This window comes from Cajanus cajan, chromosome 5 (assembly GCF_000230855.2).
Source record: "Cajanus cajan strain Asha chromosome 5, NIPB_CcT2T_4, whole genome shotgun sequence".
Lineage (NCBI taxonomy): Eukaryota > Viridiplantae > Streptophyta > Magnoliopsida > Fabales > Fabaceae > Cajanus > Cajanus cajan.
In genome coordinates, this window is record NC_138521.1 from 48,964,480 (window position 1) to 49,036,568 (window position 72,089).

General features: G+C 32.8%; 2 protein-coding genes, 2 long non-coding RNA genes and 1 pseudogene across 14 annotated transcripts; 3 read left to right on the forward strand and 2 right to left on the reverse strand.

Annotated features, from left to right (window-relative positions):
- Positions 1 to 12,164: 12,164 nt before the first annotated feature.
- LOC109816598 (putative acetyltransferase At3g50280 pseudogene) lies at positions 12,165 to 14,359 on the reverse strand (annotated as a pseudogene).
- Positions 14,360 to 20,014: 5,655 nt separating this feature from the next.
- Positions 20,015 to 22,455, forward strand: LOC145957759 (uncharacterized). The gene is made up of 2 exons (XR_014433761.1): positions 20,015 to 20,130; positions 21,985 to 22,455. It is a non-coding gene; the product is annotated as an uncharacterized LOC145957759 (long non-coding RNA).
- A 1,967-nt stretch (positions 22,456 to 24,422) lies between these two features.
- Positions 24,423 to 30,448, forward strand: LOC109792835 (protein FAR1-RELATED SEQUENCE 5). 10 transcript variants are annotated; one of them, XM_083075289.1, is made up of 11 exons: positions 24,423 to 26,623; positions 26,718 to 26,798; positions 26,876 to 26,947; positions 27,045 to 27,365; positions 27,465 to 27,549; positions 27,761 to 28,224; positions 28,392 to 28,584; positions 28,808 to 28,940; positions 29,258 to 29,481; positions 29,649 to 29,802; positions 30,072 to 30,448. In XM_083075289.1, exon 1 carries the CDS (start codon positions 24,430 to 24,432, stop codon positions 26,239 to 26,241), a length of 1,812 nt encoding a protein of 603 aa, XP_082931415.1. In that variant the 5' UTR covers positions 24,423 to 24,429; the 3' UTR covers positions 26,242 to 26,623; positions 26,718 to 26,798; positions 26,876 to 26,947; positions 27,045 to 27,365; positions 27,465 to 27,549; positions 27,761 to 28,224; positions 28,392 to 28,584; positions 28,808 to 28,940; positions 29,258 to 29,481; positions 29,649 to 29,802; positions 30,072 to 30,448. The 10 variants fall into 10 exon arrangements, with proteins under 10 accessions (XP_082931415.1, XP_082931417.1, XP_082931420.1 ...); XM_083075291.1 differs by lacking the exon at positions 29,649 to 29,802 and having other exon boundaries at positions 30,072 to 30,265; positions 30,379 to 30,448; XM_083075294.1 differs by lacking the exon at positions 29,649 to 29,802 and having other exon boundaries at positions 24,423 to 26,332; positions 26,409 to 26,623.
- Positions 30,449 to 51,956: 21,508 nt separating this feature from the next.
- On the reverse strand, positions 51,957 to 57,455 carry LOC109816606 (filament-like plant protein 7). 2 transcript variants are annotated; one of them, XM_083075299.1, is made up of 7 exons: positions 56,996 to 57,455; positions 56,592 to 56,632; positions 56,221 to 56,346; positions 55,723 to 55,867; positions 53,016 to 55,575; positions 52,866 to 52,923; positions 51,957 to 52,549 (listed from the first exon to the last, which is right to left on the reverse strand). In XM_083075299.1, exons 3-7 carry the CDS (start codon positions 56,314 to 56,316, stop codon positions 52,067 to 52,069), a joined length of 3,342 nt encoding a protein of 1,113 aa, XP_082931425.1. In that variant the 5' UTR covers positions 56,317 to 56,346; positions 56,592 to 56,632; positions 56,996 to 57,455; the 3' UTR covers positions 51,957 to 52,066. The 2 variants fall into 2 exon arrangements, with proteins under 2 accessions (XP_082931425.1, XP_082931424.1); XM_083075298.1 differs by lacking the exon at positions 56,592 to 56,632.
- LOC145958338 (uncharacterized) lies at positions 52,478 to 55,943 on the forward strand. The gene is made up of 2 exons (XR_014434078.1): positions 52,478 to 52,615; positions 55,667 to 55,943. It is a non-coding gene; the product is annotated as an uncharacterized LOC145958338 (long non-coding RNA).
- Positions 57,456 to 72,089: the final 14,634 nt, after the last annotated feature.

Here is a 72,089-nt window from a genome sequence, read left to right on the forward strand (position 1 = left end):
CTTCAACGGTTGTTTTTTTATTTTGATGCCGCTGAGGGCTGGATAACGCAGGGATCCGTCTAGGGGATGTGCAGTTACTCATAGGTTCTTGTGTCCCAACTTTCCATTGTGTAGTTGGTTCCCACTGGGGAATTTATGATTCCTTGGGGATGCAGACACATAGATGCTCTTTCTGATGTGAGCGATGCCTTATGATTGGCTGACGTCCTTTCGACGTTGGTGGAGTATCCCGGTTATCCTTATTCGGGTGACTCTTTTTGTTTTTCTGATTTTGTTGCCTCTGTGTAGGCTATTATCCGCTGGGGGATTTTGTCATTGATTGTGATTAGCCTCTTCTGTTAGGCAGATCATCTTGACGCTTGATGTTTGGCTGAGAGCCGATTTCCATTTGGGGAATGGTTTATTGATGTTTTTGATTTTTTGCTTTTTGAAGGAGTGCCTCTGAGTAGGCGAATGATCTTGATGTTCCGAGTGTCGAATTCCGCTTGGGGAATGATTATTAATCTTTTTGATTTTTCCTCTTTTTGAAGGGGTGCCTCTGAGTAGGCGAATGATCTTGATGTTCGGTGTTCGGCTGAGTGCCGGATTCCGTTTGGGGAATGGTTATTGATGTTTTTTGATTTTTTGCTTTTTGAAGGGGTGCCTCTGAGTAGGCGAATGGGGTTTGAAGATCTTATGTATCCCAGAGTATTATTTAGAAAGCCTCTTCAGGCTTAGCTTCACTCATCACTTGAGTTGGAAAGCTACCTTCTACTGAGGAAGTTTAAGTCCTTTCGACTTGGATAGACGATCAAACCCTCCTTGGGGAATCTTGCTGATCTTGGTTTGATAGCTTTCACTGGGGAATTTGGCCGGTGAGTGGAAGCTGAGATATCTCTGGGGAGTATTATTTCGGCGAGCCTCTCCAGGCTCAATTATTCTTATACGAGTATTATTTCGGCAAGCCTCTCCAGGCTCAATTATTCTGTATGATGAATTGGTTTTTTGTTCAGCCCAAGAATGCGAGCTGAGACGTCTTTTGGAGAGTATTATTTCGGCAAGCCTCTCCAGGCTTAATTATTTTGTGGGAGTATTATTTCGGCAAGCCTCTCCAGGCTCAGTTATTCTGTGAGAGTATTGTTTCGGCAAGCCTCTCCAGGCTCAGTTATTTTGTATGAGTATTATTTCGGCAAGCCTCTCCAGGCTCAATTATTCTGTGGGAGTATTGTTTCGGCAAGCCTCTCCAGGCTCAGTTATTCTGCATGAGTATTGTTTTTTGTTCAGCCCGAGAATGCGAGCTGAGACGTCTTTTGGAGAGTATTATTTCAGCAAGCCTCTCCAGGCTTAATTATTTTGTGGGAGTATTTTTTTCAGCAAGCCTCTCCAGGCTCAATTATTCTGTGGGAGTATTATTTCGGCAAGCCTCTCCAGGCTCAGTTATTCTGTACGAGGCGATTGATTTTCTAAATCTTTTGCCTTTTTTGTCGTTTTTGGCTTTTTTCTGTATTTTTTGCCTTTTTTGTCATTTTTTTGGCTTTTTCTGTATTTTTGCCTTTTCTGTTGATTTGCGGCTTTTTCTGTTGACCGCTGCCATACACAAGCAATTTTTCCTATTTTCTATTTTATGCAATTGCCTCATGATAAGGTCTTTGAATGTGCAACTAATGTGTGTGATGCACAAATGCAAGTTTTATTATTTAATGTTTTTAGAAAAATGAATGGCTCTCCCTATCCTCCTTTTCTTGGAGGAATTTCTGTCATCGACGTGAGGGAATATTTTTGTGAGCCTTTTATGCAGGAGATTATGGATTTTATAGGAACCCCTCCAATTTTCTCTATTTGACCGATTATTAACAGAGTTTCGTACAATTTTTGAATCATCAATTTAAAGGCATAATCACATGGTCAAGAAACAAATGGATATTTTATTGATATTCACAAGTGTTTTTACAGAAAGATATACAGAAGGAAATCTCTGAAGAATGGCTGGCCTGGGTAGGCTATTTACATTGGGCTTAACAATTATATCTGTAATTGTTGCTCCGTACATTCTCCTAGTTTATTCGGGTGAGATGCCTGAGCCAGGAGTGTAGATGCTGCAAGACGCTTGCTTCTAGAAGATAATCACTTGAACCGCCTTTCGGTTTTCGATTCAAGTGACCGTTGCTTGCTTTGCTTTTACATCTTATTCTTTTGCCCCTAACTTTTGCCTAGGACGTATCCTAGCGGGGATAATTTCGCCTTTGTTTTGCCTAGTACCCTTGTACTGGCGGGCTTTTTATTTTGCCCTAACTTTTGCCTAGGACGCCCTTTTTGGGTTTTCATCCTAGCGGGCCTATGCAAGCAACGTCTTCAAGCATAGTACTTCTTTACTACGTCAGCGTTGACTGGGTATCGAAGTTCTTTTCCATCCATGTCTGTGAGGATCAATGCTCCTCCTGAGAAGGCTCGTTTTTCCACGTATGGTCCTCCGTGATTTGGGGCATACTTTCCGATTTTGTCCTTTTGAGTTGGTAGCAATTTCTTCATTACCAACTCTCCCTCATGGTAGACTCGAGGGTGGACTTTCTTGTCAAAAGCCTTTTTTGATCTTCCTCTGATAGGCTTGACCATGGCATATGGCGTTCAGCCGTTTTTCTTCAATGAGGTTCAACTGGTCATACCGGCTTTGAACCCATTCTGCTTCGAAAAGTTTTGCTTCCATGATTACCCTTAGGGAAGGTATTTCGACTTCGACGGGTAGCACTGCCTCCATCCCATAGACGAGGGAGAATGGAGTAGCTCTTGTAGATGTGCGTACAGAAGTCCTATAACCATGGAAAGCGAGGGGTAACAGCTCGTGCCAGTCTTTAAATGAGACAACCATCTTTTGCACTATTTTCTTGATGTTCTTATTGGTTGCCTCGACTGCCCCATTCATCTTTGGCCGATATGGGGAAGAGTTATGGTGTTGGATCTTGAATTCTTGGCACAGTTCTTCCACCATTTTGTTGTTCAGATTAGATCCATTATCAGTGATGATTTATTTCTCCGTGCTTCCACTAGATTATCCTAAAATCTTTTGGGACAAGAGAGAAAAGAAAAGAAAGATATTTTTGTTCTGAAGTTTGTGTTTTAGAAGGGATTTATTTTTCAAAAATGTTTTTGTAAGAATGGATGGCCAAGGTAGGCTTATGTGTTTAGGCTTGTTTGATTAAACACTTATGAAGTTAAAAAGTCGTGTCGTGATTCGACAACTTGGATAGCTTCCCTTGAACCTTTCTTTTTGAATTCGGTTCATGGTACCATCATGGATTTATTTTTGTTTTTTGATTGTCCTTATTTTTGCCTAAAACACCCTTTTGTGGCGTTTTAGCGGACCTTTGTTTTTGTTTATTTTTGTAACCCTAACTTTTGCCTAGGTTACCCTTTCGTGGGATTCCTAGCGGGTCTTTTGCTCTTATTTTTGCGCAGTCCCCTTTTTGAGTTTCCTGACGAGCTTCTTTTATTTTGAAAGATTTCTTTTTACCCATGATGGCACTTGTCAAGGCCAAGGGAAGGTGCTCCAAGTTGTCACACACACCTCCACATGAAAATGATGTGGGTTTATTATTATTAAGATGATTTTAACCTCATTCATGTTTATTCAGACAGGGTTAAAAATGATGTGGTTTAGAATTTTATTATAAGCAAGAAAAGAAGCAATGAAGAATGATTTTATTATAATCATAGTGGAAACATCTGTCCTTATTTCATCACTGATATGGGTCCCAATATTGACCTCTTTTATCTCTCGGCCTTGCCCCAAATTCACGGTCTCCAATTTCTCTTGACACGGTTGGAGTAGACGAGTTTCTTGATCTAGCAATCTTTGCAGATCCGGAGAGATGGTCTCCTCATCACTGTCCAACTCAACCCATTCGTCCTCAACTTTGGATCTCGGTCAGAGCGAACAATTACAGACATAATTATTTTATTGGTTCTGTTTAGGTTTAGAATTTATTAATGTTAATGAGGAAAGAGAGAAAAGAACAAAATGAGAGAATAATGTGTGAAAAATGCCTCTTTATTGATATATGTAAAATGTACAAAACCCTTATTTATATGAAAGGTCCTCATGATCTCGGGTACTGATCATGAGTCCCAAAAAGAAAAAGAAAATTAAGGAGGGGCCCTATCGTGGCTTGTTCTTCTCTCTAATCCTGCTTTGGCCGAGGATTCTTGCTCACGTCGGGCGCTGTTGAATCAAAAGTGATCCACCCAGCATCGATAAGGTTTTGGACCTTATATTTGAGAGCTCTACAGTTCTCCGTTGAATGCCCCGATGCCCCCGAATGGTATAGACATTTGTCTTGCGGTTTGTACCAATAGGGATGAGGTGGATCAATCTTCTTTAGTGGAACGTAAGCTAGAAGTTTGGCTTCTACTAGCTTCGGCAGGAGATCGCTGTAGGTGGTCGGAAGTTTATCAAACTTCTTCACAGGGGTGAATTGCGATCTTCCTGACTTCGAAGTGGAGGAAGATGAGGAAATGGTTATGGCACTGACTCCTCTCTCCTTCTTCTTCCCAAAGATCTTCTTAGCTTTAAATGATTGGGAAGGTTTAGCTAGCTTCCCACTTTTCAGCTCTTGTTCCACTTTTCCTCCAACATGATGGGACTCATGGTTACTGTGCTCAGCCCCGTGTATGTTGTGGTGACGCATGAGTTCCATCATTTGCGCCATTTGCTCCTTGAGCTGTGAGAGCTCGGCTGTAAGCTTCTTATTTTGGTCCTCCAGCGCTTCCATCTTCTTGATTTTCTGCGCGCGTGTGAGGACAGAGAGATGACCAGCCACTTTCTAAAATGAATGCTTAATTAGTTTATTTATAGGATGAATACGCTCTTGACATGAGCTTGATAACCCTCCATTTTTAAGGCGCTGCCTTTTTAAAACGGAGTGTTACCACCCTCCTTGACTTATGATCCCTCCCCAACGGAGAATCTCGATAATTATGGGTCTCTTTTACTCATGTCAAGAGGTATTGGTGAACCTAGAATGCATGGTTTATGAGGATGCATGATATCTTATTGGTAATGATGCACATGCTCCTCACTTTTATTATATTTTCTCACATGGTCTTTTCTCTCATGTCATGGTTTTTTCATGCATGGGGATTATTCTTTAGACCTTATCACGAGGTTATTTATTAATGCACAAACAATTGCACATAAGCATTTACACAAACAATTCACTCATCCACGAACAGTCACGAGCGAATCACGAGGTAGGGGTTTCCTGCAGAAAGGTGCATATTCAAGGTGGTTCTAACTGTTCTCACCGGTCTGAGGCCCCCAAGGTGCCCCCATTATAGGGACCCAATTCCTCTCGTCGTAAGTCGATGGAAAGCTCCAACGCACTGTCGGACTCGAGTTCATGGTTATCACCTTGAGTGATGCTTTCCGACAACGGTCTACGGGCACCTATAGACCCATTCGACAACCGGCCGTACTAACATCCACTCCCTATGGCTTACCACTCATGCCCCCGGGTATAGAGGGAACTGTTGTGTGCAAAAGTTTGTGTGCAGTTTGTATTTCAAACATTTGCGGAAAATTAAACAAACAACAGTTATTAAAGCCAAATAAATAAAGCATGTTATCATACAAGCAAGGGGTAGTGAAGTAATTTTAACTATTATTTGTTAAAGATAATCTGTCACTAAATGGGACTGACTCTCGAGGCTTCCCCAGTGGAGTCGCCATCTGTCGCCACCGGCCCGAAACGGGCTTTCGGCATTCGCGAAGGATGGTTGGACTCTTTTATTTGTTTAAAAATATGGATTGCTAGAATGACTTATTCTCAACCTGAGACCTTGTCAAACGAGCAATTTTATTAAAAGGCTCACCAATCCATGTTAATCCCAAGCGGGACTCTCCATGGATTAGCGGTTTTCATAAAAAGGAAGGGTTCATGGAGTCGCCACCAATGTTTTACTCAAAACATTGGAAAAAGAAGTTTAAGGCAATCGATTCAAAAATCGACTTCGGCCATTACAACCAGAGTCGGGTAAGGGAGTCGGTTACGCGTGGGGAAGGTGTTAGCACCCCACAGCGCCCCTTTCGGGTTCCCTATGACAGATTATTTAAAAAATAATAGTGCGAAATTACTAAATTACCCCTATTTATTCTAAGCAATTATAAATTAACTATCTACATGATGACAGTTTAAATATGTACACACAGAAAGCGGTAAAAGAAGGGACTTTAAAGAGATAAACCTTTGAAGCGTGCTTTCTTATATATCTTGACAGAAATTGGGAAGCGTTTTGGCGTTCCCTCCCTCTACAAGACCGCTCGCTCCCTCCTATAAAATTTTAACTATCGAAATCCGGAGGATTTCCCTTCGACTAGGTTCGAGACTCAAGCAAATGGCTCGTGACTCAAGAACTTCGTCGGATCAACTCTTCGAGTGATTTCTAGGCAGAGCACTGCTCAAAAAAACCCAGAATACTCAAGAAGAGGGTTAAAACTCAGTGTGAAAGTGTAGAATGACGTCCAATTGACGTCATATTTATAGGGATGAGGCGCAATACGGCCTCTGGGGGTCAATACGGTCTGTATTGAAGTTTTGAACTACAATACGGCCGTATTGAATTCAATACGGCCGTATTGAAGTTCAAAAAACCTCAATACGGCCGTATTGAAGTTCAGTGCAGCCGTATTGAAGTTCAGTGCAGCCGTATTGAATTCAATGCAGCCGTATTGAAGTTCAGAAACTTCAATACGGCCGTATTGAGTTCAGTGCGGCCGTATTGTAGTTTAAGATGTTCAATACGGCCGTACTGAACTTTTGGGAGGCCGTATTGGGCTTCATTCCCTCCACTTTCTTATTTTTTGCTACTCTAAGACCTCTAAACCTACAGATTGTCATCCTAGGGTCTTCCAGGGTCTTCCAGGAGTCCTTCCGGCTGACTTTCCTTTGGTCTTCAAGAGTCTTCAAGCTTTATTTCCTACCCGGACAATTTTAGGGGTCTACATGCAAAATTAATTTTCCAAAACACTTATTGCTGAGGAAGTGAACACAACGTGTTACATTCAAAAAAATAAGATCATTGTTTAACAAGACTACCTATGAATTGTGGAGAGCAAGAAGACCCAACATTTCATACTTTCATCCTTTTGGATGTGAATATTATATCCTAAACACTAATGATCAACTACGAAAGTATGATTCCAAAGTGGACAAAGGAATCTTCCTTGGATATTCTGATACTTCAAAGGCCTACACAGTTTACAACTCTAAAACCCCTATGATAGAAGAATCTATCCATCTAAAGTTCATTGTTGCATTAATGACTGATAGGAAATTATCAAATCTATAAGAGGACTTTACAGATTGAAGGAGATTAGACGAAGGAGCCAAACATTATCAAACAAATGATAGATTCTCCTAAAGATCAGACGAATCAATTAGACAAATCAACCAAACCTTATAGAGACTAGAAGTTTTGTCAACAATCATCCTCAAGACCATATCTTAGGTGATACAATTGAAGATGTTAGAACAAGATCTACTCTTAGAGACAATTTTTCATGTGCTTTGTTATATGAAATAAAACCAAAAAAACATAGACGAGTCATTGGGAGACAATGACTGGATCTTTGCCTTGGAAGAGGAGCTCCATCAATTTGAAAGAAGTGACATATGAACTCTAGTGCCAAAGCCAAAACACTAAAGTGTGATTGGAACCAGGGGGTGTTCAAAAACAAGCTAAACAAGCAAGGCAAAGTGATAAGAAATAATACAATATTGGTAGCACAAGGCTACAATCAGCAAAAAGGTATTGATTTCACTAAAACCTTTGCTTTTGTTGATAGACTCGAAGCTACTAGGATTATGTTAGCTTTTGTAGCTAACAAAAATATAAAACTTTTTCAAATCGATATAAAGAGTATATTTTTAAATGGAATAATTAAGGAGGAAGTATATGTTAAATAACCTCTGGATTATGAAGATCCTAATTTTAGAGAATACATTTTCATACTTAAAAAGGCCTTTTATGGTCTAAAATAAGCTCCTAGATCTTGGTTTGAGAGACTAAGTAATTTTTTGCCCAATAATAATTTTGTGAGGGGTAAAATTAACATAACTCTTTTAAGAAAAGATTTTAGAACATATTTCATTGTAGTTCAAATATATGTGGATGATATAGTATTTGGTGCTACTAATGAATTTTTGTGTGAGAAGTTTTCAAAGCTAATGCAAAAAAAAATATTGAAATGAGCATAATGGGTGAGTTTAAGTTCTTACTAGGACTTCAGATCAAGTAGATAGACAGAGGCATTTTCATTCATCAACAAAAATACACCAAATAATTTCTTCAAAAGTTTGAGATGAATGACTACAAGTCAATGCCTACACCCATGCCTCCGACTATAGGTCTGTCAAAATATGAATAAGGTAAACTAGTAAATCAAATGATTTACAAAGGTATGATTGGATCTTTACTTTACCTGACTTTAAGCAGACTTGATATCATGTTTAGTGTTTGTCTTTATGTTAGATTTTAATCTGATCCTAAAGAGTCACACCTAAAAGTTGTGAAATGAATATTCAGATATCTTGCAGGTTTTACTAACCTGTGTTTATTCTATGAAAGGAACAATAATTTTAGGTTAGAAGGATTATGTGATCTGACTATGCTAGAGATAGGATTGAAAGGAAGAGTATAAGTGGAGCCTATCAATTCTTGGAAAGTTGCCCCATCTCTTAGACAAACAAGAAACAGAATTCCATAACCTTTTCAACCACAAAAGTATAGTACATCTCAATAGCCGGTTGTTGGTCACGGCTCCTATGGGTCAAGTATCAATTAGAAGACTATTATAGTCTTGAAAATAATATACTTGTATTCTATGATCACACTAGTGCTATTAATCTTTCTAAAAATATCATACAACATCCCAAGGAAAAGGATATTAAAATAAGATATCATTTCATTCATGATTATATACAAAAGGGGTTTTTGACATAAAATTCATTGACATTGATCATCAATGGGTTGATATCTTTCCAAAGTTTTAGTTGAAGAACACTTTAAATTTATTAGACATCATCTACACCTATACAATATACGTTAGACTAAACATTTCATGCATCGTCTTATTTTGTATCATCTTATATACTTTTTATTATGTATCATTCAACTCATCATTTTATGCATATATGTCATTTCATTAAGTTGACTTGATATTTGCATTAATATATCGTCTAAATTTTTTAAAAGATTTCAAATACATTTAAAGCTCATTAATGTTGAATATCATCATATGTGTTGGTTTTCGAGAAAGTAACACATGTAGAAGTGGGAACGACACATTATGTCAACACCTACCCTGTCCCCTTAGTCTGTCAACCACATTCTCTCAGACCTTGCCTCCACCTTTTTACAAAGACTAATTGTTTCCCTCCACTATACCACTTTCTCAAAAGTCCTTTTACAAACCAACTACTCATCTTCTTCCAAAAAAATTCTCTCTATAAACACAAACCTTCAATTCCTAAAACACAAATGGCACCTAAAGCTACTCCGTCTGGCAGTAAGGTGCCCATGGAAAAGTACCCAAAATTTTCTTTCTTGCTTGACAAAACCATCGCTATGCAGAAAATGTAGGGTGAGGGCTACCTAGTGAAGACCTACCTCAACCATGTTGGTTGGACACCATTCGTCGAGCAAAAGTGCAATTGGCACCATGCTCTTTATGCTAGCTTCTAGGAAAATGCCATCTAGGAGCCACACTCCATCATTAGATGAGTAGACCAAATGATTGTTCAAGTGAATCCCCTAATCATTACAATAGTCTTAGTGACAAATTTTACAAGGGTGACTAATAATTCACCATCAACCAAGACACAATAGATGCACACATATACTCAAATGGTTCACAACCATCAAAGAGAAACAAGTTGAAGAAATTCCTCTACACAGCCAACAATATCACTCCACTCAGTAGGATGTTCCACAACCTATTCTTCAACATCTTCTTACCAAGGTCAGGATTGAGAGATCATGTCTATGACTTGGACAGGTTTTATCTATACTACCTAGTGTTAAGGAGTAAGGTTAACTTGCCTAAGCTAATCTACAATCACTAAAAGGCATGTCTATCATAGTGAGACTAGGAGAGGAGCAAGGGAGCCCTCATATCCTATGATATGCTCTTTATAATGGTCATTTAGAATGCAAGGATTGACACTTTGTCTCTCTATCAACCCTAAAGGAGGAGAGGTATCAATGACCACTCTAAGGAAAATGGGTATAGCCCATCTTTTCTCTTCAATGAAAAGCCACCCTCTGACCATCAAGGAAAAACCAATGGAGGAGGAGCCCCCTTCCAAGAAATTTGTTTTGAGTTCCCAACAAACTCGCCAGTCCAAAACCCTACCCTCACCTTCCAAGCCACAACTTAAAGCCTCCATCTCCAAAGCCCCCAAAATCTACATTCACAAAACTTCATCTAACTCAAATGATAAGCTACTCATCCACTATCCTACCCATAAATCCTCCACCTCTAGTCTAGAAATCATCTCTCAACTTCCTCCACCATCTAAACAATCATCGGCCTCTTCATTTGCACAACCATCCCAACCAAAACCCAAGCCTCAATCTCAACCTTAGCCTTAACAACCTCAACAAACCACCATACAGGCTCCACCTACCTGCAATCAACGCCTAATGCATGGCCTAATAAGACTAGCCTAAGCCTCAAGGAACTCGGAGGAAGAGCAAGTTGTGAAGTGTTTTAAGCTTTAGTATGCTAAGGAAGCCAAGCAACATGCCCTCACAAATACTACTCTAACTACTTTGGAGGCACAACAATTGGAAGTTGTTGTCACTCTGTCTCTCTCACAGATTTCCATTTTGGCTCAAAAAGAGCCTTAAGAACCAATTCAGGAGGCACCCCAAGCTTTTTTTAAGGGGGAACCTCAATTTGAAGGTCCTACTTAGGCTAGTGAGGTCGACGTCAAAGCCAAAAGCATGGACTTTCCTAGTCCGTTGGACATCCCGATCGTACCATGATTTCCAATCTTGGTGGAACCTGTGCGTGCAATTTTTGATGTTATAGTGTTAACAAAGGTGATTCTTAATGTTGAACCTCTTAATTTTGACAATTCCATGGTAGAACCAAATCAAATGGACCTAGAAGACTTCATCTTTTTGATGCCACCTTCGGCTTTGTTTGAGTCTAATGATGGTAGCATAGACTCTAAAGAAGCATAAGAGATGGAGTGCCTCAAGGAGGATATATCAACCGATAATGATTGGACTCCTCCCATTTATGACTCTAATAGACATTCATTATTCTTCAACTTTTAAGAGCAGAAGGGGATACATCTAAGTAGTGAACTCAACATTGTGATTCGCCCCACCATCGAGATTCAACGTCTTTGAAGGGAGATCAACTTGGATTGCCCTCCTTGGCTGGATGGTCAAACTCTATAGATTGTCAAGCAATAGCAAAGCAAAATGCAAAATTTACTCAACTCCAGAGTTGCCATTAAATTGAGCTGCCATTGAATCTTTATTATAGTCAAAAAAGAGGTACTTTGTATTTTAATATATTTTTAAAATACAATAATAATTATTGAATAATTGTAAATAATTTATTAACATATTTTTTGTGTGCTAAACTTAATAATAATTAAATTAAACTTGTAATAAAAATAATATAAAGAAAAATTTGTAGTTACATCTAGAAAGAGAGCATATGTGCGGTTACATTGTGAGTGTATGCTGAAAAAAAAAAGCATTTTTTTTAACAATATTATTGGTATGAGGTAAAATCGGAAATGAGTCGAGTCGAGTTTGATTCAATTTGACTTAACTCAAATTTGATATAAATTTTTTTTAGCCCAAACTTAATTCGATTTAAGTTCATTAGCGGCTCGATTGAACTCATTAGTTCAAATCACATGAACCAAGAATCAATTTTTTTGAATTTTATACATTTCAAATTTTCAATTTAATAATAGATTTTACATAAAATAATAATTATTTTTTTAAGAAAGATAAAGCATAACTTATTCTATTAGTTTTGCAAGATTATAAGGTACAATTCAAAAGAAACATAATTATGACTAAAGTTCGTATAAATTAAAACTATTTCAAGATAATAAAAAATCAAATCTATAACTATAAAATTCTAATGTGTTCACTTCTTTCATTATTATTAACTTATAGTTAAGTTTTGATTTTTTTTTAAAAAAATTTAATAATTTGAAAATAAATACAAAATTAATTATGTAAATTGTATATTTATATGTTGAGCCAATTCATAAACTAAATGAGTCTAACTATCCCATAACTCAAGTTCAACTCATTTATTTATTGAACGTAATCTATAACTCAAGTTCAAACTATTTAATTCATAAACCAAGTTTAACAAGTTAATTATTGGATTGAGTTTTAAACTATTTCTGAATTAGTTCGGTTCATTGTTATCCCTAATTTTTTTTCATACAAAACTTAAATTTAAGACTCTACTTAAAAAAATCAAATTCAATACCATTTAAACCTTAATTGCGAAAAACTGTTTAAATGTTAAAAAAAATTATTAAAGATATAATGATCATGAAAAAAAAATAATCTGAACCTACTTTCACTTTATATTATCTATATACCGATATATGGAGGAGAAACCAAAAAAGTTATCTGAAACTACTTTCACTTTATATAATCTATGTACCGATATATGGAGGAGATATTCTGTTTTAATGTTCATATTTTTTTAACGGTTTTAACTCTAGTCTTGGAAAACACGAGTGCACACAACCACATCCTTTCATATAATCGCAAAGACGTATAGATAATACAAGGAACCTGGATATGAACTGGACTAAACGGGACTGGATTGTTAGTTGGACATGAAATCCATGAACTCAGGGTCATTTCCCATGGCCTCCAAAATCTCATAAGGAAGGTCCACCGCAATGTCAATAGAGCCTTCTTCAGCGCCACCAAACACAGTAATCATTCCGCTACGTCTATGTCCACCGCCAATTCGAACTGCTTCAGCCTTTCCCCACCCAAAATCATTACCATATATGTTGAACCTCGGTGAACTGCTAGTGATCAAGTAATTACTACTATCGCCACTCGGCAGCGTTAACACCCTTGGCCTTCTCACCCAACACTCATTGTGGTTTTTTATGGTATCATGAGAGTGCAAAGAAATGACCTTGTTCATCTCCCAAGCAGCCTTTCCCACCCCACCCTCCAACAGTTCCCCGGCTTTCATCGTCACCACACTAGCCTCCCAGTGGTGGAACCATCCTCGACCAAACGCCAATGAAAAACACGTAGTGCATGTTTTCTTGCGGGTCAACACGTTTGCAACGTGTCACAGTGCGCCAAAGGAGAGTTAAGAGCGCTTGCAGAGAAGATATTTTGTCGGTGTTGGCCTCTGCGTTGGCTTTCGATTTGAGTTGCGCCATTTTTTCCTTCGTGAAATGGAACACCCTCTCACGTGGATTGAGGTTTTGGGAGTGTTGTTTTTCTTCCTCCTTTCTGAAAGGAAACCGTATGGGGGTCTCTGTGTCACTCAGAATCAGAAAGCAACGTTCGAGAGAAGGGAGTTTGGATATTTCACGTGAACCACGTGAGATTTCAGCCCAGGAATTGACGAAATGCCAAAACGACTTGCCGTCGGCTACCACGTGGTTCATTGTGAGGGCGATGAAGACGCCGTCAACTAGCTCCGTGACTTGCACTGCCAGCAAGGGCTGTGACGTGCCTTCGTAGTTTTTGACTCCGTTAAGTGGAAAGAAGGAGTGGACAACGGGAGGAACGTAGTTGGGTTTAAGGATGTCGGCAACGGTGGTGTTGGGTGCAACCGCGTGGACAAAAAGGACACCTGCGTTGTTGCATGCGATGTGGGACGAGACAGTGTTGTCATCATGTTGGAAAACGGCGAGACGACCCGCGAGGGGTGGGAAAAAGGCAAGAGTGGATGAAAGGGAATGTTGGAGGTTCTTAATTTGGTTTGGTGTGTGATTTTGGTTGCGAAAAAGAAGTCCTTTTTGAATGGTTTCAATTGGGAGGAATTGGAGATCCCACGGAGTTAAATCGATTTTGTGAGGTGAGTTATGGTTAATATTGTTACTCGGTGCTTGGATTGTAGTTGTGGAGATGACTTGGACGGCTTCCATGGTGTCGAAGCTTAGGTGGTGGTGCGTTGGTTAGTCTTGGGCGTGGGAAAGCAATTATTGTACTGCAATGGTAAAGGGTAATTAAGTTTAGTTTATTTGTGGATCGTTCAGCGTTTATAAAGAAGGTAAGGTCTATGATTGGGGCGTGTCTGTTATCAATTGAACAATCAAATATCATGCACAACGAGAGACAAGGAAGAAGAGATTTTTTCTAAAATAACATTTCACTCAAAGAAAGGATTCTACATACTTTGTTTAGCATACATCGCCTTTTATAGGCATTACAATTTATAAAACTTAATTACTTAGTCAATTTTAGTATTCTTAACATTGAAGCAAATTAGAGACGGTGTAGCCAGTGTGGAATAGTCAAAATTCGAAGTCCGTATTGCAGCCATTCAACATTATTGGCTTAATTTAATTTTTTGACATTGCCTCCTATAAATCAAGCTTGTATCATTCCAAGCATTTTCTTCAACTTGTAAAATAACTGGCTTCGTAAAAATATCAGCAACTTGCTCTTCAGTTGGACAATAATTAATCTCTATTTCTTTTTCAGCTATCAATTCCCGTATCTTGTAAAATAGAATATCAATTTGTTTTGACCGTCCATGAAATACAGGATTTTTGCTTAACGCAATTGCAGACTTGTTATCACAAAGTATTTCAGTTGGAGTATCTTGCTTTTGGTGCATCACCTCTAGAATTCTTCTTAGCCATACTGCCTGTGTAGCACAACTAGTTGCTGCAATGTATTCGGCTTCAACGGTAGAAAGTGCAATAATTGGTTGTTTCTTTGAACACCATGATATTGCACCAGTACCTAGATGAAACGTATATCCTGACGTGCTTTTTCTTGTTTCCGCATCTCCTGCCCAATCACTATCTGTGTATCCAACAAGTTTCACATTATTATTATTGGCGTAAAATATTCCATCAGTCAGAGTACCTTTGATGTAACGAAGAATTCTTTTTGCTCGTTGCAAATGACAAGCTCGTGGCTCCTCCATAAATCTACTAAGCAACCCAACTCCAAATACTATATTTGGTCTAGTTGCAGTCAGATATCTCAAACTTCCAATCAGACTTTTGTATTGAGTAGCATCCACCTTTCTGCTTTCACTTTCTTTTGTTAGTTTTAACTTTTCTTCAATTGGCGTAGAAATTGGTTTTGAATTCTCCATCTTGAATTTCTTCAAAATATCACCTGCATATTTCTTTTGAGAGATAAAAATTCCATCTTCTTGTTGAATGACCTCAATGCCAAAAAAATAGGACATTAGGCCTAAATCTGTCATCTCAAAACATCTTATCATAGCCTCCCTAAATTCTGCAATCATCTTTGGATTGTTGCTAGTAAATATTAAATCATCAACATATAGGCACACAATATAAGAATATCTCCAGTACCAACAAATTTAACATATAGAGTGTGCTCAAGAGGACATCTCTCAAAACCATGTTGCGTAAAGTAAGAATCAATTTTCTTGTACCAGGCTCTTGGTGCCTGCTTTAATCCATACAAAGCTTTCTTTAATCTATATACTTTATCTTCTTCTCTTTTTACAACATATCCTACAGGTTGCTCAACATATACTTCTTCTTCCAAAATACCATTCAGAAATGCAGACTTAACATCCATTTGATATATCTTCCAATTATTTTGAGCCGAGAGAGAAATAATCATACGAATTGTATCCAACCTTGCAATAGGTGCAAATACTTCAAAGTAGTCAATACCTGGTTTTTGTTTGTACCCTTTAGCCACCAACCTTGCTTTAAAGCGATCAACTTCTCCCTTAGGATTGTATTTGATCTTGTACACCCACTTTACTCCAATAGGCTTTTTATTTGTTGGCAAATCTGTTAATTCCCACGATTCATTCTTCTCAATGGCATGAATTTCATCATCCATTGCTTTTCTCCATTTCTCATCATTTGAGGCTTCTTCAAAAGTCACAAGCTCACAATCTGCAAATAAAGCAAAATTGATAATCTCTTCATCAGATGGGTCATTATCATTACCCATAACATAATCTTCCAATCTAGCTGGTAGTTGGCGACGCCTCCTTGGTCTGTTAGAGGATTCTGGTTCATCAACAACTGGATCTGGTTGTCCTTCAGACTCTTCATAATTGTTAGAGATCACCATTTTCTCCTTTTGGGATTTAAAAGACCAATCCCACATGCCTTTCTCATCAAATGTCACATCTCTACTGATAATCACCTTATTTGTCTCTGGATTGTAAAGTTTATATGCCTTTGAATTTGAGTTATAGCCAATGAAAACACACCTTTCTCCTTTGTCATCCAATTTCTTTCTGAGTTGATTTGGGACATGTGCATATGTTATGCATCCAAAAATTCTGAGATGTCTAATTGATGGTCTCCTTCCACTCCAAGCTTCTTCTGGTGTCTTGTTAAGAACACTCTTTGTTGGACAACCTATTCAAGATATAAACAGCAGTAGCAACTGCTTCTACCCAAAACTCTCTAGGCATCTGTTTGGCCTTTAACATACATCTCACCATATCCATGATTGTTCTATTCTTTCTTTCAGCAACTCCATTCCGTTGAGGTGTGTATCTAATTGTTAGTTGGTGTTGAATTCCATGTTGTTCAAAGAAATTTGTACAAGCAAGATATTCTTGACCTCTGTCTGTTCTCAATACTTTAATCTTTCAACCACTTTGCTTTTCTACAAATGCCTTAAACATTTTAAAGACATCACATGCTTCTGATTTCTGTTTCAAGAAGTGTACCCATGTCTTTCTATTAAAGTCATCAATAAAAGTAATAAAATATCTACTACCACTATGAGTTGGGATCTCAACTGTGAACAAATCTGAATGAACTATCTCTAATAGCTTCTTCGCCCTCCAAGATACTCCAGTTGGGAATGATTCTCTATGCTTCTTTCCAATCTCACACGTCTCACAAACACCATTAGGAGTATTCACAATAGGTAAGCCAGAAACATATTCTTTTCTTGACAAATAATTTAATCCAAAGAAGTGAAAGTGTCCAAAGCGCATATGCCACAACCAATCATCATTGGGAATAATAGAACTCAAACAAGAAAACTTTTCATGACAAATCTTCAAAGGAAATAATCGATTGAGGGTCATTTTTACCTTAGCTATAAATCTTCCACTTCTGTCTATCAACGTGCAGTATCCATGATGAATCTGCATGTTGTAACCTTTCTTTGATAGTTGTCCCATACTCAATAGATTGTGATGAAGACCAGGAGCATAGAAAACATCAGAGATAAAATTTTGCGAACCATCTTTCAATCTAATATTAATTTGGCCTTTCCCTAAAATAGGAATATTTGTGTTGTTTCCAAATCTCACAGTAGATTCTATTGTAATAACTCATTTTTCCCACACATATGATTGCTACATCCAGTATCCAAGTACCAAATATTTTCACCCTCAGAAAATGTATTGCTTGCCAAAAATAAACTTTGTGGATTATAAGAATTCTCACCAATATTTTGATGACTTTCTGCCACGTTTGCCTGTTGTTTAAATCTGCATTCTGTAGCTTTGTGTCCAAACTTTCCACAGTATAAGCAATTAAAGTTTGCTCTTTGTTGGTAATTGTTACCACGTCCTTTTCCATGGTTGGCAACACCAAAAGTATTTCCTCCTCTTCCTTGGTTGAATGATCCAAGATTATTATCTCGTCCTTGATTGAAATTTCCACGTCCTCTTCCTCTATAATTTCCTCGACCTCTTCCTCTATAATTTCCTCTTCCTCCATTATTGTAATTATCTCGACCTCTACTTTCTACACTTTGATTGGTTTCAGCTATATTGTTAAGATTCACCTGACTTTTTAAAGCTTCTTCATTTACTTTTTCTGTCTTCTCCAAGATTCTTCTCACATGACTTTCAATGCTTCCCTGCAACTCTGCTACAGTCATGATGTCTATATCATGGGACTCAATTATTGTAGTTACCACATGATCAAACTTCATCGGCATTGTTCGAAGAATTTTTTCTACCACTTTGCTATCAGGAATATCTTCTCCATATACTCTCATTTTGTTGACGAGATCTGTAACTCGTGAAAAATATTGTTCCACAGATTCAGAATTCGACATTTCATATCTTTCATATTCCCTTCGCAAAGATTGCAACTTGGATTTTTGAGCTTTCTCTACACCTTTATATGACAACTTCAAAATATTCTACGCTTCATTGGCAGTTTTGGCATTTGCAATTTTGCCAAAAATAGAATAATCTACTCCTTGGTGAATTTGTGACAACGCCAATTGGTCTCTTCTCCTAGCAGTATCATCAGCTCCTTCTACTAATCCCGGTTCAACAAAGCTCCAAATATTGTGAGCTCTTAAATGTGTGGCCATCAAAGTCTCCCAATAACTAAAATCTAATTTCCCATCTAACTTGGGACCAGACCAAATAATATTATAATTGGTGGCCATATCTCTCTCTCAAAGATATAACAACTCTATCTTTTTTTTTTAACAAAATGAGAACCCTCTTATTCCTCACTCAAGTATATATTTTTTTTCCTCACACTATTACTAGACTCTCAAGCTCTGATACCAAATTGTTATCAATCAAACAATCAAATATCATGCACAGCGAAAACGAGAGAGAGAAGGAAGAAGAGATTTTTTCTAAAATAAGATTTCACTCAAAGAAAGGATTCTACATACTTTGTTTAGCATACACTGCTTTTTATAGGCATTACAATTTATAAAACTTAATTACCCAGTCACTTTAGTATTCTTAACTTTGAAGCAAATTAGAGACGGTACAGCCATTGTGAAATAGTCAAAATTCCAAGTTCGTGTTGCAGTTTAATTTTCTGACGGTGTCGAAGCCGTCATTTGAGAAACAAAAGTGGAACAAAAATTATCAGCGCAGCCGATTAATCCATTTCGTATTAGAACATCGTATGTGTACGGAACTTTGAAAGCCAATTCAACCATGCAAATAAACGTCAGATGCACGTGTGCCTCCAAGTCACTCCAACGCATGTAAGAGACTAAGACTTCGATCTTAGAAGTTATAACGATCCTTTATGTTCTCGTAGATGTAGAGTTGTAGACATATCTTTTGGTCACTTTTAAATAATCTTTTTTATTACTCCAGAATTAGCTCAAAAAAATCTGTTACTCTAGAATTAGCAAACTCAATATGTAGTAATCTTAGCCGATAGGCAATGGCATGGAATTTGTCTCAGTATTTTTTAGGGGGTTGCTACTGTATCCCTGATAAATGAGGGGTATCGGTACTGTCGATGACGTGTCGATGATGTGTATGTACATATCATTTAAATGCCATGTCAAATGCCATGTCAACCTTTTAAATAAAAATTATTTTGTATTTAAATTTTTACATTATTTTTTTTCATTAATATTTTTATAATTATACGATCTCCTCTCCCCTCCGTCTCCCATCTCTCCCTCGCCCCTCCGACTGTCTCCCACCTCTCCCTCTCCCCTCCGTCTCCCACCTCTCCGTCTCCCCTTCGTCCGTCTCCCACCTCTCCCTCTCCCCTCCGTCTCCCACCTCTCCCTCGCCCCTCCGTCTCCCACTCCCCTCCCCTCCGCCTCAACCCCTCTCCCTACTTCTTGAACTCCCTTGCCACAGCCATTTGCCACTCCTCCCTCCCCTCCTCCTCCGCCATCCACTATTCCCTCCTCTCCATCGTCGACCATGACTCCTCCAAGGTTAGACGACATCCCCCTCGACCCCACTTTCCCTTTCTGTTTTCATTTATATTTTTTATTTATGTAAAATCCACGTAAATAAAAAACTTAACTGAAATTCACGATTTTTTCCCCTATCTTTATGCATGTTTCTCACTTCGTGCAGATATACGGGAAAGTGAAAACAAAATTTGTGGACGTACCCTTGGCGAGCGAGCAAGAACAAGAACGTTATTGGATTTTTGAGTACTGGATTTAGGCAACTTGGTCCTGGTTTTTCCCCTCCGCTTCCTGGTTTTTCCCTTCTTCTTCTTCTTATTTTTTTAAAGGTTATCTCACTCACGTTGGATTCAATTCCGGGAGTATTCATGGATGGTGCTTGATGTTGCTGTGAATTATTCTGCGGTATTGTTGTATATGACATGATTTAGGTGTGCTTTAACAAGATTTTTGGCATTCTGTGAGATTATTCTTTTCCCTTTTGATGCTTGTTTGTTTTGATATTTTTATTGGCAGAATTTATATGCTTTTGCTGTTCCAAAGTGTGCAGTTGATTATTATTTCAGGAATTGAGAATTTTGATCTTTTATCCATCAACTATGTTGTTTCTCAAACAAAGTAGAAAGCTACTTCCATGAGTTTATCACCATTCAGTTTTTGAGAGCTAATTTGGTTTCATTGTTACATATGATAATTTTTGGCTCAATAATGATTTATTTACTTGGTGAATATGTTTGTTTTAGTTTTTTGCAAAAGATTTTACATGCATTTGACCTAAAATATGAATCTGGACTGGACTATCCTGTAATATGTAGACTGAATTTTTATTCTTTTGCTCACTGACAAAACTGTGATTTAAGTACAAGTTAACAATGTGCACATGGAGAGAGAGATCAAGAAAGGAGGTGGAGATGATAGAAACTGATTAAGTAAAACTAGTATATTTACCTGATTGGAACAGCCAACAGACTTTTCACTCCCTTTTTTCCAAGTTCAACTATGGTCTGTATAGGGTCTTAACCATTCCACTGGTCCAACTCTACTCTGTAACATGAATTATAGCTAACTGTTATAAATCCAGAAAAAGAAATGTCTAAAAGCAGTGTCCAGTTTTGGGGGTACCAAGAGATGGTAGGTTTGAAGACATATGGACTAATTGTGAAAATTTCCTCCCAAAGAGCTTTCTTTATGTTGGTGAACTTCATGAACTATATAGAATATTATTAACTAGTGGATCACTAAATTGAGATAATTTCCAATATGATATCATTGAGGACTTTATACTAGCATTTTAATACAATAGATATATACATATACATATACATATATATATATATATATATAATAGTTGTTAAAATCAGAACTCATTGAGAATCAATTACTGAAACGACAAAAAGTAGTTACCTGATAAGCAAGGGTGTAGCTATTAGTTATCTTTCTTGTCTCGAGTTCTTCCATGATCAAATCCCCACATTCCTCCATCTCAGCCTTGTATGGATCACCAGCCTCTTCCACATAAGCAAGAGGCACCCCATGTGCACTAAAGAATATCATGACCTGCAAACAAAGAAACAAGTATTTCTTCTATTGGACTCAAGAAATAAACACATTTTTTTCTGAATAAAGGACAAAACATTGATGTAGTACCTTATGTGCTTTTAGTGTTTTTTTTTCTAATCAAAATTGAAAATTTACATCGATAATGTATGTTAATTTTCATTGGAAATTTTTTTTTGCAAATTACCAAGGTATAACTCTAATTTTGATTAAGAGAACAGCAAAAGCATATTTTAGTCTACATATTACAGGATAAAAATTCAGCTTGCCGATGAAAAAATCTAAACATAAATTATGGATCAATGATCTTTGTTCTTAGGAGGATTCTGTGCATCAGACATTACAAGTAAAGAGAACTGGTTCTTGGTTAACAATGCCAATTTTTTGTCTTATCCATTTCAACTGTCGACCAGCAATTTAGGCCGCCTGTTTATTGTTTCAAACATTCTTTATGGTATTTTTTTTAATTTATTCCTAGTAAATTATTTAACCATCACAATTAAAAATAATATATTTATTAAGAGAATAAAATTATATAAAAATTGATATATTTATTATTATTCTTAAATTGGGTGTAACATTTTGATCAAGGAAAGAGAGGTTCTCCAGCAGCTCGTGTGCATTTTTGGCTGCTTCAACATCATCTCTATTTAACATTGATACCAGGAGAAGTATGCTTCCTTGAATGTTTCCTATGAGACTGCACACCGTTTTACTTTTAGACAACTCCAACAGCAACTCCAAGGCTAACTTGCGTTCCTCAACTTGACGTGAAAGTGAACGAACAATAGATCCAAGTGTGTTCTCCACTTTAGCAATATCTTCCTGCCAGAATGAAGTATCACCATCTTTTTCATGCAAAATCAATGTTGGTATCTTCAGTTTTACATATAGCTATCTAAAAATGTGTATAGTTAGTAATGAGAAGGATTTATAAGGTACCTTGTTCTCTGCATTATCCATTGCAAGCATAGACAGGATGAGCAGAACTCGCTTCCTTATTTCACGATTTTTAGAACTAAGAAGTCCAATAAGATCAGTGATGTAATTCTCCATTTTTAACCATTCTCGGTGCTCGTCTCTTTCTAAGCATATGTCATGAAGTTTATCTAGGGACTAAATCACTCCCTCATCTTCATTTGTTTCAAGTTCGGATTTGATGGTAGAAATGGTAATTATTGTGTTCCTGTCCTTCCATTCTTGAATAGACTGTTTAAGAGTTTTATTTGGCCTTAGGATTTTAGTATCCAGAGGCAACCTTGTCAAGGGACAGTGAGTGTTCCCTTCAGCAAACCATTTCTCTATTGCACTTCTCTCAAATGTCTTCCTAGAGGAAGTCTCCACAAGATCAACCATAATATCAAGAGAGATTGGACAGTAAAAAGACTGCAGAGCCGCCAATGGTCTCTCTCCCAAAGAATTTCTCTTTTCAAAATTACTTAGTTTCCTTCTCTTGTGTTGAAGTTATATAATCAGCCTTTCCAAGCATTGTAACAAGCTTCTCCATATGTTTAGTCTCTAAACTTTTTTCCATTTTTGTTTTTAGTCCTTAAACAATTTTTTTACTAATTTTAGTCTCTCAACTTTTTCCAAATTTCACTTTTAGTCCTTGAACTTTTCCAAATTTATTTTTTTAGGAACTAAAACCAAATAAAATTTGTTCAAAAAGGGCGGCCCAGTGCACGAGGCTCCCACCTAGTGGGGTCTGGGGAGGGTAGATGTACGCAGCCTTACCCCCGCAAGCGGAGAGGCTGTTTCCAGGACTTGAACCCGTGACCTCTTGGTCACTAAGCAGCAACCTTACCGTTGCGCCAAGGCTCACCCTCTAAATAAAATTTGTTCAAGGGCTAAAAAAAAATATTGACAAAAGTTCAGGGGCTAAAAAACATATTTAATCCTTCTAGTTTCATGTTTTAAGCTACTTTTTGTACTCTGTTTTGCATGTTATTAGACTATTAGGTTCCTATTTACATTCAGAAACCGCTTTTGCATCTTCAGCCCTTTCCTTGCATCCCCTCAAGATTTTTTCTTTGAGCATTACTACTAAACCCTCTATAAAAGAAGGGTTTTGACATGTAGATCGAATTTAATAACAATGGTTTCATCTTACTCACGAAAAATACCCTGGTTTTGCCTACATAGTACAGATTGATTCACACTATGCTACCTTCACTACAAAAGACCCTACTTCAACCGTACATTGGAAACTCTCATACATTAGCACAGCTCTCATTTATCGAGTTTCTTCACATCATTACCAATAGTTTTAGCAAAAACCAATTAAGGCAGGTGCAATTCACAATTTCAAGGCAGTAGTTGTTGATCTCTGATTAAGCAGATTTGTGGCCTAAAACCATGGTTCCGGGCAGCTGCTAGAGTAGAAGTCCAAAAATAACGTCTTTTTAGCATCTGCTTTAGAAAGTAAAGTAGCAGCAACAAGAACAAACAAGAGGAAGTAGTTAGAAGCCATATATGCTTTCATAAAGTACACAAAAACCAAATAATTAGTGTCTTCTCTTCTATATAAAACAATGTAGGCTAAATTTGGTCAATTAAGTTATTCAATGTCGTTGGAGTTGCTTTTACGTAAAAGTAAAAATTGGTATGCCATGTAAGCCATTTTTCTTTTCTATTTGGCCATGATTAAAAGAATAGGATTCCTGACGGTAAAAGAATAAACATGTGCTAGGTTATGAAAAAGGTAATGGACTTTTAATTTCTAATCCAAATCAATGTTATTGTATACTTTTTATGGTTGAGTGTGTCTATGTTTTTGCCTAGTATATTACGTGAAATTAACTTAGCCATATTGATCTTTTTTTTTGTTTCTGTTTTGCTATTTGATTATATTATATGCATTAAATACCTAATAGTTATGAGTTTTTGATAGGTGATAGCTTCTAATAGTTCTCAAACAACAGAGGGTAAACTTTATATTTGATGGAAAACTTCGATGATTTGTCAGCAGTTAATTTAAGTGATGATGGAGATGTTAAGCATTCTGTTTCTTCTAAAGAATCTGCTGAAAGTGATAGTATGTATCATAATATACAGTGTGATCAAAATGTGAATTCAAATATGAAGATAAGAGATGGTGAATTTAAAAAAATTACAGACTTGACGACTGATGACATATATGGGCTAGAGTTTGGAAGTGAAGAGGAAGCATATGACTTTTATGAGAAATATGCAAAATGTCGTGGTTTTGTGGTAAGAAAAGATGAAGTGAAACGTAATGTCAATGGAAAAGTGATAATGCGGCAATTTGTATGTAATAGACAAGGTTTGAGAAACAAGAAGCACTTCAAACGGGTAGACAGGAAAAGAGATCATAGACGTATTACACGAGTTGAATGCCAAGCTAGGCTTCGTGTACACTACAACTTAAAGAAATCAATATGGATAGTGACATGTTTTGAAGTGGCCCATAACCATGAATTAACACCTTCAAGATATGTGCACTTGTTCCCAGCTTACCGTGGATTGACGGATGCAGATAAAGCTCAAGTTGATAGCTTGCATTCATATGGAACCAAAACTTGTCATATAATGGGGTACATGGTGGCTCAAAAAGGTGGACATTCTAGTGTTGGTTTTACCAAGAAAGATTTATATAACTATTTTGATAGTCAAATGCGTGGTGAGATTAAAGATGGAGATGTTGTTGCTGCCTTAAGTTATCTTCGTGGGAAGGCCGACAATGATCCCATGTTATACGCAAAATTTTTAACTAATAGTGATGGTAGATTGAAGCAACTTTTTTGGGCAGATGGATGCAGCAGATCTGATTTTTTATGTTTCGGTGACGTTCTTGCGTTTGACACGACATATAGGAAAAACAAGTATAACTATCCTTTGGTAATTTTCTCTGGATGTAATCATCACTCACAAACTGTCATATTTGGTTGTGCTTTGGTGTCAGATGAAACCATTGACACATATAAATGGGTCTTAAATTCATTTTTAGAAGCAATGGGAAACAAACATCCCAAAACAGTTGTGACAGATGGGGATGGGGCAATGAGAGAGGCTATAAAACATGTTTTTCCAGATACATGTCATCGACTATGTGCCTGGCACTTGCATAAAAATGCATGTGAAAATGTTAAGAGTTCTGCTTTCTTGATGGATTTCAAGAAAGCAATGTATTCAGATTTCACTCGGGAGGAATTTGAAGATTTTTGGATGAACATGGTTGAGAAGCATGGACTTGTGGGGAACAAATGGGTTTCCAAAACATATGAGAATAGATCATCATGGGCCACTGCTTACTTCCGTGATATATTTTTTGGTCGTATACGTACTACTTCTCAGTGTGAAGCTATTAATTCAATCATGAAGACATATGTTAGGAAAAAATGCAGCATTTTTGAATTTATACATAATTTTGAACAAGCTTTAAGAGAATATAGAAATAATGAACTGGTTGCTGACTTTAAGTCTCTATATTCAGATCCTGTATTGACGACATCTCTTTATGAGATTGAGAAGGCTGCTGCAAAAATCTACACTGCAGAGGTTTTTATGGAAGTTAAAGAGCAGATTGTATTGGTTAGTACGTTAATTGTTACTACGAGAGTAGTAATCGGGGACCAATTGATTTTGAAATTGACTAAGTATTGTCATCGTAATGTTGAAACGACAGTTGTTTATGATACTTCAAGGTCAATATTTTATTGTGAATGTAGACATTTTGAGTCACGGGGTATTCCTTGTTCTCATATTTTTTGTGCCATGAAAGAGGAGCATGTGGACCATATTCCAGACAGTCTCATTTTGACACGATGGACTAAAAAGGCTAAGATTGATTTTTTGTCATCAGATTCATCCCAAGGGAGTAGATTCTGATGTGATGGAGCTTGCTCGATTTGGGGCTTATTGTGGTGCTTGTACAAGGTTTTGCAAAATAGCTTCAAAAAAGAAAGGACTATACAATGAGGTAATGAATGACATATTGAAACTCATTGATAAGTATGAGAAATTAGAGGATTTTGTTGACACACCAAACCCATCAGGAAAGCACTTTTGTGATCCTAATGTGGTTAAGACTAAAGGTGCTCCAAAGAAGAGTAAGATTGGTATGAAGAGGTCAAGACATTGTTCAAATTGTACTAGCACAAAACACAATGTTAAGACATGTCCTGTGCGTGTTGGTACAAATGCTAAGAGTATGAATGATGATAAGTTATCTCAACCGGAATGTCCTAAATCCAACATTGCAGCTGATAGTGTAAGCTTCTTGTTAACAATAATTATAATTTTATTTTAGTTGAGTATTTGTTTCATTTGTGTCAGAAATGAGATGAATTTCTTTGATTTTGTAGGATACAAATATAATGACATCAAGTGAAAGCAAGGGTCAGGATCATGTAATTTCAACTAAGCCTAAAAGCCATATCGACAATGTAGAATAAGTTTTATTTTTATTTCAAATTTCATTATTTTTATCTTTGATTGTAAGTAACATATGGTTTGTCTATAGAAAGGGAAAGGAAAAGCTAGCGGTTGTTGCAATAAGCAAAAGGAAGAAAAAAATTTGAAACATAAATCTCCTGTAAGTACATGACTATGGTAATGTGCATGTTGAGAAATGGATATGTACATGTCTTAGCAATGATTAATAATTTTATCTAAATTGTATAATGAAACAGGTTGTTTGTTCTAGTGGATGTCACCCTATTATGTCGCAAGTGCAACCTATGTTAACCCCAATGCAGCATATGGTAACCCCAATGCAGCATATGGTACCCCCAATGCAGGCTATGGTACATCATATGGTACCCCCAATGCAGCCTATGGTACCCCCAATGCAGCATATGGTACCCCCAATGTAGCCTATGGTACCCCAAGTACAATTCCCAACATATGGGTATGCTGCTTCAAGCCAAGGACTATCAAACTTACCTAACATTGTCGGAGTTCCTTTTTATCGCCACGATACCCAAGTTCCTATTTTATCACAAGCACAGCAGGTTGTTAATTTGTTAATGAGATTTTACCTCTGATGACTTTTTCTTTGTTTCTTTTGTGTGAATCATTTGTATGTTACACTTCAAAACATTTTGTTTCAGTATTATCATGGACCTCAAGTTGATAATAATGACACATCTTACTTTGGGTTACTTCAAGAGGTCATGAAAAATGAAGGTCAAATGAGTAAGTTTTATTCACCGCTAATGTAGAAGTGTATTTAAGTAGTAAAACTATCATTTCACTCCATAAGTTTTTTGATAATAGTGTTAAAATTGTAATATTTATGTTTTAGGTGGAAGAGCATGAGATTAAATTCATAAGTATTATTATACTACTAGCACCAAAGTTATACCTTCTAATATTCATTTTCCATTTTTGTCATCTACATTGGCAGAGATTGATGATAAATGACAACTTGAATTGTTCTGCAGAGCTCCAAATGTCAAATGGCACTGGTAGTGATTGATGTATTCCTCTCAAGACTTTCCAAACACACTGCATATCAGAATTTTGGGAAGTCATTTACTTAGTGCATATAAGAAAGTAGTGTCATATCCAAATGTACAAGAACTAACTTTAGTATAAGGAATTACTTTGGCTATTTATTAATTTTGATGTCATTATATTAGTCATTCTATGCACTCTGAATGCCACTAGTAAAGCTTAAGTCATAACATTGGATTTGTACATTTTACAGAGTGCTGGAGTGCAATTTCCTCAAAGCGATCAGGTGGTCCAATCAAATCATCCTAGTTCACAACCTAGTAGGAGTAGTAATGTACCAAACAGGGAACAGGTCACACCTAGACATGAAGTGGTTGCTCAGCAAGCAGACTCCCAGACTGTCCCTGAATCTAGGTGACTATTTGCTTTTAAGTTTTAGTGCACTTGTGATTGACAGGATCTTTAGAAATTCTTTTCTGGATGACACTATTCAAAATGATTTATTATGGTAAGATGATAGTTTCAAAATCTATTTTACATCTTCTGTATGCTTATAGATTGTTAATTGCACACCAATAAAGTTGCTCGAATACTTGGAAAGGTGGAGAATAATGATAGGTTCTTGAGAATAGCTTTATATGAAGGTGATCGAAGTAGCAAAAAAGTAAGAAAGATTCCTACAGCAGCTGCAAATGCTAATGAGAGCAAGGACCCTTTAACAGATCCCACTCTCCTGTGTTGTGCTTTCAAAAAGCATAGAATATATTTATTCAGGTATGTAATAAAGTGTACTGACCATTTTACCTCTGCATTGGATTCCAAAGTTATGTAGTTTTGTTATATGATGATATCATATATGGGGATTTTGTCCAATAGTGATTTCCCTCGGTGCATTGAGGTTCATCTTGCTTAATGCATGTTGTCATTAATAGTTAATTGTATAACATGCAAATATAATGCAACTTGTATCTAAGTATTGGAGTTTGTCATGTATTAGTTGAAGAGAGCCAGAGGAGCCTGAAGATGCAACTAAGGGAAGAGATTTGTTCAATGAAAAGCCACCGGCTGATGAACTTTTAGCAGTTTCTAATATTGGAAATTCAGTTACAACATCACTTCCTGACAATGTGGTGAGTTTATTCGCCTTTAAAGTAGATTGTTATGACTGGAAAATAAATTCATTGGTGCTTTCACTCTAATTTACGTGTCATACACATTAAAAGTTGTTTAGAAATAACCTATGTCATAAATTAGTAACTATGTTTTTTTCACCTCTGTACTATTCTATTTAATTAATTATCCAGTAGAAGAGAGGAAAGATGTTTCCTCTTGTTCTTTACATATGAAACTGTGGGTTGGTTTTCTTATGTATTTTTATTTTTAAATCATATGGATACCTCTCCGTTCCCCAAAAAATAGCTTTATAATTCCAATTTCTCTTTTGCAGATTCTACACACCACCATGGGTGATATACACATGAAATTATACCCAGAGGAATGTCCAAAAATTGTGGAGAATTTCACAACTCACTGCCGAAATGGCTATTATGACAATCTTATTTTTCACAAGGTCATCAAAGGCTTCATGATACAAACAGGAGATCCTTTAGGAGATGGCACAGGTGGGCAGTCTATTTGGGGGAGGGAATTTGAGGATGAATTTCATAAAAGGTAATGAAGCTTGTTTATAAACGTTCTATCTTATCATATTCAAGAAATATCATGATTTCAGACTCCAGGCTAATGATTATTTGGGGGAATATGCTAATAGCACCGGGAAACATCCTGGTATGGTTTTTGCCTCAGATGGAACTTAGCAAATCTTTTTGATCTTGCAGTTTGAGACACGATAGGCCTTTCACAGTATCAATGGCAAATGCGGGCCCAAATACAAATGGTTGTCAGTTCTTTATCACCACAGTGGCTACTCCATGGTTGGACAACAAGCACACTGTATTAGGTAGAGTTGCGAAGGGAATGGATGTTGTACAGGTAAATTGGCTTTTCTACTCTTGCTTAACCATTTAGTACTTCTTTGCTCATTCATATCACCTGATCAACCATCTTTTTCAAACAATTCCTTCTCAATTTCCTTATATATATATATATATATATATATATATATATATATATATATATATATGTATGTATCTTTCGATGAATTTCTCTCTTTTTAAGGTTTCCTCTAAAATATATTATGTTTCTTTTGACAAAATGTCTATTTGAGAAGACTAACCAATTGAAAATTTTGATGTTGGTAGCCTATAGAAAAAGTGAAGACAGACAAGACAGATAAGCCATATCAAGATGTTAAAATTCTAAATGTTACTGTACCAAAGTCTTGAAGGTCCTTTCCTTGTATGACTGATGGTGTCAGTCATCTATTCTGGTGCTGAAGAAATTTTAACGGCATAATTTCAAGTTTCTTCCTTTAGCTCCACAGGTTTCTTATCAAGTGAGGCAATTATATGACCATTGTATTTCATGAACACACTTGCTTCACTGGTTTCCTCTGACTTACGGCTAAAGCTTTAACTTGATGCTGTCTTCTGTGTTCTGCTTTGCCAGTGTGATGCGCTTTGCATGCCAAAGGAATGCAGTTAGGCAATATCACTTCTTGACGTGTAATTTTTTCAGGGAGAGGGAGAGGAACAAGGATGGTTCTAATTTGTCCGGTCACATGAGAGGCCTATCCTTGCATAGTCATAATGGCAGCAGCTCTCACAGTGGAAGCTTTGATTTTAGTGACTGATCTCTTGACAAACAAAATGGACCTATTTTAGCTTTTCTTTTTCATTTTTGTCTAAATTTGGAGTTGGTATTATTCAAGTTGTGAGGGGGTGGTGATTTCTCATTTAGTCTTGGTGAGTATGGAGATGGGAGAAAAAACGGAAACCACATGGGCTTCAGTTTATAAATTACTTGTAATTATATTTTGTGATATCATATGCCATGACCTGAGGCTTGTAAGTTTCAAGTGCGAGTTTTATAACTGATAATGTTTTTTTCTTCTCCTAATTTCTAGAAATTACATATTTTCTTCGTAATCTAACCATTTGAAAACCTTCAAACACCACTTTTGCTTGTTTGTACGAGTCTCTGTTTTTTTAATAAATCACGCCACTTTCAGTTTCACAACGAAATCAAAACAAGTGTATGTAAATCATATTTGAATCAATAGTTGTCCAGTAGAAACTGTAACTCTTTCCTTACAAAAATATATACGTATCTATAAATTGTAATATAGGTTATCAATTTATCATTGACTCAAATGAGGCAATATCCATTTTTCCAAAACATTTTTTGCTAATGAAATTACAAAATTAGCAACGAAAAACTGTCGAATAAAAGTATGTTGTCTAACATGTCTAGATACATACTTCTGTGATTGGCATTCCCAGGACGAGTACAAACAAATTGAACAACAATTTTTGCATCTTTTACGAAATCCTTCTTTTTTACTGAAAATTATTGGCGTTAGTAATTTTATAGTTTACCCTTAAAATGGTCTGATTTGGTAAAAAAGAATCATACTTCCTATAATTAAAAAATATATATATATATATATATTTTATAGTTTACCAACACTAATAAAATTGTCGACATCTCCTTATACTCACATTCCACATAGAACTTGCTATTCTCTTAATTGCTCTTCAGCTACAACAGCCTAGTAGCTTTCCAACTCACGCAAACCAATCAACGAAGCTTTCAAGTTTAAATTTATACAAAAACATTTTGTGTTGTATACATGTTCTCTCCATTTTCCATCCACAAATACTGTGCCTAAGTTGCGTTTCACAACTCCTGATTGCATGCCTTGGATTTCAACAGCATATGATGCTAACATTATGCATATACAAGAAAAACTAAATGGATTTTATATTTATACATTATCAAGTCTTTTACACTGATCTAGTCATGCATTAATACATTGTAAAATCAACATGACTATGGTAATAAAACTACTTGAAAACTTTGCAAGTCAATTTACAGATTCCTTTAACTTTCAGTCTCATCTACCTTGTACGAACAGTATTCAAATCATAAGCATGCTTTTATTGTTCATGCTAAACATGTAGGCAGCAACTAATTTCGGACTTGCTCCTTGACATTGACCAATCACAGTGGTACAGGGACGCACCATTTCTCCACCACAAAATATTCCAGATACTGGCACTCCTGGAAAATTTTCAAGAAAGGGGAGCTATCAACATTATTACGTCCAAAGAAGGATTCACCACGGCCGTAACAAGCAAAAATAAGACCCCCAAAAACATTGGTGGCGTTGTCTCCATCACCCTTGAAATCCTTGGAATTTCTTTCCAGTTTAATATTCTTGAGGGCATCATGGACCTTGGTTAATGAAGCCAATGCAGTATTAGGATCTGAATAGTAGAACTGAAAGAAATCTCCAGTTTTTATGCCAATGCCATCAACATATACATACTCTTCATCACCTCTGTCCAAAACATGAAAACTTAGCCTTTTATTTTCAGAACAGGGTTGTTTACAATAAGCTGCTTGATAATAATAAACTTAGCCTAAGATATGTTTTTAAAAGCCAAGAACTGCAAGTAAACCAATAATATTACAAGAAGAAGGGGAACAAAATTGATTATCTAATGGGACATGTCCAAGCCACAGGAAAAAAAACCATATAAAACTTGGCTGTCACAAAAACTAATACCAACTTCATTGCAAATGTCAGAAGCATCGTCTCCATTTCTCTGTGTGGGCACCATTTTTCTCGTTAATTTCAAAAGAATTATTTCAATGATAAAAATACAACCATCTATCACAAAAAAAAGCTTATAGTTTCACTTATGTACACAAGTCTTGTGTGCATTCATATTTCCGTCTAGATAGAATCCATATGTTAGATAGGATAGCATAAAAGAATGTAGGAAATCGTGCATACATGCATGTCTTTTTCAAAGAACCAAACAACAAATAATGGATTAGAAGATTGCCTCTTGTTCCATACACTCAACATTCAAGAATCTGAAGTACAATATTATATAATTATGCATTTAGCTGATCCTGCCATGGTTTATAAACATAGTACATGATTCTTCAAACAAATCCAGAGAAGAATTAACATCGATGAGGAAGTAGAAAATCTACACAGGAGTTGTATACCATACCCCACAACTCCATGATATGCAATACATGTTTACAGCACTGTGAAAGGTGAGACAATTAAGATCAAGGAAGCTATATCCTTAAACTGAGGCAAGAAATGAGTCAAATGACAAATAGTCAATTACCTTATAGGCTACAGCAGCTCAATTATCTATCTACCATAAGTAATCACAAGAAAAGAAATGAATGTCACGTTACCTGTATTTCCCAAGATGGTAATGCAAGTTTTGTTAGATCCTGGTGTCAGATTCAGCTGCATTGAATTCTGTGCAAGGGGGAACAAAACAATTTTAACATAAATTAAATTTGTATAATTTAGTACACAGCTGAATCAAAGGTAGTTTAGTACTAAGCTGAATTCATCTAACACATTGATACGAGTCTGGATACCGTGTTGACAAGACATAATGTTTCAGCTTCATTAACAAAGCGAAAATTCCATAGCATGGAATCTGCAATAATGCCACCGCAAAGTACCTACACCTCAATTTCAAAGCATTGAAAAAAAAACAGGAAAGAAATCAGCAAATCAATTCTAATAATTTATAAGAATCAGGTATCTTAAAAGCTAGTATAGAACAAGAACTAGAGCAATTTCGGAGCTTCTTAAAAGTGTTTTTAATACAGAACAATAAAAAATAATTAAAATAAAATTTTCTATAAATTATGCATAAATTACAATAAGATTTTGAAAAAGTCAAGAAATGGATACGGTCACCTGTTTTTTTCCAGAGAAGAAACTTACATTAGACAATGATGTCTTCATAGTAGTTCAAGCCAAACTCAAAAATAGTGTCAGTCAAAGACTTTATACCAGAGATTAATGCAAGCATGAACAATCCACTGGAGAATCACATATGTGACTGTCCATAGGCAAAAGTATCCTATTCTGAACCAAGGGAATCTCTGAAGAGGAATAAAAAAATAAAGGGTAAGAATTTTCTGATGCATAAGAATTGGAAGTAGACAAATAAATGGAATCAAATGCAGAAACTCACCAGACAATTTAAAGCTGTATCACCTATAAGGAAAATTGCATTGATTGAGTGCATAATGACTATCAACTGCCACGGGAGAATATACATATGGTTAGGTGCTATGTTGCTTAATTATGTGATAGAAAGTTACAGGAGAAAATTTGTTGGTGGTCAATGGGGTCATAAATGATACTTACAAAATTTAGATTGTAATCTTTGATGGTTAGAAATGGAACAATTATGAACCAAAATCAATGCAGATGCAATGTCATCCAAGATAGGTTCCTTAAGTTTCCTAACTGCAGGTTCCTGCCTTTTCATAAAATCCTGCTCCCATAACTACAGAAATTATATAATCATATAAAAAAAATGTACAGATAAATCTTAACAAATTCATAGACAAATTAAACCACTTTCTTACCTTTACAGTCGTAAATGTTATATTATACGATTTCATTTTCTATCTCTTTGTATAACTACAAAACACTCAATTAATTAATTCTTTACTGTCATGAAATTTATTAATTAGGAACCAAAAGTGTGAAGGTAAAAATTAACCACAATAATATTGTTACTAACCCTGCGACTTGCCAATCCACAGACCATTGCCTCTACTCATCATCGGTAGAAATAGTACCTTCTTCATGTATTTTTTCTAAACATGATTTTTTGGACATGCCGACTGTAACGAACTGGGGTTTGATAAAGAGATTAAGAGGGGAAAGAGGTGTACTACACGAGCATGACAAAGTGAGCAAAAGGAGGTATTATTCAATAGTGGAAGATGAACGTGTTAGGTTAATTTTGGAAACGAAAGAGGGAAAATAAGGCGGAAATCTTAGGTTAAAAATAATGTTAATTTGAAAGAGTCAGCAGAGAGGGAAATTTAGAAAAATTTCAACTTTTAGAAATTGCGAAACTTATAAATTTTGTTTTTTTTTTCTTGTAGTATTAGCATATTATTTAATTAATAATTAAAAACAGTATTATGTAAAAAATTAAATTATTTATAGATAAACATAAAATATAACTAATATTTATATATAAAATACTAGTTATAATAATTATATTTTAAATTTATGATAAATAATTTATATAGTATAATAAATATATTGAATTGATTGTTGATTTTTTCAAGGTATATTAAATTCAGTTTAAAAATAAAGTTGAGAATAATAGATTAAATATAAAGATAGTCTTTTAGTAATCCTAATTTGATAATAAATTTATTGTTTTAATTGTTAGTTTTATTTTTCAATTAAGTTATAAGATTAAAGTTTTAAATAAATAAATAAATAAAACTTTATCTTTGATTTTGAATATAAATTTAAATTTTTAAGATAACATAATAAATTACCAAGTTTTAAAATATTGTCTTTAGTTGTTATTTTAATCTTTTATAATTAGGCTATAAGATAAATATTGTCTTGAGCAGTGACAATAACCTTCTCAAAGCAAGATGGCTGAAACTCTTTCAGTCTAATTCCAGTCCATGTTAATTCCTGATTTATAAACATAAAAGGTCAAGATCTCATTTAACATCATTATAACAATATCATCATAAAAAACCACTAAATTAAATAACACTCACAGTTGGAAAAAAAATAAATACTAAAGATTTAATCTATTACATTCAAGACACAAATCAAATATGTTAGGACAAGAAACTAAATAGAATATGATGTAATACACTTTTTTCAAATATCACCCTCCTCATCACTCCTCCAATTTTTTCTTAAATTCTCTTCTTTATACAGGGTTCGTTTTAACTCATTGTATTCCTAATAATTCAACTTTCAGCCTTTCGAGAAGCTGTGAACGGTGTAATTTACTTACACAAAAGTTTGAATAAGTTTAACACACACTAACAACCATATATATATATATATATAACAGAATCAAGCCCGAATTTAATGGCATCATCAGCATTGGATTATAAAATGAATATTCCAGCAAATAAAAAACATTAACTTATTTATGCATTGATTTATTCTTTTTCAGCAACACTTGAATGGGATATACGATCCTCCTCGAACAACAACTTTAATTTAGACGGTGACAGTGAATGGAGCAGTGAATACCCCACTGATTTCAGTTCATGTGGTTTCAGTGAAAGAGGGAATTGAATCATTTATACAAACTTATTCAAACTTTTAATTCCATGCCCTCTACAATCCCAACAAAAGAGCACCCACGAAAATAACATCCCAGGATCCTCACCAACAGTAGTATGGATATATAAATGGGATATATATATATATATATATATATATATATATGTGTATATATATATAGCTGTAATCCAATGATTAAAATTTATTTATTAATGAATGAGACATTACTCTACTTTAATTTTAGAACAAAACACCAACAAAATTCAACATGTTTGATAAATAGCAAATTCTTTAATCAGATTCGATTTTTTTTTTTTTTCAGTTTAACCAATGATCTTTAATTCAAATTTTAACCAATGATTTTTATTTCAAATTTTAAGCATACAGATATATTAACTAAATATTTGAATAAACTTTTCGGTTAGAAGATATCCTAGAGAATCAAAATAAATAAATAAATAACGCAGTCAAAACTTATGTTTGCTTTCCATTGATATGGCTTTGATTCTGAAGCCCCCAACCTCATTCGCCATGGGAGAAGTCTTATCATCCTTGTCATAAATAAATGCGAGAAGAACATGCTTGAATTCCTCATATGCTTCCTTAAATACAAAGCCAACCGTCAGAACCAAACAACACCAAAAAAAGGAAGAAAAAAAAAAACAGAGTGAATTCAATTTGACGAATTCAATACCGGATAAGCGTCGAGCGCGCAAGGAGCGAGAGCCGTTTTGAGACACTCGATAGCAGAGTCTCGTTCCTCCGCGGTCCCCTTCCGAAGAAGCTCAATAAATTTCTGCAAAAAGGAAAAAAAAATGAAGTTAGGTATAGGGTTGGTCAGAATTTGCGATGCGAGTAGAGAAGAAAAGGAATGAGAACCTGTTTGTGCAAGCGGAAGAGAATTTTACGGTCGGAGAGGATGGAGGGGGCGTGGAGGCGGAGGAGGTGGAGGGCGGCGTCAATGGCGGCGGTCTCGAGGGAGTGTCTGATCTGGCGGATGAGGAGGCCGGAGTGGTAGGAGGAGGAGGTTGAAGGGGCGGAGGAGTCTTCGATTAGGTTTTCGGATTTAGCGAAATTGATTAAGAGAGCGTCGAGGGCTTCCCAATTAACTCCATCTGAGTTTGAGATATGAGAAAATAAAAATCCTAACAGATGTTATGCTGAACAAGAAAAGGAGAGAAATGTTGGAGATAGTGGAAGATGAACGTGTTAGGTTAATTTAGAAGAATGAAAGAGGGAAAATAAGGCGGAAATCTTAGGTTAAAAATAAGGTTAATTTGAAAGAGGAAATTTAGAAAAATTTAAATTTTTAGAAATTGCGAAATTTATAATTTTTTTTTTTGCTTGTAGTATTAGCATATTATTTAATTAATAATTAAAAAATAGTATTATGTAAAAAATTAAATTATTTATAGATAAACATAAAATATAACTAATATATTTAAAAAATTTATTTATACAAATTCTTCATACATTATATATATATATATTTATATATTCGTTATAAATTTTAATTATATATAAGTAATATTTATATATAAAATACTAGTTATAATAATTATATTTTAAATTTATGATAAATAATTTATATAGTATAATAAATTTATTGAATTGATTGTTGATTTTTTCAAGGTATATTAAATTCAGTTTAAAAATAAAGTTGAGAATAATAGATTAAATGTAAAGATAGTCTTTTAGTAATCCTAATTTGATAATAAATTTATTGTTTTTAATTGTTAGTTTGAATTTTCAATTAAGTTATAAGATTAAAGTTTAAATCAATAAAACTTTATCTTTGATTTTGAATATAAATTTAAATTTTTAAGATAACATAATATACCAAGTTTTAAAATATTGTCTTTAGTTGTTATTTTAATCTTTTACAATTAGGTTATAAGATAAATATAAAAAAAAATCATTATCTTTAATTTTGAATCAGAATTCATATGTTTAAGATCAAATAAAAATGTAAAACAAAAATATTTTTCTCTCAAATTGATTTTAAATAATAGAGCATCATTCTCTTGGATAACGAGATAATATTTCTATTTGATTGAATTTTGTTTGTTACATTTATATTGTATCATTATGTTATGATAACCAAAAATATTGGATTGACAACAAAAATATACTTTAAAATTAAAATAAATAATATATTTTTACCTTTAAAAATTAAATTATGCGTTGTATAGTTAATAAGTCATGAACATTGTGAGATTTCTATAACTTATTTATCTTGTATGAACTATCTTATATAATATTATATTTTTTAATTAATAATGTTTATTAGATGTAAAATAATGTCAATTTTTTATGTTATAATAACTTATAAATATAATTTTATTTTGTGTCTAATATAAAGTTTTCATTATATATTTTCTTTATAAATATTTTTATTTTAATGTTTTATTCTAATATACACGAGTTATTTACTGGTTTAATATAGTTACGTTTATCATTTTTTTATTTATGATAATTACGATGCCAGTGACAAGTTTAAACATAAGATTATGCATATATTATTAGACTTTACATACTAAAATACTAATTACAAAAAATAGCAAAGCAAAATACTGTTTAAAAAATAGATATAATTGTCTTAAAATTGTGGAAATCAAAGTTACATATTTTTATGTATAGTTACATATTATACATAAAATTATTGTTACTAAACATTTTAATATTAATATTCTTAAAAAAATGTGATAAACTAAAAAGAAAAGATTTTAAATTTAGGATTTAGAGTTTTAAAATTAGCATATTGTTTTATATTAGAATTATGTTTTGTTAAAAAAGATTTATAAAAAATTTTATAGTATTTTAACATATGCAATGAACAAACAAAATATTAATTATATATAATTAAAATTTATAATAAATTATATATAAAGATAAATATTATGTTTAAATATATAAGTTTTTTGAAATTTGAATAAATAAATATTTTAAATATATAAATTGTATTCTAAATTTATCAAAAAATATTTTATATTAACCTGTAATATTATTTTTATTAATTGATAAATAATTTTTAAAATAATAAAATTTAATTCATAAATAATTATGATAATAAAAATAATATTATATAAAAGATTATTAAAAAATTCTTAAAAAACATTTCATCGAAAAAAGATTCCAAAAAATATTATTTCATAAGATAGAGATCAGTATTTAACATAACAAAATTGATTCTAATGATTTTTTTTTGTAACTAACATATTTTAAAAATTTAAATAATTTGATAAATAAAATAAATTTCATAAATATTATAATTAGTAATAAAAAATTAATTTTTATGAAATTCTTGCGATAAATTATTATAATTAGCTATTACAATTTAATTATCTATTTTTTTTACCGAAGTTTAAGTGATATATTATTTAACCTAAAATATTTATTTAATATATTTCTATTGTAATCAAATTATATACTATTTCAATATATTTAATTTACACTTAATTATAACAAAATTTAGTCGATAACTATTATAATTATATTATATTAGTCGTTGAAAATAAACTATATTATTTTTATAAAAAAATACTTATATATTCGAGTTTAAAGTAAAAAAAAAAAAAAGCGTATTACTTAAACAATGAAATTCACACTTGCAATCATAAAAAAAATAATTATTAATTAATAAAGTATAAACTTGCGAATAATAAAGTTTATAAATTTACAAATCCATAACAGTGATAAACGCCAACTAAAAAAATATAAAAATCAAAATCTATAAATAAAAACTAAAGAACCTAAAAACATTTAAAATCAAAAAACTCTTCAAGGTTTTGCCATACTAGCATCTCAATGTTGAACTGCTTTTCGAAATATATCCTCCTTCAAATCATTGTAACAACAATTAACCAAATTAAGTGCAATCTGCATTCTTGTACTCGGGTTAACCTATCAAACATAATACAAATCAAGTTATGACAATTAAAAAAATTATTTTTAAAAATATGTTATAGCATAAATATAATTTTTATTATACTGCAACAGATAATATACTTACTTGTACTTCATGATAATCATTTGAATATCCGCAATCTTTCATCCATTTGCATACCCAAACTCCACAGTCACCACTAACATGCAATGAATTTTTTTTTAATGTAAGTTTAATCTATTTGATTAATGATATACCTTAATTATAAATAATATATATAATCAAATAATAGGACTTACGATCCATGTTCTTGACGACCAAGATTTCTAGGCACAACGATAGGAAAGTCTGATATGACATGTTCATATCTAAATTTATCGTCATCATTTAAAAACAACTTGTCCGATAAAATCATCTCATCTAGGTATATTGCCTTCAAAAATAAAAATATTTGTTAGAATAAAAAAGGTAACATGGATAAATATAATATTTATAAAATATAGTTTATAAATACCAGTCTCTGCACTTGTAGCTTTCTGTGCTTGTCTCTTGCAACACATGGTAAGGAATCTAATATTAACAACTTCCTTTCATATATGTCAACTACAAGTAGGTACCAATGATTGTTATTGTCGTTGATAGGAATAAAAATCTGAAAATAGAATTTTTCTCATCATTAATAGGGATAGAAATTTACACCTATAAAATTTATTTTATAAAATGTGAAAACATAAAATATAAACTAGTTACATAATAAATAACCTTTTGCAGAAACTTCAAATTTCCCATAAATTCTTCCTTGATGAAATCCATTGCTTTTGTAGGCATATAACCCTTACTAAGTGCATATTGCTATTATGACACAAAATAAATAAAATTGGAAGGTTATATATTAAAAAATTAATAATAAAATATAAAATATTGTACAAGTATATTCTCACCGCAAATGTAGTTGGCAAGTACCAAGTATTATATTCTATGACTGTTGACTTTTGAGCCGTTAAGCTCTCAAAGAATCTAAGCTTACAAGCCATCAAATTAATAACCTAAAATTGGTAAATAAAAAATTAATTAACTTCACATAAAAAAAATTTAATTTAATCATAGTTATATAATTTATAGGTTTTGTCTTACCTCTTGATCCAACCAATCATTGGGCATAAGGGTCTTTAATGTTTTCCTATCTCCAACAAAAGATTTGTATTTGACAAGAATTTCGTTCCTACACCAAAGATATCATGTATAATTATTGATATTAAAAATAATTATTGATATTAAAAATAATAATTTAATTTATTACATACCCGTGAAGATTATCTTCGTCGCACATGAATATATACGCTGCAAAATATGTGTCATCTCCGTCTAGTTTCATATTGGAAGGAGGTCTAAATATGATAGGAATTTTCTGCAAAAAAAAATATTTAATATATGTTACTGTAAACAACATTTGATTTAATATAAAAAATTGATAATGAAATTAGTAATTATTATTAATATATATATATATATATATATATATATATATATATATATAACTTACTTTTGGTATTTGAACACCAACAATACTTCCATCAATCATATATGGAGGCATTGGTTGAAAATTTATATAATAATCATTATCTGCTTCATAATGATCGATCAACCTCCTTCTACTTTCATTTTGACAATCCACTGCTGAAGGATGTGAATTAGTTGAAGAACTTTGCTGGTTATTATCAATTAATATTGGAAGTCCTGATGGAGAAACCGCGAACTTCCATTTGGGATATCTATCCACTATCATTCTCGCTAAGCTATTGAAAGTGTCTATCAGTGGATCTTTGGCACTAGCTTGTTCCAAATCCTTATGAATTCTACTTCCAACCAATTTCATGGGAGATGATGCATCTGAGATATTATAAGATTTCTCTTTGTCATTTTTTTGCTGAGATACTTGATGACCATTTGTACTGTAATTGTAAAAAAAAAAATCACAAAATTTAATTAAAAATCACATAAAATAATAAAATTAAATAATGGGTTTTAAATGAAAGAACCTGGAAGAAATATAAACAATTTCTTGAAGCGATTTTGTTATTTTCTTCATCTCCTTCCAAGCAACTGGTTGTATCTTAATTGATTTGTTTGTTGACCGATTAGATTTGTTTCTTTGAGCCATTGTTTTGGTAGACGTTTTTGGAACAGGTTTGATGACAAAATGTGTTCTATATAGAAATTTAAGATAATCCTAATTAGACTTAGAATACATTATTGAATGATGAATAAAGACCTAATAAATAACTATATATAAAGCAACAACTTCACAATTATTTTGAATTACTGATAATTTAGATAATAAACAAAATTATATTTGATAAGAAGATAAAATATTTTTTAATATATTTTTTTATTAAATTTGTTTTAAAAATATTATATTTTAGTTTAAAGATATATGTGATAAATAAAAAATTAATCGTATTTTGAATTTTTTTATTTTACAGCATGTGTAAAATTTTGGATTAATTAATTATTTTTTAAGTAACATTTGTTTTTTTAATTTTAACCTTTTTTTTTATTTAACAAATTATATGTAAATATTTAATATTTCAGCTTTCACCAAATTCATTACGATATTTTTAAATAAAAAATTTGTTATATGTCAGTTAAAAGAAATTACTAGAATATTAACGAATTTTTTAATTACTTTTTTTATAAAACATAATTCTAATATAAAAAAACTCCAATAAACCCTAAAATTTAAATTTATAAACCGTAATTTTTTTTTAATTTATCAAATTATAAACAAAAATCATATTTCAAATAATATAGTTAAAAAATTACCATAATAATATTATAATATTCATCAAACTTGTTTTTAGTTATCAAATCATTTATAATTTTTAAATTAAATCTTTTAAATTTTCTTGTTACCAACAAAATATTATAAATCTGTTTTATCAGAAGATAGTTCTAATATAAAAAAAAAATTCTACTAAACCTTAACTCTATAAACATTTTTCTTAATTTATTAAATTATCTTAAAACTTAAAAATTGAAATGTTTCGGTTACAATTTTTTTTACCAACATAATTACGATATTTTAAAATAATAAATTTGTTATATGTCAATTACAAAAACAAAATCAACAACGTTACAATTATTTTTGAATTATTGATAATTTAGATAATAAAAAAAATTATATTTGATAAGAAGATAAAATAATTTCTAAATTATTTTTTGTTAAATTTGTTTTAAAAATAATAAATTTTAATTTAAAGATATATGTGATAAATAAAAAATTAAATAAAAAAATTTCTAAATCGTAAATTTTAAATGTTTTTTTAAATTAAATCTTTTACATTTTCTTGTTACCAAAAAATATTACTAGATAAATAAAAACTTTATAAATTATTTTCATCAGAAGATAGTTCTAACATAAAAAATATATATATACTAAAATATAACTCTATAAACATTTCTTTAAAATTTATTAAATTATCTTAAAATTTAAATTTGAATTGTTTCAGTTACAAAAATAAATTCACCAAAATAATTATGATATTTTAAAATAAAAAATTGTTATATATCAGTTTCAAAAACAAAATCAACAACTATATTTTGAATTATCGATAATTTAGATAATAAATAAAATTATATTTGATAAGGAGATAAAAATAATTTCTAAAATATTTTTTGTTAAATTTGTTTTAAAATTATTATATTTCAATTTAAAGATATATGTGATAAATAAAAAATTATCGGTATTTTGAAATTCTTTATTTTACACCATGTGTACAAATTTGGATTAATTAATTAATTTTTAAGTAACATTTGTTTTTAAATTTTAACCTTTTTTAATTTAATAAATTATCTGTAAATTTTAAATATTTCAGCTTTCATCAAATTTATTACTATATTTATAAATAAAAAGTTTTTTATATGTCAGTTAAAAAAAATTACTATAATATTATCGAAATTTTTAGTTCCTTCTTTGTAGAACATAATTCTAATATAAAACATCTAATAAACCCTAAAACTTAAATTTCTAAACCGTAAATTTTAAATGCTTTTTTAATTTACCAAATTATATAAAAAAAATTAAATTTGAAATAATATAGGTAAAAAATTACAATAATAATTATAATATTCATAAAACCTTTTTTTAGTTACAAAAACAAAATGACTATAATAATTATAAAATATTTTAAAAAAACTAGAGGGATTGTTTGTGTCTTTAATAATTATACATAGACATAAACATAATATTAGAAAGTTATGTATAGTTATTCAAAGACTATATAATATTTTTTAACATCTGAAGAGTATAATGGTCCATTAAAAAGTGAAGACCAAAACCAGTTACATACCCTATACCCTTTTATAATAGGTATAGATAATTATAATATATAAACAAATCTACTAAATCCTAAACTTTAAAATCTAAAAAATTATTTTTTAAATTTATTAAATTATTTTAAAGTTTAAATTTGAAATGATTCGGTTTAAAAAATTTACTGAAATAAATACAATATTTTAAAACCAAAAATTATTATATGTCAGTTTCAAAAACAAATTATCACTACAATAATTACAAAATCTTTAAAAACATAATTATAATGCATAAAAAATCTATTAAATCCTAAACCTTAAAAATCTAAATCCTAAATTTAATATCTTTTTTAATTTATTAACTTATCTTATATTTTTTACATTTTAAATTAATTATTTATAAAAAAAACATGATAATTATAATATTTACAAAACTTGTTTTTAATTTATCAAATTATTTAAAAATCTAATATTAAATATTTTAACTAAAAAAACACTAAAATAATTACAAAATTTTATAAATCATTTTTACCGAAAGATAATTCAAATTTAAAAATAATATACAAATTTAATTATTGAAGTATGTACAAATTAATTTATATTACTTTTATTATTTAATTCAATATTTTATTTCAATGATTAGCAACATCACTTAATTTTATTAATTACTATAATAAAGATGAACAAAAACTATATCTGAAGCCTTTTCATAAAATATTAGCATACATAGTAGTATTTAAAATTGTTCTAACCTGTGATCGGTGGTGAGACGATCTTCTGGCAAGATCGGTAAGCCTCTTCTGCTTTACGATCTTCGGGCAAGTTTGGTGAGCCTGTTCTGCTTGATATGTCGGCTGCTCGAAGATGGGGTTTGTATATGCAAAAGAGACTTTAATGCTTAAGTTAGTCTTTGTGGGTGTGTAAGTGTCATATATATATAATGCACATACCTTGATGCAGATTACGACTTTTCCTATAAGTGATAATGAGATTGGTTACGATTTGATAAGATTGTGATCTTATCAGTTTATCTTATCGGTTGGGGAGCGGTCCAACTTGATAAGCTGATGTGGTACCGATGTGGGTAGTACAAAAATAAAAGTGCAACTTAAAATTAAAAACTCATAATTAAAGTGTCTCAAGATAAAGAAATAATATTTATCACCCAACAATCTGAAAATGACGAAGTATATATAAACTCTTTTAGATATTGTATTAAGTAACCTTATATTTTATGTTATTGTCAAAATTAAGATATATAAAACTAACATCACATATTGCTAATAATAACTTAAACAAATCGTAAAAGCTTTCTTGTCGAATTTATTTTAAAAAATATTAAAGTATAATTTAAAGATAAATTTGATAAATCAAAATTCAATTACATGTTAAATTTTAAAAAAACTTTAAATTTTTCTCATCAAAATTATTTAAATGACAGTAAAAATTATTTAGTAGGACATATGTGATAACAAAAATTTGAGTTACATAAGAAATTAAAATAATGTACAATTATGAAATATTATTTTATAGATAACTATATAATTTGTCAGAGATTTTTTTTTAAATTTTTTTTAATCCAATTTGACTTTTATTTTTTATAATTATTTATTAATTAACCTTTACTTATTAAACACATATATCTATCTTATCTACGAGCATCTTTAGAGACTTTTCTTCTTCAACAAAAGAATTTTTAAAAAATAAATTTTAAATCAGGCCATTGTACATGTTTGTTTATTATATATAATTAATAGGAAAAGAAATACTTTGTGCTTCTATATACTTATTTTTTAAAACATTTTTAAAGAATTTTTAATAAGTATAAGGATAATAGTGTCCAATACAAAAATAAAATTTTATTTTTTAAATAATTTTTTTTATTAAATATATGGATAATAGTGTCTAATATAAAAATGAAAACTAAAATGGTAGTCACCAAAATTTATTATCTTTATAATAGGTATACATTAATTGGTGTATTTTTAATGTCATATTTTTTACATAAGATCATAATTAATATTATAATTTTAATAGTTAACTAATGTGCATCTAATATTTGAACCAAAATTGTAAATTTCACTTGATTGAAAAACTAAAATTGTGAAATCAAACATTATGGAATGAAAATTGTAGATATGATATTGACTTAGTTTGTTTGAAATTAAAAAAAAAAACAATTTTAAAAAGCTAATTTTTTAAAATAAGATTTACTTCTTAAAAAATAGAGAACTATTTGTAAAGAAAATAAACGTTTTTTTTAAACAATTAAGACTAGCATTTTCTTAATACCAATTTAGACCAACAGGTTAAGTAAGTAGAAAATTGTTTATTTTAGTTGAAAAAAAAGATGGTAGCAAAGAATCAATTTTTTAACAAAAAAAAATGGTAGAAATTTTATTTCTAATAATCAAAATAACAAAACTGAATAAAGGAATGAGTGAGACTAAATAACAGAAACAAATCCGAACAGATCTTATCTAATTGTATCATAATTGGATTCAAGTTAATTAGATTCTATCTAATTATCAGCTGCTGTATCCATTATTTCCGGCCTTGGCCTCCTTCAATGTGTATCATATTGCAGGTCTAACAGAAGGAGACTAAGTCTACAGCAGCATTAAAGAGAGTCAGGGAGAAAGCAAGGGATGTCCCAGTGAAAGAACTTAGATCATCTACAATTCGTTGGTCTGGATTATCAATGATTGACTGTGACTGAATTTTATAGAAAGTCTGATTCTTCAAATAGCGATCCATGTAATAGCTTGTCATCCAAGACCTCCATCTCAAAGAAAGTATTTCTCTTGCATAATCTCTCAAAACAAAAAACTGCAATGAAATGATGAACAAAGTTAGAAACATGTGCAGAAGATTGGAATAAGGGTATGACAAACTAAAACAATACAGAAGGGCATGCATAAATCTTGTTTCTATTCATAATAAAAAATAGTTGAGAAAAAGAGAAGGAGATGGAATATCAGTGTAATTGTTTTACAGACCTACATAAACCTGTTGACAGCTGCTTCAAAAACAACTAAGTCATTAACTAAGAAACCTCATCAAAATTGCTACCATACAATAGTCGTGTATTTCCCTTACATTATTTTTCCTTTTTATTTGGGATAAAATCTTCATGTAATATTTATAAAACCAGGATTTCGTTCATTTGAATATCAATTACAGATTCAGAAGATATGCTACAATGCATTAAGAAACGAAATTACTTCCAAAAAGATCAAAGGAGGAAAATTCATCTTATCTATTGTCTAAGTCCTCATATGACAGATAAAGCTCCAAAACATGAAAGGGTGTGATAAGCACCCAAACACTTGGAGAACCCTCCCTTAAAAGCTAGTTGTCAATGGGGGAGAACCGAGAGCCAGAGAAGTACTCCATCAAGCATTCCATACAACTTGATGTCCAACTTATGCACCCAATAACACCCAAGCCCCTATCAGGGCATAACTTTCAAAAACATTTAGGCAATCCATTCATGAGTTAGTATATTTTTTCACTCTTGTTTCTTTCAAACTAAGATGCTGGATCATAGGACAGTACACATCACTCTAAGAACTAAAGCAAAGTATAGCAGAGCTATACCTAAGAAAGTGCAGCAATGTGCTCACCGGGATTCCTCCAGCAAAGCCACCCAAAGATGCTTTTGGGATTTTGCTTCCTTCTTCGCATCAAAGTCTTCATAGATCCTGTACCAGCATTTCACCGATCCAAGGACCTGCTGTTAAAAACTTTGCACTAAGGACGACTCTCAAAGGAGAATTGACACTAATTCAATCTCAATGCAATCATACTCATGAATGAAAAAATGAAAATTTTCATGAAATACCAAATACAGTAAACTAAGTTTAAATTTCAAACAATATCCTTGTTCTTATTTAGGCAAATAAGCATTCTCCTAAAAGCATCTGAACATGTTTTTTTCCACCTTGGCATTCCTTTGAGCCAAGTACTACTAATATAAATGAAAGAACCCGACTACAAGTTGGTCAAACAATAATAATATAATTTATCTTGCTACCCATCTTGAATGTGACAATTTGGAACATTTTTCATAAATAACATCTGAGATACAGGAAAAACAATGAACTACTTATTATATAGAGGACAAATGTAATGCTAGAATGCAGCTTAAAGAACACCACCAATCACAAGTCAATGCTGACTAAAACAGACTTCAAGCACAATACACAACTTCAATATACTCATCTCCTTCATCCAGTAATTCATGGACAGTACTCTTTTATTCATCACCTAGCTTATGTTGGGAGCTGATACTTAGCACAACAAAAGGATAAAGTACCATCATATTTGAGAGACTTAGTCACGCTATATGATATAAAGAAAATAAACAAGCTGTACCCTTTAATTTTTATTTTCCCAGTTTCTCTAATGTTCATTAGAATATGGCAATATTGGGATTTACAAATATAGCAAAATTGAGGAAACAATCATGTATATGCAAGATACCTACATCCCTATTCCAACTCCACCCCAACCTTAAAAAAATAGGTTTGGCATTCAAATTTCAGCATAGGCATCATTCAAATTAAGCATGTTCTTAAATGAAGTTCTGAAGAATACAAAAAAAATTTCTATAGTCCTATTCAAATAAAGTATACAACAAATCACATTCCCAATATAATTAGAATGCTACATACCATCATGCGCTGGTTGGAAATTAAAGCACTGGAAACCAGGCCTGTTAAAGAGACTATCTGTTGGATGAGATGTTTGCATAAAATCATCCACCGGAACAGGAAGCTGGAACTGAGCTTCAATTCCATAACCTGCTGCTCGCATTTCTGGACAATCAAAATTGGTCATTGACTTGGGCAAAAGTTTGAAGGCTAAAGAACATCATCCATACATATTAGCCTCCATATTAATCTCAGTCTTGTGTAATGCAGGGCTTACATATCCTGCAGTTGCTTGGTAAAGAGCAAGCCCAGGATAAACAATAGCTTCTTGAGGTCCCAGATCTCCATCCACAAGAATCCACCGAGCCCACTATGACCCCTTTTATTTTAGAAATCCCGGGCAGAAGCGACGTGGTCGAGGCCCTGCCCGGTTCAGCCGCAGAAAGAACACGGGCCTATGCATCCTGTCCGATTCGGGAACCGTCACCAACGTCACTCTCCGTCAACCCTCCGTCACCCCCGGCGCCACCGTCACTTTCCATGGCCGCAGAGAGGGAAGAAACACGAAACAAACATTCCGAAAAAAAATGAGGAAGAAACATGAATCAAACATTCCAAAAGAAAAATTAAAAAACGTAAATTTCATATAATATTACCTTCTTCCTATGCCGCAGACGGTGGCGGTGGCGTAGGTGACGGCGATGGTGGAGGCGGAGCCGAGGGCGGTGACGGCGGTTATGAGGAGAATGGCGGAGAGGGAGAAGAGGAGAGTGAAGGTTGGTGTCATTGGTGGGACGGTGAAGGTTTCTTCTTCTTCATTGAGAGGGAAAATTGTTACGAAAGAAAGGGACTACTGAGAGAAAATTTCGTAAGGAAATCAATGCATACGTTTAACATTAACAATAAAATTTCATGTGGACGTAGATTTTAAATAATTAAAAAAATTATAAATGATTTAGATTTATACGTAAGTGACACATCATCAACACGTCATTGACTGTACTGGTATCCTTCTTTTACAGAGGGTACCATAGATATTCTCTATTTTTTATTGTCTCAAACTCGTTTATTCTGTGCTTCTCAAATTCCCTAGTTAAGTTTAGCATTTGCAAGGTTCACATTTTTTCACCCCTGTATTTTTATTTTTTTTCCAGATGATCTCATTACTTTTATTGAATCGTGATTCTAATTAAGGTGGTAGGAAACACCAAAACACAAGCATGCTTTAGCCTTTGACGTCTTTTTTTTTCTTTTTCTTTTCTTATGATTTTTTCTCTCAAAACAGAGGAAATTCATTATCAAACAACAAAAACGTTGTAAAGAAAGTAGCACAAAAGAAACTGATGAGAAAGAAAAAAAAAGTAGCTAAATTTGGCTGCAAAAGTGAAGTTAATTTTATTAATTACAACTTACATTAAATTCCATTCGAAAATAACCAAATAGGAGATCATGCGAACAAAAAATCCTAGCTGAAAAATAGAAGAAAGCTAATCCATTAACAGCTGGTTGACAGATTCTAGCTGAAAATAATCTTGACTTGTTACAACTAAAACAATTTTAAAAGCTTCCAAAGTCACGTTTAAACAAAGCGTGGACATCTTTTGCCAAGTAAATCTAATGAGGAGTACTGGCAACCTTCTTTAACTTATTACTCTTTCTGCCAATTATAAAAAGTATATTCAGAAAAAGGTGTCCCTTACATTTCTCTGACCCAATCACATCAGAATTCCTGATGAAGAGAATAGAAAACCATTTCTCTCCACAAGCGAAGAACGTTCAAAGTGGAATTCGGCTGCATTGAGTTGTGGTGGTCTATGCAGCATGGATTTGGATATGACGGGGGAACATGGAACATGACATAAACTCGAACATGAAGTTACAACAAAATTAAAAAACAAAGAATAATACAACATATATATAATGTATAATATAAATAATATAAAAAAAATTATATATTAATATGACAATAGTTTACTAAGTCTAAAAAATAAATTATTAAAAGATATCATAATCTACAACAAAAAAATTTATTTTTCTTTTTTTTTTTTAAATCTCAAATCTTTCCTTGCTTATTTTTAATTGAGTTAATCACCTATACACTGTCGGTGTAAAGTTTTTTTACACTAGTAACCAATTATATCTTTTAATAGTGTCATATCAATTGTTTATTTAATGAAATAAAAATAAAATAAAATAATTTAAAAGATATGATTAGTTGTCAGTGTAAAAAACTTTACACCGACAATGTATGAATAATTAACTCTTTTTAATTTTATTAAGATTTTTTTTCTATTAGGTAAAGGTTAAGTAAGAAGAAATAAGAACAATTATCTACCTTATTTTATTTTTATCAACAAAAAAAAAAACTCAAATCTCCCCTTCTTTATTTTTATTTTTATCAAGAATTATTTCTTTTTAAAAAAAAAACCTCAATTCTTCCTTCTTTGTTTCTATTTTCATCAAGATTTATTCTTTTAAAAAAAAATCTCAAATCTTCCCTTCTTTATTTTTATTTTTATCAAGATTTATTTCTTTTCTTAAAAAAAAAAACTCAAATTCGCATGTCGGATAATGTTTGATAAAGACATATAAAAACACATAAATTTTGTGAGTATTTCCGATAGAGACCGTATCCAGTTTGTGCGAACACAGTCCACTGGAACATCCAAGACACGTCCACCCTAAAAAAGTATCGGACTTGGGCTCACAGCACCGTGCAACATAGGTGGTGGTCGAGCATTCCCTATTACATTACATAAAATCATGAAAGCTAGTTAAATGTCATTGTAATTCATCCATGATTCTTGAACTAGTTAGAATAGCATTGTGCAGGATGTCCGTAAGCCGTTGGCAACCAGCATATGTTTCACTAATAATCATTTCAGTAATGACACAATCGAGTATAAGGTCACAAAACTTGAAATCATCATTTAAAGGGGTTTCTCACTGCTGAACACCCGAGTAACGTATATGCCCCTAACAACAACGGGTGAGTGCCTTATAACAAGAACTTCGGTTAGTTTTCAGTCGTGTAATCAAGAGCAAAACACACAAACACCAATCAACTCCCTTCAATAAAGATATCGACAACAAATATAGTTTCCTTCTTTTGGCTTGGTACTGTACTGAACAACACTACAATCTACTATGTATGAGCATTTTATTTGTTCAACTAGAGGGTGTTTTCATGTTGACACTTTTCTTCTTTCTCCCTAATAACTTCCTCCACAAACTTCCACTTCCTGGTTTCTTAGCAGGTACAATGGCCAAAGAATTAGTGCTGTCTTCCTGATCTTTAACTCCGTTTAAAACTAAAATCTTTTCCAGGGGCTCTATAACGCCAGGAATGATGATGGGGTTGGAGTTGCCGTCAATTGCTTTGGGAATCTTGGCTTTAGTATCATCAGCTAGCATCTGATCAAGTAGTGATCGAGTTTTCACTTTCATAAGTTTTGGAGGGGCAGGTCTTGGATCCACATTCATAGTGGTGGTGGTGGTGGCAGTGGTGATTGTATTAAATTGGGCAGCAACAACATTGTCAAAAAGGGATGCATCCTTTGGTGCAGCCATTGCTTTCAACTGCTTCCCAAGATTCAGGATGGTTTCTTGACACTCTGCCAACTTTTCTGAAGCAGCTGTTATCTCCCAGTCCTGTAGTATTGATCAACACTCCTCAACTCAAACCAACACAAGCACGACAGAAATGAATTTGCACAGGTAATCAATTCATAATACTCAGTATAAGTCCCCAAAAACAGTTTTGTATAATATTGCTCAATGTTTTCATGCTCCACATTGATATTTCCAGTTTGTTGTTTAAAAGGCGTCATATAGCTTCGAGTACTATTTAGTGCTTTGTTTTTAGGGGAATCATGATTCACCTAGATTAAATATTCTTGAAAGTTACATAGGAACTGATAATCTGACTATGAATCAAGGAGAATGGACTAGAAGGAGGTGAACTTACATTCCGCAGTGGCTTATCTTTTTCATTAATATCATGGTTTGAGCACTCCTTTGACATGCTGAGAACATTAATTATCCACAATTAGAAATTAAAAGCCAAATGTTCAAAAAGCATATTGAGCTGAAACAAATGTGCAAGAACAATTCATACCTTTCAAGCTGGAGCTGCAACTCAAGACATTTAGCCTCTAATTCTTCACAAGTGCGGTTCTTGTTTTCCAGTTCCACTTCTAAAGCCAAAACCTTGTCACGAGCCTCTTTCAATTCTGCTTCTGTATGCTGTGCATCAAGATTTGAATTTATCAGTTTCTGATTTCTAATTTCATCCTCAAGTTTTTCATTGGATTCTTTAAAGGATTGTATATCTAATCTCAAGATGTCAACAGTTTTCTCTGATTCCTTGAGTTGATTCATTAAAGATTCAATCCTATCAGTAGCTGATTGAAGTTTCCCTTCCAAAACTTCCTTTTGAGATTCAGCGGTGACCAATTTATCTTTAATATTTGAAAGTTCTTTTTTCTCATTGGAATATATCTCTCCTTTCTGAAGATCATGACCATCCGAAGTAGTTACTTGAGGCAAAGATGACGAATTTTCTCTGGGATGATGCAACTTATCTTCCTCTGCAAAACGACTTAACATCTCATTCTCTGCTTCACCTTCACTCCGTGTCTCATCCCAATCAAATTGTTTCTTGATGGCATCCTTCATACTAGAAACATCCTGAAGTGAAAAGCAGTGATTCATAATCCAATCCAATGCTGTTGTTAATTCTTGGGCAAAATTTTCATAATCAGTCTTGCCATTCAGTAAATCATAACACACGTGTAGAAATCGCTGTAAAACATTACTGAGTTCAGATGTTTTCCACTGGAAAACACGGACCATGTAGCCCATCGGCATTCCAAGATTCTTGTACGAAAGGATATCCCCATCTCCTTCTCGCAAGGGATCTGAACTATTATAATCCACAGCAAGCAGGCTGATTCTTTCAACAATCTCAATTATCTTTCCGATTGATTTACTTGAGTCTTCCTGAGATTGTGGTTGGATTCTCTTTATTGATGGGATGTCAGCATTATTTTCATCACCAGTTGGATCTACCACCAAAGAATTATTTGAATGATTCCATGAGATGCAACTACACTGTGTGTCAGTATGACCAGAGCCTTTGCTTGAACCAAAGTCACACAGATCGTGATTATTCACATGCCTCAGAGCTACTCTAATATCCTCAAGTATATCATCAGGGCTTTTGTGAGTGACATGGTTTTGTTCCAAGACTATTTTTACTACATCCTGAAGCCAACCAGGAACATTGCCCTTTAATATCTCAATGGAACAGGTTTTCTTATTTGAATTTGAGAGGTCTGAATCTGAAATGTGATCAGACACTGGAATGATTTCCATACCTACTACTTCAGGGGTGGTCTCACTTGTCCCAGTCGAAATGTGATCAGACACTGAAATAATCTCCTTACCTTCTACTTCAGGGGTGGTATCCTTTGTACCAATCTCTGAGAAACCATTGATCTCATTAACTGCTTTCAAAGAAGTGGGAGAGATTTCAGTGGCTTTTTCAATAGACACCACTGCTAATTTTTCCATTTCAACAAAATCATCCATGAGATTTATGTCTGAAGCTCCAACACTTCTGCATGACATTGAGTCCTTCTGCTTTCCGTTTTTAAAGTGCTCCAATTCTGAAATCAATGCAGAAGCCCAGGATTCCGCACAGCTAGCCTTGTCATCACTTCCAGCATCAGACATTGATCCCAAAGAGAACTCATGTGACAGGAGGTTACTTCTAGGATGTTCGAGAGTTACATGACCTTTAGATGATTCTTCAATCTGTGACTCAAGTTGCAAAAGTTTGGAAGCTGTGCGAGAAAGCATGACTCTTGAGAATTGGAGCTCGTTCATTTTCCTATTTAGTGATTCTTTTAAAGTCTTGTTTTCTTCTTCCACAGCAGATAACTGCTCATTTAACGTATTGATTCTTCTAATGGGAGTCTCAGGAGAAGTGTCAACTACTAAACTCGTGGAGCTCAATTTGCTCCTCCTCATTTCAAATGAGTCCCGGCCCAACATTTCAACTTCATTTTTCATTTTTGCAAGGGCAGCAGGACCTGGTAACCGTTTACGAACCAGAAGGCGCAGCCTCTGACATTCTGATTCTAACTTGGCAATTTTTTTAACACTATCCAAGTGCTGTTTGTGAGAAGCATCAGCTGTCCGACGATTAAATTCCCTCTCCTCATTTCGAATCTCAAGTTCCTTTTCAAGCACACGAACCTCATACTTCAGAGAGGCATTATCTTTCTCAGTGGACTCTAATCTAATCATCAGTGCATTATGATCTGCCTCAGCTTGAGTCAACTGTCTTTTCAGATCTTCAATCAATTTTTCTCTTGCAAAAATGGATTTATTAAGATGAGAATTTTCAATCTCTGCTTTTGCAAGTTTTTTACTCGTCTCAGATAACTGCTCCTCCAGACTGACACGCTCTTTTTCAAATTCCTTTGAAGTCTTTATCACAGCATCATGAATCCTTTGCCCTTGTTCTTCTCGAACAAATCGTAACTGCTGCATACATTCCTTGAGAGCTCCATCCAAATGGGCTACTCTTTCTTCATAAACTATTCGCTGCTGCAAAGCTTCATCCAGATCATGCTTCATAGACAACACTTCAGCTTCAGCCTTCTTCCAACCTTCAAAAGAAAGAAGTTATCAGAGATTGGTAGAAGTACTCTAAAAGCATTTTACTGATAAGCTGTTATTTATCTGTTTTTCATGTCCAAGGTTCCAAGGGAAGGAAAAAGGATAAATGAAGACAGAGAGACATGTACGAATATTACCTGCCATTGCTTCTTGTGCAACTTTTGTTTGTTTCTTCACCAGCTCGTCTTTAGAATTACAGTCAGAAAGTGCCGAAGAAAGTTTGTTGTTTAATCTTTTCAGATCTTTCTCCAACTCTTCTTTATCAGCTACAAGTGCCTGTACCTAAAATGGAAAATGCAAAACAAGACAAAATATCACTTATTTTTATCAATTAATAAAGAAAAAACTAAATCTCAAATAGTCCTCAAAATTTGGTAAATAGTTGCAACCAAAATTATATTTACCATTTTATAATCATAATAATTCAGAAGAAATGATCCAAGAAGTGTTTTTCTAAATTATCATTCTTACTAACAAGAAATGAAATATTGTTAATTGATGAAGTACTAAATTAATATTCTTAATTAGGAGTCTGACAAATGAGGAAAAAGTTAGGTTACAAGCAGTCAGCTTAATCATGATATAAATTGTATTGATAAGAATTGAATAATTGATGCTAAGAGTAGTCAAATTACCTCTTCATTTTCTTTTGAAGTGAGATCGCTACTGTCAGCTGCTATAATTGTCTTTTCGGAGGATTTTTTCCTCCAAAGCCACGTTTTTTGATCCATGATGCTACGAAACCTTTCAAAGGGAGGAATCTGCATGGAGTCAGGGCCAGTAGAAAGGGAGTGCGTTACTGTAAGTCCAACTTAAAGGGTAATTTCATTATAAAACTGAACCAAGAATCCAAGATCACAACAACTTCAACATTTCGCACAACCAGTTTTATAGCTTGCATAATCCGGAATTCCTTACATTACTATATATTAACAATAGTAGTATGATCTAGTTGATACACGCTGTATTATATATCAGGAACATTCACTCAAGAAAATGAACTAACCGTGTGAGAATATAGTCACAACATGATTGCAGAGGATGTAACTATAATCACAAGGAAAATATTATTAGTAACCTCGTTTTGTACTCGCATGGTGTTCAACTAGAAACTTATTATCACAACATACAAATAAAACAAAAATTAACTAACCACAGTTTTCTGTTTTTAAAAAGATGACAAAACATAATCCTGCATATCAGCCGACAAATAACTCGCATGCAACTGAAAAATCACGAGAAAATTGTTTTCTTTCCCCTTTATACCCATAAGAGAGCAAACTACAGAAGCTATACAAAGTCATTTTGTTGGAAAGAAAAACTTAATTTTTAGAAGAGAAGAAGAAAAGCAGAGATGCTGTTCCAAATATATTGTCATGTCTAAGAAAGGGTGTGTTTGCGGTTTCTCACCTCTATAAACAAAGTCTAAGGCAGTGGTTGTGCATGGATCATTAAAAAGGCCAAAAGGAACGATAACTGAACTGCAATGGTATGCTGCAAAACTGAGTTCAGGAGACAGAAAACGTTTGGAGCATAGAAGGGGTGAATGAAGAAGCGTGGAAATAAGAATGAGTTGGGAGATGAGCAGAGAAGGTTAAGGTTTCAGACATCAAGAGCTAGCATGAAAATGCACATGATGTGTGATCTCTCACCAGCGTAGAGTGGTGAAGTGAGAGTGTGAGGCGACCACAACAACCACAACCAGCTCAGCTTTCTTTGTAGAGTGAGAGAGAGTGTTTGGTGAGCGAGAAAAAAGGGGAAGAAGTGAAAAGCTTGGGGAGTGAAGTGTAGGAGTCAAGAGAAAATGACAGAGTGAGGGGAAGGAAAAACTAGGCTAAGAGAGAGAAAAGTGTCGGCTTGGTGCTTTTATTGGATCTGCCAACACGGGATTCGAGAACAGGGATACTTTTATATGTGGGGAAAATAATAATAACAAAAGACGAGAAAGTTTCAGCTACACGTGTTCTAAGAAGATCACGTCCTCCAAGTTACCATTTTCAATATTCAATAAACAATAAATAGTGACAAGTTCGTAGAAATAAAAATAAATTGTGAAAAAATTTAAATATTTATTTCGACAGTTAAGTTAGTCAAATCGCAAACGAAATAAAAAAAAGAAGATGAAATATATGTATAAGGATGTAGATTCGATTTTTCTTTATGAGTATAATTTTTTTTTTAGTTTCGATCCGATTTTATTATTATCTTTGTAATATATTTTATTGATGAAAAATCGTTAATGAACATTAATTATATTGTTGATAGATGATGAAATGACATATTAAGCATTATGTTATTTATTTGTTGATGGCGACAATTATGTCAATAAAGACTTTTAAAAATCATAATAACTAGTAAAAGTAATTTTTTTCTTGTGTCCATATTAACATGGACCAAATGAAATATTGAGAGGCTAAAATGAAAATGAATGAGTCAAAATGAAACTAACATAAAATATTTAAGAACTAAGATTAAATTAAAATAAAACATTAAAGCTAAAATAATATATATATATATATATATATATATTAATTTTGATCACTAAATTTTTTATTTTAATTTCATTTTGATCCTTGAAAGTTTCATTTTAGTCTTGAACACAAATCTCCTCTTGAGAACCACATTCAATAATCTCTAGCTCAACATCGATCGCGTGATCAAAGTAAATGTGTATGTCTTTGTCGAAATGGACACGACTTACACTATCTGCGGGATGGAACATAGAGAGTTGATGAAAAGTATGAGGGTAAAAAACAAAATGATTCTTCTAATGTGATATTTAAGGTATAGTAAAATGGTGGAAAAAATATATTGTCACTTTAGAGCAACTCCAATGGTAGTTGCTTGGCCCATCAAGCAATTCCAACCTCAGTTTCTTACCATTGGAAAGGTCTGATATGACAGTGGGAGTTTCTTGTAGAGGAGAGAGGGTTGCTTAGTGAAGCAAATGTTCCTTATCTTTGTGAACGGAAGCAGGTGCGGTGGTGAGGCGGTGGTTGGACGGCGGAGGCGCGCAGTTAGACGGTAGAGGCACGGGGGTGAATGGAGGAGGAGCGCGGGTGGACAGCAGAGGCGCGGGTGGACGAGGTACAAAAGGAATTCCAGCACGTGCAGCTCAGAGTGGCGAAGGAAGACAGCGACGATGAGGGTGGTGCTAATGAAGGGAAATTGGAGGTTGGTGCCTTCAATGAGGTTGATGCCCTTTAGTGAAGCGTTTTCTTTTTTCTCCTTTTTTTAAGTGACTTTGCTTGTTGGATCGTTGAGGGCGTGAAGAAAAAAGGAAAAATCCTTTGAAGAAGAAAAGAGACGTTGGGTTAAAAATAAGAAATAAGAAATATAAATTAAAAAAATAAAAAAAATAAAAAAAATATATCCTAAAATTACCATTAAAGTAGCTGTTGGTTATTTTTTAAAAAAAAGAAAGTTAATTTTTTATAATGTTTATGTATTTATTTTCTTTTATTGTAGTGCAATTGTCTTTTTTAATAAAAATTTTAATTTGGTTCATAAATGATTTGAAAAAAAAATTCTAAAAGTTGAATTTCTTAAAGTTTCTTACCATTGGAGTAAATTTCTGTTTGAGTTGCTTAATGCTGACGTGGAACACTGGGGACCACTTTTTTTCATTTTCCAATGCATGAAGCAACTCAAATGAGTTGCTTCCATTGGAGATGCCCTTAGTCATAGTGACATTGTCATTCTAGCATCCAACATGGACAGACACGTCATACACACATGCCACACACACAAACATGCCACATAGGCACTAACATTAGGATTAACGAAGCTCCATTAATAGTGAAATTAACGTGAGAAACAATTTATTCTTTCATAGACATTTTCTAATTTTAATGTTTTCCAAGGGACCAAAGTGTTAATAATAACACCTTCATATACTCGAATGGTGTTTCACCCGTCAAAATCATGAAACTTCTTTTAGAATTTTAAATATATATTTTTTAATGATTTAGGAGAACGATGAAAATCAAAATGTTATGAAGTCAAGAATGGATCCTCTCCTGCAATTTGTCTATAACGTCTCTCCATCTCTCATCATAACCATTCATTTTTTGTATGCATCTAAGGGCTACAAATGAAAGTCCACTATCACACGTCTTCCTCTAATATTTTCGCGCAAGGGGTCATTTCATGAGTGTGCTCTAAATCCCTAAATCTAAAAAGTGTAGCGATTTCGTTTATGGTTTTGAAAAGCAAGCGCATAAAGGATTCCTGGTTGGTGATGGTTGGTGCTATAGAGGAGACCAACGCGTGGTCGCGTGTCCACTGTGGAGAAGAAGGACCGATTGGAGTAGCATACCAAGCACTCACTAGAGCATATTCGAAGAGGAGACGCCGTGTGTCGTTCACCACGCACTACTGCACGACACGAGAGACATGTAGCCCCTGCACATGAACAGCCGACGCATGGTGTCGAAGGAGGATGCTCCCACGGTGGCATTAAAGAATTCGGTGGAGGAAGCGTTAGAAGCTAAGGAAGTGAAAAGGGTTTGCGTGTTTAGTTGGCAGACATTGTTGGCAATGGTGTTGCTGCTTGTGACTGCATTTCTTTCCCATTGTCTGGCTGCCTAGTCCATAACTGCGTTTCTTCCCCATTGCCTGGCTGCCTAGTCCATAACTGTGTTGGATTATTGATCTTTGGTGAACTTGGGCCAAAGCTTTTCGATCACTAACGATGATCCTCACATGTTTTTTGTCCTTTGATTTAGTTTAGGCAAAGCTAGCACAAGCCATTAGCATCTATGACAATTATTAGGAAATGCTCAAGTTCTTGATATTGCACCGAGTCTTTGTAGTTCAAAGAGGGTGAAAAATGTAATTGCAATGTTGTATCAGACATTAGTTTCAATTAATGATATTGCACTACTCCAATTCATTTGAAATTCAATTCCTTTTGTGTAACAATTTTAAGTTGAGTTGGTTGTTGATTGCATTTGTTTTGTGTACAACTACAAGTTACTTATTAATGGTTATTGTCTAAACTTAGCATAATCTGAGTTGTAAATAGAATTGGTTAAATGGAACTAAAAAGGACATATTGGCATGCATAATCTAAGTTATAAACTTAGCATAATCTGAGTTGTAAATGGAATAGATTGGTAACACAAACTAAAAAGGATTGGTCAAATAGAACTGTATAATCTGAATTGTAAATAGAATTGCATAATAAGTGGCAAATTAGAATTGCAAAGAGTGTGTAATAACAAAAATGCATAAACTGAACTACATAATTAGGGGCAGGACAGAATTGCAAATAATTTTGAATAACATAACAAAATGGTCAAAAATCATTACAAGTAGCTTGTTGTTGTAGCTTCTAATTTACATCTTTATGGGTTGGTCAAAGTTGTGATATCCCCATCAAATGGTGCCTACAATTTAAAAGACACATGTTAATAATTTAAATACATATATGAAAACCAGTAAAATCTGAAGGTTGCTGAAATGTTTGTGATATCCCCATCCAAGTTATTCAAACTTACCATCAATGAACTAGTAAAACTAGTAACACTAACTTGACTTGAAATGTCATTGATTTCATTGATTTCCTACACAAAAGACAATATCAATTAATCACCAAATATTTTTTTGGTTTACTCACAGTTAAATTTTTATTAACTTACCATAGATTGTTGTTGTTTGTATGCATCATTAAGCCATGTGGATGCACTTATATTAGGCACTTCTGAATTGTGCTCTATCCTCCCCTTCACAAATTTTGAACTTTTTTTGCTCTCATTGTTCTGCATACAAAAAAAGGAGAATTTATGTATTTGAGTAAGCTAATGCATGGTAAAATTCATAATTTTATAATACCTTAGTAAGCTCTTGATGTTGTGAAGCACTTGAGTCACCATTTTTCTTCTGTTTACTAAGTTGGCATTCTACCCAACCTTTCATACGCTTTGAACCTTTTCTACCTTCTTTTTTACTTGAACCCATTTACTTGTGTTGAACCATCATTGTTTCTTGCAATCTCTATAACATTGCTAAGGAACTCATTAACTTGAGTATTACTTACTTGTTTATTTTGAAACTCTAACATTTTCTTGTCCAATAAATCAGTAACTTTGCTCAACAATGTGTATGTTTCTTGACTCATACATGCTTCATCAACTATCCTCATAAGGCGGGGACAAATGTCTCTACGGTGTTTTGTTGAAGTCAATTGAGCATCTTCTACTACACGACGAACACTAGCATCTTAAATCAATAATTCTACATTTGTCATAATATAAACAAACATAAAATTATTAATGAAGATGCTAACGTTTCAAAGTGGATTTTCCAACGTTTCAAGCATGTATTGTTATAAATGAAAAATAGTGCTGGACATATTATGAGACAGAGAGGCACATATATGACAATCATTCTAAACAATTAAAGATTGATTGGTTTGCATAAATATCCGATTCATTTTTCTTTCATCAACAATGTAACATTAATAGAAAAATTATTAATTAATGGACTTCATTGTTGTTTCATCAACAATGTAAGATTAAAAATTATCAATGTAAAAAAAAATTGTTTCTATCATCAAACATTTTCTCACTCTAAAATAGTTGTTGAAACTTGAAAGAATTTTTAAAATAATCACATGCATAAATCTTTAACTTTCAAGATAATTCCCAGTAATTTTTGTTATCTTTGCCAAGAAATTTGAGTACTTTATGATCACCAAAAACTATACTTTGAGATGGTCCCAGACATGTGCTCTGCTTTTCTATTTTGTTTACAAAGTTATAGCAAATTTTATGTAACAGTGGCGCAAAAATATTAAAGGAAGACGTGTGGTGGTGGACTTTCATTTGTAGGCTGTAGCCCTTAGATGCATACAAAAAATAAATGATTATGATGAGAGATGGAGAGACATTGCAGACAAATTGAAGGAGAGGATCCATTCTCTATGAAGTCGTGGAGGATAAAAAAGAGAGAAAGAGAAAAGGGGAAAGACGAAGGAAAAATGAAAGACAAAGGTACACCTTTGGGGGTTCTAGGTAAACCTGCTACGAAGTTTATGAATATATTATCCCATGTTCACTTAGGAACACTTAGAAGTTGCAAAAAAATTGACAAATTTTACTATTTTGTTTAAAATGCATTTAAAGGGAAATGTATCTTACCACAATGAATCTAAATGATTAAGTTTAAATAATTATCAACTTAATATTGGTTTTAGTAGTTTGAAGAAATAAAATTTGATCGGAGAAAATAATGATTTAAAAATTAAGAACAAAATATTATAAAATTGATATTTAAATTCATAGGTAAAAATTTTAGAATTGTGACTTATTGTTCCCGATCTTTCGTTCAAAAATTATAAAATAATGTCACCAATTTTACTTATGAAATTGTTGACAATCTTTTAATTATATAAGCCAATAGTCTTTAATTTTAAGAAAACCTCTAAATTGATTATGAGAGATTTATTCTAAAAGTAAAGTATAAGCACACAAAAGAAAATTAATAAATTAATTTAACTTAAAATTAAGAAAATAGTTTGATCAGTCAAATTTTCATAATCCTATTATTTTAAAGTTCTGTTGATCAAAAGGATTTGATCATGTACTTAATTAGCTAAGATAAGAGTAAAATACTAAAATAATATTACAGTTAAAGCAAATAATTCATGAATTCATCATTGAGATTCATTAAGAATAATTACATCATAACCCTAGAAAGAGGAATTAGTCAGACATGCTATTAAAACTCATTGAACAAAGGAAGAGAAATAATTATAATTGGAAGATTCCTTTTCCAAGTGCTTGACTTTTAGCCTCTTACAGAAACTTAATAACGAATACAAGAAAGAGAGGAGAGAAAGAGAAATATAAGAGAAAGTAAAGCTAAAAATTAGATGATTACGATATGTTTTAGACATCCCTATTTACAAAAAAAAATTAAGACGGACTTTTAAGCACAGTCGTGCATCTTAGCAAGCATGGTCGAACTTAATAGCTTGGGTGTGCTTCATTAAAACAAGAAGCACGAGCATACTTATAGGTAAGCACAATCATGTTTCATTAGTGGTAAGGGTGTGTTTGTCGTCAAGGGTGCTTTGAAGGAAGCATGGTCATGCATGTTGGCAAGCACAACCGTATTTCATAACATAGTCGTGCATCTGGACATGTTTTTCTTAAAACACAGTTGTGCATCGTACAAGCACGATCATGCATGTTTTCAACCTTTATATTTGCTCTATTTTATCCCTTAATTTTCGTGATTTCATTCTTTTTATATTCTTGTTGTTAGCTACACACTTAATAAAAGGAATGAAGTATTTCCAAAGACTTAATAATTAAATTGAGGTAAAACAACAATAAATATCAAGTTATTATGCAGCATTTTGGTAGTTTAACATTTACCTTAGCTTTCTAACACACTAGACATGCACAAACAAAATCTACTATTTTTGTCTTCATTTTACATCATTAGGACATCTTTCTAAGGTTCTATTACATCTTGGTGGCTCTTGGGTGGATTTTCAACTCAATTTTAGGTCCCTATTCTAAGATCAACTTCCTAGGCCTAAGGATACTAGGCACATAGATCCTACCATTTAGTCTCTAGACAAAGGTTCTCCACTTCTCAATTCAATAGCACAACCAAAAATGGATGAATTCATGCAATAAACAACATATGCAACACAACCAAAGTCAATCCTAGAGTTTCCCTCAACATTCTCAACCTCACACCAACAAGGATAACTTCACAAGCTAAGTTGAAAATCATATTCTTAAAAAGAAACTACAACAAACTTCATGGTCTTATGTTTAGCTCTTCTTGATTAAACAAATACTTAAGAATTTTATGATCACTAAAACTTCAAACCTTGAACCATACAAGTAATGTCTCTATAGTTCGAGTACAAACATTATTCCAACTAACTTTAGATCATGGGTAAGATAATTTCTTTCATGAGTTTTCAACTACCTAGAAGCTTAAGCTACTACTTTACCATCTTGCGTAAGCACACCTCCTACACTCATTTTGGACGCATCACTATATTCTACAAAAGGTTTACTAAAATTAGGCAACATAAATTACTTTCTGCTTTGAGGGAGGTAACATCATCATGTACACTTGGCGTTTTCTTTTAAAGACACCTTAACTTGGTTGCTACTGGTGAAATTCTTACTTTTATCCTTGATATAGTTGAAATATGCTTCATAACCCTTAAATAATTAGTTTTTCATTCTCCATCTTTCTTTATTTTTCATATTATATCTCATTATTATACTATTATAAAAATGAGCTAATCACAAGGGAAAACAAGAGTTGCAAAATGTTTAAAATGAGTCATGATAAATTGTTGAGATTTCCGTTGAAACACTTTTGTTAATATTTGTAAATTCGTTTAATTCTATCAACGGTCTCAAACACAGCAAGTATACCGGCCGTTCAAGTAGTAAAAATATCGTATCCACAGGGATTAGAAGGTAATATAAGCATTTATTGACTATTCGTGACTAAAGAATAATTCCAATTTCATAGTTTGTGCAGTGAATGCAAAGTTGTGACTATTGGAATGAAAGCTGTAAATAAATATTGTTTTGTGAGTGGAAAAGGTAAGGAATGGTATTGTGGTATTGTGAGGTTGTGGGGGTCAGATTTCACCAAACGTAACACTAATGTATCCTTAATCTCTTGTTGAATTCATTGCTTAGTCAACCCATAAGTTTACTCAAACCTAATCCCTTAGAGAAAGAGCCTAGATGCGGATATTGAATATCAATCCCTTGAGTACCCAATATCTACACCCGCATTACGGGCTAGGGTTTAAGACTACTAATGGGTCAAGCTCTATCCCTAGATACAATCACCACTAGGCATATGTTTCAGAACTAGTTTCAAAGGTTATTTTCCAATACCCATGGAACCTTAAATCATGCAAAGGGTGATCAATCCAAAGCAAGCATTAAGAATAGAAACAAACACAACAACGAATAAAACAACATGTATATACATCATTAAAACCGTAAAGATTACAATAGAGTACGTTGGTTACATCTAACCCCACAAAATGGGTGAAACCACTCAACAAAGAGGGCAAATACAAAATAGAGATGGAAGAGGAAGTGAAGAACCGAAGGAAAGATCCGCACACGGACGATCCCAAGCCCTGGGAATCCCTTCCGCAGCTCCTGGAGGCGCCCAATGTGAGAATCGGGGGAAAGAACCCCGAAAATGGCTTCAAATACGAGCCTGGGAGATCAGATTAGGGTTCCGCGCCCGGCGCACAATTCTTCGCGCCCGGCGCAAGTTCTTCCAGAGAAGTCAAGCACTCTCTGTCTCAACACAAGCCCGGCGCAATTCCTTTTGCGCCCGGCTTAATTCCTTTTGCGCCCGGCTTAATTCCTGGCAGAGATGAAATACTCTGTTTTTGTCACGCCCAGCGCAGGTTATATTGAGCCCGGCGCAGAGCCTCTTCTCTGCTCCTTAGCTTCTTAGGTTTCCAATCCTAAGAGTCTTCAACTTTCCACTCTTCCTCAATACCTGCACAAAAAATGAGGTGGATTAAGGTATTGTTAGATGAATTTGGGTTAGTTATATCTGCACACAAAATGAACCAAAAAGAGAACAATTATATTGCAATGGTTCAAAGGATGAGTGGAATTTGTTCAATAAGTCTCATCCAAAAAGAGGTAAAATTGAGACTTAACATAAATTACAAGTTAAAATATATTTTTGGCTATTGATTTTATTGTGAAGATTTTTTTTAGACTGTTATCTTTTAAAAGATGCATTTTAGTCATTTAACTTTTAAACATGAGTTAATGTTGTCTTTCTGAAACAATTATTATTTTTTTATTTTGGGACAAATGTTTGAATTATTTTACTGACTAATTTAATACATGAAATTTGTCCTGTTAGATTCATTTATATGAAAATTATATAAACCAATTAATGTTTGAATCAACAAAGGTCATAAACATGGTAAAAATCACATGAATAAATAAATTCCACAACTAACCAAAAAATCTTATATATTTTTATTTTTTAGTTTTTTGATCGTGGACTCACTTTTCATGTGAATTTTAACGAGATAAGTTTTATATTTAAATATAATTAAAAAAATTAGCATCATACTCCAAAATCAAAATAATTATTAATTTTAGAAAGACAAATCAAATTGAAAGCTAAAGAACCAATATGAATCTTTCAAAAAATAAATAACCAAAACAATTTTAAAAAGAATTAAACATATATTTTAATTTAAATTATATTTGTACAAATATAAAGTAAATTCACGTCGCAACAACCACATTGTCCATATTCAGGGATCACAACAACAATTGCATTTATAACTTCAATTAAAAACCATGGACATATATGTTGGAAAAAAAAACAATACATTTCATATGATATATCATTTGTACCATATTCCTTTTCATTCACATTTCAAAAAAAAAAGTTCTATGTTAATTGTCAATTTACAATATCAATAAAATATTAAATATATTTTTTTTATTATATCCTTAATTATTTAATGTGAAGTGAGAAAATATATATATATATATATATATATATATATATATATATAAAGTATATAGGAGTGAAAATAAACTAAGTCGAGTTAGGTTTTGCTAGGCCTAAACCTAACCTTTGTTAAAAATATAACTTAAGTTTGTTTTGTTTACCTATCATAAGTCTTTTTTGAAGGTCTAGTTCTATTTTATAATTATTTAATACTAAGATAAAAGTGAGAATAGATGTGCTAGGTTTTATAAAATTGAGTTTAAGTTTTTTATATGATATAAATAATTTTTAAGGTCTAATATGATATTCATGGTGTTAACATATTTGAAAATATGTTTTGTAATCAGATATCTAAATGAGACATAAATTTATATTTCAATAAACTTATGAACTTCACTTTTTATATTAGACAACATGCTTAATACTTAAAAAAATAAATAAGTATATTATTTTATGTCATTGTAACAAATTTGATGCTCCCTCCATCCCTCTTTATAAGACTCACTTACCTAATCTTAGATTTAAAAAGTTAGTTAATTTAGTTAATAGCATTAAAAATTTATCCTATACATTTATACTTTTTGCCCAAAACCAAAACTATTGTTACCGTTAATTAGACTCCTACTTTATGAGTGACTTATTGAATTGAAAGAATGACTTTAATTAAGTTTTTTTTTCCAAAAAATAATGATTACAAGAGACATTTTGTAACGACTTGTCAGGTCATTACACTTAGTATAGTTCAGTCACTACACAACAAAAAAATTAAACAACATACAACTAACCTAAAATTCTCATGCAATAATTATTTGGTCATTCATGATAGCTATACATGTGTAGGGCAGAAAACATAATACTAAAAACACAAAACCCCCTTATGGGGTTATATACACACCTAGTACACATATACAATCTACATCAACTACATAATTGTGTACAAAACAAATCATACTTGTTAATCAAGTGTCTAAACATAGTCATTGCTACATTAGAGTGGCAGTAACACAAATGAGTCATCACCAACCATCTAAGAAAACCTGTTAATCTTGTCATGCTCTCATACCAATTATTATCATTGCAGTATCAATCATAAGAAAAAGAAAAGGTAAGCTTGTGAAATAGAAGCAACATACAGATACAACAACAACTTATAATAATATAATATAAACAACATATTCAACATCTCATGCAACTTTACATATCAACTTCCAACTTATAAACAATATCTCAACAACTTACAGCACCACAACACATCATAACAACTCCAGCATAACAATATAATTAACATAGACAACAATAAGCAACTAATGTGTTATCATGCATATCAATCATTAAGATCTCATATAGTAAAGGTGAGCAATTTAAGTGGCTAGACCCTACCAAATCATAACATATGACCTATCGCAATTAGGTCAAGTATAGACAACATTAAGTCACAAAAAGTGCCATGTATAGATTTTAAGTTGATTTATCAGGTTTTGTCACTTAAACTAGGAAGTCTAGTATTTCTATCAAGGTAGAAAATTTTGGGTATAAGCCTATCATGACATTAGCTTGCAACACTAACCCCCCATGGAATTAGCCCATCGACTACCCTCTAAATACTACACTTTTCTAATACTCAGTTAGGGACTAAGCCTTACTTGGTTGGTCACTTTATACACGTATGTCTCAATCTTGCACACATTTGATTTTAAAGAAAAACCTAAAGGAGACAAATTAAAACAACTATCCATTTAGAAGCCAACTTACTTACTAAAGGGTTCTTGTGGAAAAAAGACGCACACTAGAAGGGAGATTGAATAGTGTGTATCACATTCGTGTAGTGAAAATAAAATGACTTATCGAACGAAGTATTGGAGAAGAGTCAAATGAAGCACCAAATATTTTTATAGTAGTTCATCTCAAGCACCAAGACTACATCCAGTTCTCAATCCACTTAGATTAAGTTCTACTAACTTTCACAAAGTTACAAGTATTCTTTTATCAAGTCACTTTTGGCTCAATCCTAAGTAGTCTTTGACTTGCTTCTTCAAGAAACTACCCAAGTATTCTTTGAACAACAAGTCTCTCCAAGCTCAACACTAAGTATTATTTCACACAACTCTCTCTAAGCTCAACACTAAGTATTCTTTCACAAAAGCTTCTTCAGGCTCAACACTAAGTATTCTTTCACAGAAGCCTCTCCAAGCTCAACCCTTACAACAAGGTAATGAATGATTACAGAATTGTTTCATTTCTTCTAGATGTAATGTAATCAATAATGAAAGCACAAGTAATCTACAAAGAAATATGTACAAGATTTACAATGGAATGCTTCTTTGAAGTTTTTCAACTCTATGTATTTTTGTATGTTTCTCTATACAAATTTCTTGATGTATATTGCTTCTGTTTTATATATGTCACACTACTTTTGTTGTTTGAAGGCTTGATTTTTTTTATAGTAGCTTTAGGAAATGTGACCGTTATGGAAACTTTGAATTGAACTTACAATTTGCTTCACGAGTTGCTTCGTCTATCTTTTTTGCTAATCCTAGATATTATCATTGATACATTAAATGTCTTTCAACAAAACGTGTATCTCTTTCAGCATAGAGTAGTTGAAGTCATCGTAGAGCAATCTTTTAAAAGCCTTTTCTGTGATATCTGGGATTTTTTTTTTGTTTTTTATAGATATTTTGTTATTTCCTTCATTAATAGATTTCAAGAATTCTAAAGCTTATTTCTTATTTGATCTATTAAGGAATAATACATTTAATGAAATTTAATGTTAGTCTCATTTGGAAGTATAAGTTTTAATGTATAGAGACAAACTGTATGTTTCATCTGATTTTCTTCATCTTACAAATGATATATATATTTTCCACATTTTGTTTGATATAGTATATCTTTGTAGATATTTAACTTTGCTTAAAAAGAAAACTTTCATTTATTATCATTAAAACTTGAGGGATCCAATTTCATCTTTTAACTTAACAATTCTCAACTGAACTCTTGGAGCACCACAACTTATATCTACAAAATGAGATATTTTAATTTCTAAAATGTCTTTTATTCTCCTCTATTTATTATGGATCTTAGCAAAGGTATGTATCTTCACCACATGCCTAACAACTTAATATAACTTTACAACTTTATCATCTATCAACATGCAACTTAAAACATCATACATCTTACAACTTAACCAACTTCATCGTTAAACAACTTAAAACACCATACTTCACTTTAGCATTCACACTTGGTGTCATTCTAAGCGTGCCCGACACTATTGAAATAAAGAAGTTTCTATCCCAACCACACTTGGCGTCAATCCTCTTTCACCCAACATGGTGAGATAGAGAACCTCTGAGTCTTTCGCACTTGGAGTGATAAAACCCATATGCCCAGCCTCAATTAGTCAAAGAGTTTTTACCTAACTCATGCCCAACATCACCCAACTTGTGTCTGACATCATTTGGATAGAGATCCACTAACTTGATTATACTTGGTACCACACCTTTAGGGCTCAACATCACCAAGTTAGGGAATTCTCGAGTTCTAACGCTTGGAGCCACTCATTTGACACCCAGTGTGACTAACTTAAAGGACTCCTTACTAATCCACGCTCAATGCTACCAATCTTTTGCTCAACATGATCAAGGCAAAGAGCCCCTTAACTTGAGTCATGCTCAATGAATAAAAGGGTAACCGGCGCGATGCTCATTCGACACATAGCAAAATCATCAAATGACTCAAAACTTGCAATCCAACCAATCAAAATAACATGCAACACAACATACAACATATATAGCCCATAAATGACACCAAATCAACTCAAAATACAACATGCAACTATCAAATACTAAATTCACCAATCTACTCAAGAAACTCCATTTTCAATGAGCATCCTTCAACAACACTTAAATTCATAATTTTTACCAATTTAGTCATGCAAGTGACGAATTCAGATGATTATAGTAAGCATTCTACAAAGCAAATCAATTCACAAAACTTTCCTTATATACCTCTAGTCGATCAACCGAGAAGAGGAAAAGAAAAAGAGAAGTTCGTACGACTTTGACTAGAGATTCTTGACTTCGCAAACTTCAAATCACCAACTTTATCACCTAGATTTAGCTATAGAGAAAAGTAAATAAGGGTTTTTAGTTAGAAAAAGGGGTAAGAATTGGGTTCCAGAGAACTTCTCCCTAACTTATCTCTAGTTTTTCTTAAAATTAGAACTTATAAGGCTCTTGTCTTAAGAAAAACCTTGTATACTCTTCCTTAAGTTAAACTAACTTAAGATCTAACTCATAAACACCACTTACAATTGATCATATAATTAATTAAAACACCCCAAAACATATGATGCTACACATTTTAGATCAATTCTTTTATATATATATATATATATATATATATATATATATATATATATATATATATATATATATATATATATATATATATATATATATATATATATATATATATATATATATATATATATATATATATATATATATATATATATATATATATATATATATATATATATATATATATATATATATATATATATATATACACGACTAAACAATACTTCTAATTTGGTTCTTGGTTCTTATTACATGAAATAAAAGAAGTATAATAATAAATGTTTAATTATTTTTATTTAAATAGATGAATCTGTTTGATATTAATACTCAAACTTTGTTAACTTTTATTTGTTTCGTTCAGAATTTTATTATTCCACTCAAGAAAATTACATAATTCATTATCTGTCTCATATTATACAATGCATTTATAAAGTTTTAATGTTTTCTATGTTAATATGACTAATGAATTAAATATAAATTACATTGAAATTCTTAAATTTCGTAAAATTGTACCTAACCTTTTATTTTATTTACGTTTCCAATAACCTCTCTTACATAAAATATGAAAGTTTATCTTAAATTTGAATAAATTAGTTTTGGTTTCTCAAATTTATATTTGACCCTTTTAATCCTTATAATTCTAAAAA

Coding starts and splice junctions, on each gene's coding strand:
- LOC109792835 (XM_083075289.1), top strand. CDS start 24,430: ATGTATCATAATATACAGTGTGATCAAAATGTGAATTCAAATATGAAG.
- LOC109816606 (XM_083075298.1), bottom strand. CDS start 56,316: ATGGATCAAAAAACGTGGCTTTGGAGGAAAAAATCCTCCGAAAAGACA. Junction 55,868..56,220: donor CTTCAAAAGAAAATGAAGAG/GTAATTTGACTA, acceptor TTTCCATTTTAG/GTACAGGCACTTGTAGCTGA. Junction 52,550..52,865: donor AAGATAAGCCACTGCGGAAT/GTAAGTTCACCT, acceptor TCAATACTACAG/GACTGGGAGATAACAGCTGC.